Source organism: Vitis vinifera, chromosome 18 (genome assembly GCF_030704535.1).
Source record: "Vitis vinifera cultivar Pinot Noir 40024 chromosome 18, ASM3070453v1".
NCBI classification, from domain to species: Eukaryota; Viridiplantae; Streptophyta; class Magnoliopsida; order Vitales; family Vitaceae; genus Vitis; species Vitis vinifera.
Window position 1 is genome coordinate 32,249,276 of NC_081822.1, and position 72,089 is coordinate 32,321,364.

The 72,089-nt window shown below is 34.6% G+C and overlaps 3 protein-coding genes and 2 long non-coding RNA genes across 11 annotated transcripts; 1 reads left to right on the forward strand and 4 right to left on the reverse strand.

Annotated features, from left to right (window-relative positions):
• Positions 1–5,684: 5,684 nt before the first annotated feature.
• MADS5 (MADS-box protein 5) lies at positions 5,685–13,754 on the reverse strand. 7 transcript variants are annotated; one of them, XM_010666994.3, is made up of 10 exons: positions 12,782–13,754; positions 12,360–12,428; positions 12,053–12,244; positions 7,845–7,926; positions 7,517–7,578; positions 7,211–7,310; positions 6,862–6,903; positions 6,726–6,767; positions 6,365–6,522; positions 5,685–5,885 (listed from the first exon to the last, which is right to left on the reverse strand). In XM_010666994.3, exons 2-10 carry the CDS (start codon positions 12,365–12,367, stop codon positions 5,882–5,884), a joined length of 690 nt encoding a protein of 229 aa, XP_010665296.1. In that variant the 5' UTR covers positions 12,368–12,428; positions 12,782–13,754; the 3' UTR covers positions 5,685–5,881.
• Positions 13,755–25,615: 11,861 nt separating this feature from the next.
• LOC109121677 (uncharacterized) lies at positions 25,616–30,859 on the reverse strand. Its single transcript, XR_002028905.2, has 2 exons — positions 30,756–30,859; positions 25,616–26,002 (listed from the first exon to the last, which is right to left on the reverse strand). It is a non-coding gene; the product is annotated as an uncharacterized LOC109121677 (long non-coding RNA).
• A 221-nt stretch (positions 30,860–31,080) lies between these two features.
• Positions 31,081–33,832, reverse strand: LOC100854818 (uncharacterized). Its single transcript, XM_003634559.3, has 2 exons — positions 33,394–33,832; positions 31,081–31,575 (listed from the first exon to the last, which is right to left on the reverse strand). The coding sequence occupies exons 1-2, from the start codon at positions 33,485–33,487 to the stop codon at positions 31,334–31,336; spliced, it is 336 nt and encodes a 111-aa protein (XP_003634607.1). The 5' UTR covers positions 33,488–33,832; the 3' UTR covers positions 31,081–31,333.
• A 767-nt stretch (positions 33,833–34,599) lies between these two features.
• LOC100246571 (elongation factor 1-gamma) lies at positions 34,600–45,792 on the reverse strand. The gene is made up of 8 exons (XM_002278720.5): positions 45,646–45,792; positions 45,506–45,563; positions 44,403–44,552; positions 44,248–44,308; positions 44,115–44,167; positions 43,535–43,636; positions 42,887–43,406; positions 34,600–35,267 (listed from the first exon to the last, which is right to left on the reverse strand). The coding sequence occupies exons 2-8, from the start codon at positions 45,512–45,514 to the stop codon at positions 34,888–34,890; spliced, it is 1,275 nt and encodes a 424-aa protein (XP_002278756.2). The 5' UTR covers positions 45,515–45,563; positions 45,646–45,792; the 3' UTR covers positions 34,600–34,887.
• A 9,381-nt stretch (positions 45,793–55,173) lies between these two features.
• Positions 55,174–56,616, forward strand: LOC109121678 (uncharacterized). Its single transcript, XR_002028907.2, has 2 exons — positions 55,174–55,937; positions 56,337–56,616. It is a non-coding gene; the product is annotated as an uncharacterized LOC109121678 (long non-coding RNA).
• Positions 56,617–72,089: the final 15,473 nt, after the last annotated feature.

Genomic DNA, 72,089 nt, shown 5'->3' on the forward strand with positions numbered 1-72,089 from the left:
TTATACGGACTTAAGCAGTCGCCTAGAGCTTGGTTTGAGCACTTTGGCAAAGTAATAAAGCATTATGGATATACTCAAAGTCAAGCTGATCACACGATGTTCTACAAACATTCAAATGAAGGTAAAGTAGCCATCTTAATTGTGTATGTTGACGATATTGTGTTAACTGGGGATGATTACAATGAACTAGAAAAGCTGAAGAAGAAACTTGCTGAGGAATTTGAGATTAAGGACCTGGGGGTATTAAAATACTTTCTTGGGATGGGGTTTGCTAGGTCTAAAGAAGGTATCTTTGTAAATCAACGGAAGTATGTTCTTGATCTTCTTGATGAGACAGGTATGTTAGGATGTAAGCCTGTTGAAACACCTATAGAGCTTAATGTAAAACTACAACCTACAAAAGCCAAGAATGTGAAGGACCAGGATTGTTATTAGAGACTTGTTGGGAGATTGATTTACCTATCCCATACATGCCTTGACATAGCATTCTCAGTGAGTATGGTTAGTCAGTTGATGCATGCGCCTAGACCAGAGCATTTTGAAGCTGTTTACAGGATTCCAAGGTATCTAAAGGGGACACCAGGTAGAGGTCTTCTGTTCAAGTCACGAGGACACCTACAAATTGAAACCTACACCGATGCAGACTGGGCTGGAAGCATAGTGGATCGAAGGTCCACATCTGGGTACAGTTCATTTGTAGGTGGCAACTTGATTACGTGGCGAAGTAAAAAACACAATGTGGTTGCTAGAAGTAGTGCTGAGGCTGAGTTTAGAGCTGTAGCTCATGATATTTGTGATATTATGTGGATAAGAAGATTACTGGAAGAGTTAAAGATGACAGGTTCATCTCCTATGAAGTTGTATTGTGACAACAAGGCAACAATTTCAGTAGCTCACAATCCGGTTCTCCATGACCGCATCAAACATGTGGAAGTGGACAAGCATTCATTAAAGAGAAGATAGACAACGGATTGGTTTGTATGACCTTTATCCCTACTGAGGAACAAGTGGCTGATGTCTTTACCAAAGGACTACACAAGAGGCAATTCGATTTTCTAGTTGGCAAGCTGGCTATGGAAGATATCTTTAAGCCAGCTTGAGGGGGAGTGTTGGAAAACCGAAACTGATATGGAAAGAAATAACTTTGTAAAACTGTAAATTATTTATTAGTTGTCAATCTTTGTATTTTTAGGAAAGTAATTGTTAGAAGTCATTCTTTCCTTTTAATCAGTGATTTAGTTTCCTAATTTGAAGGATTTGTATATGCTGTAAACTCTATAAAAGAATAATGTCAATGAAAGAAAATTATTCCCGTGAAACCCTATTCTTCAACTCTTTTAGATTGTCTTATCTTTTTCTTTTTGGGTTTGCTTGGAATGTTACAGGTAATTCAGCCAGAGAAGTGTTGAAACATGCTTGCTAGGATTTGATGTTGATGAGCCAGCATTCTAGGAGCACCTTTGACAAGGCTGTTGTTGGTTACAAAATGAGCAGCCTGTCAAGGACATGAGGATAAAATATAGAGAAAATTTTGAAGTGTATTTTTCTTCTTGTTATAAACACAGCCTAAGATGAACATACAGAAAGCCCGTCAGTGCTTCTTTTGTCTTATTTATGGTGATGAAGTTGGCTGAACTGCTTCTGTTGATTTTGTCATGGAAAGGTTGATTTTGAAGCTCACTAGCATTCAAGCAAATATGTTAATTGATGGTGATGAAGTGTAGAACCTTCACTGTCCTTTTTCTTTTATTGGGCATGCATGGTGGAAATTGAGCTTTAGGATTAGGTCAATAAGCAAAGCTGGTTACCAAAATGAAAGAGCCCTATGAGATTAGATTCTTCATTCTGTACAGATACCAAGGGAGAGCACCTGCAGAAAACTTTTAGTTGCAAGCAAAGCTGGAACTCCAATGGTGAAGATATGCTTTGGTCATGGCAAGCATGTCTTCTAATCACCTGCAAAAACCTTTTAGAGTTTTGAATAAAAAAACTTCCTTTTTTTTTTTTAATAAAAGAAATGGTAACATATATTATCTATGGAAATAATTACAAAAATAATCTTTGAGCCTCCACATCATGCTCTAATTTTTATGGCATCGTCTTGGAATGTTGTAGATCATATTATAAATTTGATTTGAATTTTTATGTTTGGACCATAATATAGCTTCTCGTTGTAATTGATTTAGAGTTTGTGTGGTAACGATTTTAGGAAACGCTTTTAACTTTTTTAATACTTGAAATTTTTTATCTTTTAAGTATTAAAAAGACTAAAAACGTTTTCAAAAATTATTCTCAAACACACTTTTACTCTTTTGGTTATATAGTGATATTTTGTTCATTGGACCTCAAAAAATAAATAATTCATATGTTCCCAAATAAATAAATATTTTTTTATATTATTAATGGTAATAACTTAAACAAAGAAACACAAAAAATTCTGATTAATTATGCTAGTTGTAATAAAACTAATAATTACTCTGCATTAAATTACAATATTAATTCCATCCATATAAATATCAAAAAAATTATTGGAATTTATTGGTTGAACTAAGAATAGTCTAAGATACAAATGTAATATTATTTAGGGTCTATGGCACCCAAAAACAACTTGCCATAGAGTATATTGAGTTTCCAATCAAAGTAACATGTTCTTTTTTTTTTTTTTTTTTTTTTTTTTTTTTTTTTTTTTTTAGAAAAAAATCTCAACTAAACTTGTATTAAAAATATTTGTCAAAATAGTGAATCTCAAGCTACACTTTATTATTATTATTATTTTAATTTTTTTTGTTTTAAAACCATAATTGTTGATGATGGTTTTAGCTTTTAATTTAAAACAACAGTCATCAATTGTGAATTTTTACAAAAATAAAAAAACCACGGTTATTAAAATTAGATTAGTAAATATTTTGGGAGGAGTTGTATTTTCATTATTTTGTTCTTGAACACTTCTCACCGTATTTTTCATTTTACTTTTTGGCTACTTCATGTCTATTAAAGGCAACTTGCTGCAAGATCAAGGAACTTTCCCCTTCCCTGATTTCTCTTCTTAATTTCACTTCTTTCTTCTTCTTCTTCTTACTTTCTTTTATAATTTTCTTTTCATCTTAACACACTGAGACCACGTGTAGTTGTTGTCAGAGAACCCAAAGTTGACAAGAATTAATCCAAGAAATCATTTGTTTTTCTTTCTTCCCAAACAGTTTAAATCGAAGCCACAGGAGTTTGTGTATTCTTTATTGAATAAAACAAGAAGATCAAAACCAATGCAACAAATGCGTAAATTTGTTTGCATAAAGGCAAAATGAAGTGGGATTTTTTTCAAGAACCCAACAACCAAGAACAAGAAACTGAAATCTCAATTTCTTTTCGTTTTCCTTCCCCTTTTCTCTGTGTTTTTCAGGTGAGTATACCCAAGAAAGAAAGGAAAAAAAAAAGAGGTCGACCTCTAGAGAGAAGAAAATAAATCTTTGCTTTTACTGGGAGATCTTCTCTTTCTCCTCTTACAATGCCTGCTCTTTATCCCCATAGCAAACGAAAATTTCTAATTTTCAATCACTAACTAGAGAGTGCAAACAAAGAAGAAGGATGAGAATAACTATGTTTTTCAATTAATGTTGCAAGGTCTTAGTTTTAATACCATGTGATCTTCATAATATTCCATCCTTTGGGTATACCTTCCGGTCAAAAAATAACACATGCTACGTAGTGATTCATAGACCTTAATTTCAGCTTGGGCGTAAATTAAATTCATTAGAACCCGAAAAACAATGATGTTCTGGAGCATTTTTGTATTGATTCAATGGGTTCAACAAGTTTGTGATAGAGAAGAGCACATGTTAGTGATTAGATAAGCTTTCTGTTTAAGCACATATCTTACAACAGTGATTAAAAAGGCGGGTGCATTGTGGTGACTGGTAACTTTATTCCATTGTGATTGTGTGGCAGCAATTCCTCTGAATATTCCCAAGGGGGAAATCCTCTATATCTCTATATCACTGTCTGAATGTGAATTTCATCTGGGAATTTAAGATAATGCAGATCTTATCATTAGCTCAGTCCAGATAGAGAAAAAGACTGTTACTTCAGATTCAGGATAGGGAGGTCTGAACTCAGTTGAAGGAATAGTAAAAGAAGACAAAGCAACTATTAGAGCTTAAGAAGAGTCCCATTTTAGTATTAGTGACTTCATACTACAAAGAAAACTTAGGGAAAAAAAAAACTCAATTAGAAAAAAGTCTTTTTGACAAGATTAGGATTACTGATATGGGTCTTAGCATGTAAGCAATCATGTTCATGCATTCCAATTCTTTCTATTCTTGTTTTCCTTTTTTCCTTTTTTTCACCTAATATTTGTTGAGATGAAAAGTGGCTTAATACGAGATTAGACTTTTTTATTTTATTTTAAATATTTTACTTTCATTTTCACCTAATTTTTATTTATGGTTCCACCAATTTAATGTTCGAAACTAGTAATGATCTTAATAAATACTAATTTCTTAGTAAATATCTTAACATCCTATCCATACTTCTTTAATTAGTAAAATTGAAGAAATTAATACTCGGGCTAGAAAAAAATTCTACAATAAGCTCAGTAATAATCCATGTCTTAATCAAATAGTGCTATTTTTATACACCAGTGGAACTCAATTCTACAATAAGCTGGAAAGTACTTCATGTGTTGATTACATAGCCCATATTTTTGTATACCATTGGAACTCTTTGGAATCCTTGATGGTTCCATAAAATTCTAAAATGTTCTATGCACAGGTTATATACAAGTTACTTACAACAGTTATGAATTCTTTACAATAGTCTACACAACTCCAAGGTATTCAAGGACTCTGACCTGTAAATGTATATGGATCCTTTTGGGAGCTTTCTACCCCTATATAAACCCAAGTGAAGGGGACATTTAGAGTGAAGGGGTCATTTAGATACGGTATGAAACCATTTTAAGGATGATTGTATGGTCTTGCTCTTCTTCATCTTCTTCTTGAAATGAGGAGCTATTCTTTTTATTTTTATTCTGGTATTTTTTAGGTTCTTTAAGTTATGTGTTCTTATTGTTGTTATTTCTTTTCCACTCTTTGTGGTATTGATGCATGCCTCAGTATATATGAGAACAGCAATCGTAACATGTAATGGTTTAAATACATTATCAACAATTGCAAAGAATGCAACAAGAAAATCAATTGTGACTTTTCAATATAGGGAATCAAGCTGCAGATGCTAAATATCCAGCTTGGGACCAGTGTTTAAATAATTTTTCTTTAGATTTATAGTACTTCTGCAAAAGCTTGAACATCTGGGGTTTAAGATTGAAACAAGGTGGAAAAGATTTTGCTGGAAGAACTTGATGTGAAAATACCAATATTTGTGCCACCTAGTGATATATGGTGCTTCATTGCTACACCAGCTCTACTCTGATCCACCACTGGCAATGCTGGAAAGCTTGATCTTCGATAGTCTCGAGCCATCAGCAGCATGCTATTGCTTGCAGTCCATGCTGCAGCTCAATATGCATAATATTTAGTTTTGAATTTAATCTCTAGTGATTATCAACACCAAACATGGCAATCTTTTTGTATGGACAAATAGTTTTTAATGTTAGGCGATGAAATATACATGTGTATTGTTCTTCATTTCAAATTGCAAATTTCCGGTTTTAGATTAGGAATATTGTATATTTTAATAGGCTATATTATATATCATAATGTTATACAAAACAGTACTGGTTGCTAGCGGATAAATACCAAGTCATAGAAACCCCAAATACAACAATGACATTAATTCTCCGTTACATAACAGTTTGGATAGCATGGGAAAAGATTTATTTAAACATCATAAGGAGATGAAGTTGGCGGATATTTTCTCCCATCATTTACCTACATAAAACAAAAAGCAAAAAACCCCAGGAATTAGGTCGAACTTGAATCTTATTGTAAGCCAAAAGAAAACATGGAAATCTACTTACTTTGGAGAAGTACTGATTATTAAGGATGAGCAAAAATCGAAATGCCCAGATGAACAATCATCTTTAGGCCCTCATACACATCACAGGAACTTGAGGAGGATTTGGAGAACAAATTTTTGTTTTGCCCATCATAATTAGTATATAATTCACAGCAAGATTATATAGGGTAGTCAATGACTATGCAGTATTTTAAAAGACGAAGAAATCTCACAACTTTTTTCTACCCAATGCATGGCTTGAAATGTCTCATTAAGCTGTTCATGCATATACCATTTGTAGTGATGAATTTAGCAGACCTAAGGCTACTTGGTGATTTATGTGCTCTTTTAATCTTCAATATTAGACCGAGAAAGAATGCAAATGAATAAACATGGCGAAAGATGAGTGTACCCGAGATGGAGGACCTTCTTATCAGGAAGTGGGTAGCCTGTGGATCCACCCTCAATCATATTGGGCTGAAAGAAATTGCGAGAAACTAATGCCTGGATGGCATTGAACTCATGTGTTGATACCATGTTTGCTTGCTGAAGCCTCTCCACTTCTGCAATCTGAAAGTTTAGTGCAGCAGAGCTCAATGAAGAGTAGTAGTATGGATATGGATAGTTTTCATACATCAAAATAATTAAGTAATGATAGCTCAATCAATTGTTAAATATATACACTAACAAGTTCAACTGAACTGCTAGATCGGTATCAACTGTTGTGCCTTCAATTTTATCACATTCAATTCCTATACTAATTTAATTCATACCTTGGTTCGGAGATATACGCTTTCATTTTCCAGCTCAATTTCCTAAGAAAATTAAAAGGTGCTCGATAAAGAATTCTGGAAAAATCATAAAAGAAGGGAACCCACATGGAAATTGATGTTTAGAACAAGAGATTACCCTTTTCTGCAAGTACTCAATCTCAGCCAACAGCAACTCATGCTATTGCATAAGAACAAGCACGACATTAGAACAAAGGAAAAAAGATAGGCTTTGCTGATCTAGTGATCACTTGTCTATTTTTCACAAAGTTTCCAAGACAAAATTCAGCTCAATCACCAACTAAGCTAGATGGGTGGAAGTTCCTACCATCAGGCTTTAGTTATCAAGTGAAAGCGGTATCTTAAATTAATTCAACCTTCAAGTATTATTATTTAATCAGTGAATGATACCATTTTTTTTTCCATTTCATTTAAGTCTCAAAATCAAATGCTCAGCCAGATTAGATTTAGTGTCTAGGTGTCGTTACCTTCTTCGACCTGATTCTTGTGATGCCTCGTTCAAGCCTGTTCTCGAGCTGCTTTAGCTCCTTCACAGTCAAGGAAGCCAAGGAATCACCCATTAAGTGCCTATAAACACAGACAAAATGTCTTAGTACAACCTGATCTTAAGTCTTAACATATCTAATTAAGATCGTTAAGTAATATTTGAAATTTTTGCATGGGAACTGATGTCAAAAACCTAGTTAAAGACACAAGCAGAAGGAAAATGCAAATTGACATATATATATACACTCAACTGCATGTGAGAAAAATGAAATATGAATCAAGGGTACCTGTTAGAATTCTGCAGCATCTGTATTTGCTGGCGCAGCTTTGCTGATTCTTGCTGGTAGTACTATGTTCAACAACAGAATTCGAGAAAGTTCAATGGGATAATCCAAAAAGAAAAAAGAAAGTAGGATAATGATTTTAACATATTTGTTTATGGCTAAGCATGATGAGGGTTTTAATTTGTGGCCAGCCTAATGAAAAATGTGCACTTTTCAATCCACAGAATGGATTGAGATGTTCTAACAGCCATGGTGGATAAGACATCTGATCAGTAAACCATATAGGATTTGGATTGATTCATTAACTATCATAAAATGGAAGTTTTCTTACTTGGGCATTGATCTCCATGGTAGAGCCTCCATTTGTACTATCTGAGCTGGCCTTCTTGTACCTATCTATGGTTGATTTTATGCTGTTTTCCAATATATAAAAATAGAATGAATTAAAAAAATTGTTGCAAAATGGATTGAAATATTACATACCATAGAATTCAAGAGAGAAAATTGCTCCAAAAGTAGTCAAAAGTGAAGGCGGAAAGCAAAACCCTAAAGGAGGAAACCATATATGATGGGAGATGACAGCACAAGTTTGTGAAAGGACTATGACTTGATATGAGAAAGATGAAGTAACAGTACAAACACCCACAAGTTATGAGACATAAAAATGATTAAAATCACTATACAGTATACACAGTGACCCTACTGCTCAATTGTTCATCAGTTTCATGAGTTTGTATGGAGAATAGCAGTTGAAAAGTCTTGTCCTGGTTTCTCCTCTCCAGCACTAAAAAAGAGCAGTGATTGCAGCTTTGAGAGGCAAAGAGAAAAGACCCAAGACTCCATTCAAAGTTTGCGGAAAGCCAAAAGTGGAAAGAAACAACCAGAAAAACTGAGATTTTGCAAACAAGGGAAGATACAAGGAAAGATGAAAAATGAGTGGTTGGTTGTACTGCTATGACCTCCCTTTTTCAGACACTGCCAGATGGTTCAGATTCTCATGGATTACACCACTGAAAAGCAAGAGAAAGAACAATGAAGAGCACTGCCACTCTGCAACTGTATGCAGTATAGGTCTTATTGGTGCAACTTTACCATGAGGATTTTATTCTCTGATTTTTTTATTTTTTTATTTGAGTTTCTTTGTGTGGACTTTGTATGAAATATGTATTGGCTTTCAATAACTGCTTTGCATGTATGAGATGCACCAAAACTCACATAAGATAAGTTATTTGTAATGTTTTAAAGATCGGACCGAATTGATCAATCAATCGAACTGTTGACCAGATCCTAGTCCAATCCGATTGACCTTTTGAGCTTGAAGGGGGTTCGAACCAGTACTAAACTGGATGATTTGTACAAATTTTATTTTTTTTCTTTTCATTCATTATTAATCTAGCTTAATTTCTATTATTTAAATAAGTGATTTTAAGGGCATTTAGATAACACTTATAAATGATTTATCGACATTTTTGTTAGTAAAATTTTTTTGAAATATCATAGTCATCCTCACTATTTATTAAAGCATTTTTAAAATTTTGTTCATAAAATAGATTACATAATACAAATAATGTATGTTTCATCTCTAATTACTAGATGCAGGTGTTAAAAAGTTATCCCAAATAGGCTCTCATTTTTATATTGGGAACCAGTACTACAAGATCTTTAAGGTCAAACTAATTAACATGCATGCATATAAGTAAATGCTAATCTTGATCTATATTGCAACATTTGATTTGGGTTTCCATGGAATTTCTCATTGATTTTTATATTTATTATAATTGAATTAATAATTTTAATTATTGGGGAAAAAAATCCAAATCTATTATCACAAAACCCTAGAGTACCTATAGCTAGGAAAAAACATCTTCTCTACCTTATTCTCACTTTTTTCTACCTTCTATTATGAAAATTGTGTGTGTGTGTGTGTGTTTTTTATAAACCGGAAACCCCACTGTGATAGGGCCTTTCAAATCCACCCATGGCTTCGACACCTTAGGGATTCCAACGACACCCATTAGAATCAACTCCGAATAATCCAGGGATTCTTAATGATGGTAATTGAACCCAAGACTTTGCACCTCTATCACATATCCCACCATTTATTAATTTCAAAGGTTTTTATTGGAATTGAATTGGTTTTTTCTTTCTTCTTATAACTTATTTATTTATTTTATAATTTAACATGTTACATAAAAATATCATAAAAAACAATACAACAACCGACAAGTTCGGTTGAAAGGGATTATGATCATTTTATTGGTAATCTATTTGTAGTTAGAAAAATTAATGACAAATGCCTACTCAAATATTTTAAAAAAGAAATTCATCATTGGAGCATCGTCTTAGAGTTTATTTAAGTTTATTCTTACCTCCAAATTTGGACTCCTATCATTATGACACCATCCTCGAATCTATCTCAATTCATCCTTAGTTCCTTTAAACTTCCGTTATTATGAAGTCATTGTAGGTTTTGTTTCAGTTTATTAATTGATCTTGTTTGGATTATTATGGAAAGTATGAAAAATCAAATCTAATGAAAACTATATCAAAAATTTTACATTTTTGAAATTTTGTTTGGTTGTATATGAGAGAAAAGAATAAAAATAATTTTAGAAAAATAAGTAATAACAATTTATTGAATTTAAACATATTTCTTTATTTTTCTTTTTCTTTCTTTCATTTTTCTTCTTTGTTTTCTTTTTCTCCTACTTTTCCTCAAACTCTCTTAGGTGTAAAGTGTAGGGGTTGCATTTAAATCTTCGAAAATTTAAGAGAGAGAAAAAAAAGAAACAAAAAAAAATGATGAAAAGTAAAAAATAAATAAAAAAAGCTTGAACTTAATAATTTTTTCACATATTTTATCAAATTTATTTCTTCTATTTTTCTCTCATATATAAAGAATAAAGAATCTTAAAATAATTTTTATTCTATTTGAATAAGGAAAATAAGCAACAATACGATTTAATCCATATGATTTAAAGATGATCAAAGATGATGTTAATTAATTTTATGCAATATAATTGGATTTGACTAAAAATAATGCATTAAAATTAATAAATAATAAGGAAGACTTCTCCCCTCCACCCCCACCCCCACCCCCATGCACCCTCAACATTAAAAAAAAAATTCAAATTGGTCTTTTTTTCATTTTTCATTTTTTTTGTTAATTGATTAAGGGTAAAAACAAGTATTTTTAAAAAGTATAAAAAATAATTTAAAATTTTGAAAAAAAAAAGGTAAAATCTCATGTAAGATCGATGTCCTATTTTAAATACTATCTCAACTATGAGAAGATTTTCAATTTTCCTTGAACAAGGGAGAAATCAAGGAGGAAAATGAGACATGAAGTGAAGAAAAAAAATCTTGGATGGCATTGAGCAAACATGAAATGATTGATATGAAATATTTATTCAAACCCACACAAAGATGTAATGGGTGCTGATGTACACCGTCCCATTTCTGAGATTTGATATCCACAAATTGCCCACACCAAGTGAAAAAAACAAAGAGCAGTGAAAGCTGATCACTTTACTGCACTTTAAATGAGAATGGGAAAGAGAAGAGAGGACCAAAAGACTCCATTGAAAGGTTCACAGCTTTTAGGCTGAAGAAACCCAAAACAAAAAGATGGAGAAAAACAAGGGAAGGATTTATGATACATGGGCTCCAAGCCTCCCAAAGCTGGAAATGGAAAGAGAAGAGCAGAGAAACTGAGACTTGAACAAAGAGTGGAAGAGGAAAAGGGCCATAACCCTTTTCTTAAATACTGTACTGTGGACAGTGGAATACAGATTCTCACAGATTACAATGTTAAATATTATTGGAAAGGAACAGTAAGGAGAGATGGGAAGAACTAGCTAGGACAAGAAACCCTAACTGGTTGTTGCCTAGATTGTCTTCCCTTGCATGCATATCAGCACTACCAGTGTAACTGATAGTTGGATTTCAACTTTTTCGATTTTTTTTCCTATTTTATTTTTATTTTTTCATTATAATTTTTATTTTTTTTAATGCACTAAACATACAATAAAAAGAACCCTCTGATAGTTAATCTTTGAAGAAGTTTCTAACTATAGGTATAGTGTTCTTTCTGATATTTTCCTTATATCAGTCAAAGATGTAATTAGTGAAAAATCATGAAGAAGAAATTGTTTTCTCAGATTCATCAGCAGATGCCAGATGAAATGTCAGAATATTATCTGCATTTTCCTTCATTTAAATTTTGATAAAAGAAAATTATCATAAATATCAAAGCAGGTACCCATGTAATCCCTTCCTAAATAAAGCAAAAGGAATCTGACTCCCCTCATAAAAAATCATAATCTGCAGTGAGTTAGATTTTCAAATTTATTGCATCTCCTCCTTCCACTGTTCTTTTTTTTTTTCTTTGCTTTAATAACATTAGGGTTCTGCAACTTCTGATGATATTAATCTCATCAATATAAAACCATTAATTGCCCGTATGATGCACCAAAATGGAGAAAGATGAACATAGAAAATTCAGCAGATGGTTGAAGAAATGGTGGAGAAAATTATTACTTGTTGTTTGAGTACTCATAGACTCGACCGCGGCTGGAGAAGACGATGAGGGCAACTTCTGCATCACATAGCACTGATAATTCATAAGCCTTCTTCAAAAGCCCATTCCTTCGCTTGCAGAATGTGACCTGACGGTTGGTCGTGTTTTCGATCCTCTTGATCTCGATCTTTCCTCTCCCCATGTTCACTACACTGTTAGGTTTATTGCACCAAAAGAAAAAATGGCTTAGGTATATAAGAACAAAATTTTTGTAGTACTATACATTGTTATATTATATCACCAACTGAAAATATTAGAAAAATTTACCAAAGCATCTCTTTATGAAACTGCTAAAGATTACAAAATACTAGAGAAAGAGTTGGAGATCTGTTCAAGCTTTAAAAAAAAAAAAAAAATTGAAGTATGAGTGACATATGAAGGGTAATAATGCATGTAATTTGTGAGAGAAGATCTACCGAAAAAATGTGTGTTTTTGGTAGAGGGTGAAGAGGAGAGAGGAGAGAGGAGAGATCTGAATGATGATAGACTGAGAAATGAGAAAGTTAGATGTTGTTCGAAAAATAGGGTGAGGCTTGTGTATATAATAAAATAATGATGATAATGTAGGAAAATAAGGAGATCTTGGAAAAGAGATGGAAACCAAAAGATTGGGAGACAGAAAATCTGTAAGCCACTGAGGAAAAAAGAACATGAAGAGATGAGAACAAAGAGAAGAGAACATGATCTACCATTTGAAAAATCAACCCAGGATCTATCTCCACTACTAATACTACTACAAGTGGGTGCATGTCTACACATCTCTCTCTCTCTCTCTCCACATTTCTCAAAAACCCCATAACCCTTAACACATTTCCCATAAACCCAGGATATGGATGAGAAGCTTAAGACCAGAACGCAGGAAAAAAAATTCTGGCTTTTTCCCCTCAAGAGGTTTTTGAAACAGAAATTTATGGAAAAAATAAACTGAAAACTACCAAAACAAATACTGTTTTAACATGAAAAAAAGGAAAAATAATCAAACTGCATTCTGAAAATAACGAAAAAAGGGAAAAGAAAGTTTAGAATAAGAAAATGACTAATTAAAGAATGGAAACAAATGCATGAAGAAGGCAAAAGAGAATCAAGAACTGAAGAGTAAAGTGTTGCAGGAAGAAGAGAGTAAATCAAGCCAAGAAATCTAAAAAGAATGGTAAGAAAATGTAAGAGGTGGAAGTAAATTTGGAGAGATGGGCACTGACAAAAGAAAGAGGAAGAAATGGAAAGCAGATGTTCATATGTAGGCAAAAGTAGATTCTGTGGTGTGGAGGGGAGCAGATCTAAGATTACCCAGTTATGCACGAAACGTTTTCACAGAGAGAGAATGGTTGATTGTGGAAATTTTGGTGGTGAAACGTTTCTGTTAAAAGATCACCTACACACCTTGTTTCCAAAATCCGGCGACTTCAGCTTTCGGAAAATTTCGGGCTGTGCAAAAACGCGTATCCCAATGAAGCCAAAGTGCCTTAAGACTTGTGTTTAGTCCTTATATATATATACCACAATGGAGAGATGTGAGACGGATATGAGAGAGAGAGAGAGAGAGAGTGGGTGGTGCAGATGTAGAAAGTGACTTTGAGAGAGAGAGAGAGAGAGGGAGGGAGAGGGAGAGGGAAAGGGAGAGAGAGAGCAATAAAGAGAGATAGAGAGAGAAGAGAGATAGTACAATAGAGAGAGAGAGAGAGAGAGAGAGAGAGAAGAGGAGAAAGATGACAATAGCGAGAGAGAATGGGCGGTGCAGATGAAGAAAATGACTTCTTCAAAGAGAGAGAGAGAGAGAGAGGGGTTGAGGAAGAAAAAGACTTCCGAATGGCTTATTACCCAAAGTCGGATACAAGACATAGTAGTTTTATAATGTAAACAGCTTTGCAGTTCCAAATTCCCACCACAAACTGCAAACTTTCTTCTCTTCTTTATTTTCTTCAAGGCCACAACCCAATGTTGTATCCAACACGTAAAAGAAACACAATATCTTCCCAAATTACAGTTTAACAGGTTAGGATTTTTGTGCTTTCCACGTATATCTGCACTCGCAACATACATATATGGTATCTCCAATTATTAAAAACAACATGCCTCTAGGGTTTTAGCCAACTTTACAGTCTCATCTCCAAAACCCTAGTAATGTTGCTAATATCTTCAGTAATCAACTTCGTTCATGCCTTCACAAAGTTACCAACAGAAAAGGGTCTTCAATTAAAAAGGCAAATCAATCCATATCAGTGGAATAAATCAAAGTTCTTGTGTTGGGTAGTTTTGTGTTTAGCCTATAGAGGTTTGGTTCAACATAGGAATTAATTAGTTCCTACAGGAGTTCAATCTGAAGAAGTAGTGACCATGTTGCCAAGTCTATGGAAAAATGTTTTTCTTTCTTCCATTGTTGTTGCAGCGCCTGCATGCACCAAATGTATGCTGGCTCCAAATCAAGTCGCCTAAAAGATGTAGGGTGTAATTGAAATTGGAAACAACTTATTCATCATCACAACTCCAATATCTTGTTACCCTTAATATAGGATCCAAACACCCCACATGATGGTTGCAGTCTTAGTGCGATGTTGCCGTACAAAAGGGGAGATTAATGGGATGGTTTTGGATGGTTTCAATTAATTTGTTCATTTCCTAGGATTTAGAAACAAAATTCATCAGCTATACCCAAAAAGGGTGTATGCACTGTGAGGCTTGTTGATTAGAAAGTTGAGAAAGAAATGAAGTTTGTTGGATTTCCGATGTGGGAATAAGTTTGTTAAAGCTAAACATGCAAACCAATATTTCAAATAGGGTGGTAAAATTTAATATGACTTGAATTTGATATATTTTTTGTGGGTTCTGGTCAAGTATAATCATGTTTATGAAACCTGTATTGGTGTACATAACCCATTTAATATATAAATATGTCATTTTTTGGTCGATCTACGTAACAAATTTTTTATCCCAATTCACTTATTTAATAAGTATATTGATTAACTTAATTATAAGTTATATTTGATTCATAAAAGATTTGATTTAAAATAAATAAGTCAATTGAATCATAAACACGTAGATGATTAATTATATTAACTCAAATAAGATAGAATTCAATTTGATTATTAAATTCGCGTGTCATCTATTCAATAATTAATTAGATTATACTATTTGAATTTATATTTTTAACTTGATTATAATTTATATCATGTTTGAATTAGAGTTATTAATTGACCTTTGCCAAAAGACAAATATTCAAAAGGAATCAATGTGACTCCATTTAGAAAATATAGTAAAGAAAAAGTGAAAAATCCAAAACTAAGTAGAGAAATTGATACATATTTAATTATAAATTATTTTCAAATCCATGTATTATCTTTTAACAACTTTAAGAGAATATAGAATAATCATGTAAATAGGATAAAAGTAATATACATTTCATATCCTATATCAAAAAGAAAGTTATTGGGGCTATATATATATGAGCTTATTTTTAATTTTGTAAACAAGTTTTAAAATCGTAAAGGTCCATTTGGACACAACATCTATATGATTAGATATGAATTGTTATAAAATGATACCGGAATCGATTCATAACCTTAATATGGTGGTTATGTATAAATTTTTATTTTTATTTTGTAGACATGTTTTAAAATCGTAAGGATCCATTTGGACACAATATCTATATGATTGGATATAAATTGTGATAAAATAATATCAAAATCAATTCGTAACCTTGATATGATAGTTTATTTCTTAGAGCTCATTTGGATTAAGAGCGAGTAATTATATTGTATATATATATATATACACACGGAACATACCATTAGTTGAAGAGAATTAATACTTTGTTAGCGATGGATTTTTCCACAATCATTATCTCCACTCCAAAAAGAAATCTCCATTCAACGTGGGAAAATCACCCTTTTGGATTTGAGACTTCAGGGTGACGTAGCTGTTAAGTTGTTGGGTCACGAAAAGCTTCTATAGATATTGTTTGGGATTGGCACGTGCTAGCTTCTTGTTGTATATGCGGGTGTGCGATAGTCTAATACATTAACAGTTCTACTGTGCTTTTATTTGTAACGTTCTCATTAGAAGGTCTTTTATGGAAATATTAAATATATATATTAATAATATTTTTTTATTAACATGATATTTAATAAAATTTTGTAAATATTTCTCCTTCCATTTTTCCTTTCCTCTGTGTTTGTGTTGAACCCACAAATTCTAGGATAAAAGAAAAAAGAAAAAAATGGTCAAAATCAGCCATTATTGATGGTTGAGAAAGTGGTGGAGGTCTCTCCCATCACTCAATTCGCCTCATTCACCAACCATGTAACATCAATTTCCCAAAATCACACCTCCACTTTCATGTTTCACAAACTCAGTCTAGGACACTTTTGGATGTGATCTCTTTTTGAAGATATATCCGGTTCATTTTTTTTTCAAAATTAATTTTAATAAAAAAAAAAAAGGAATTGGGGAAATTAACACACAGTAGTGACGTTCCAACTAAATGGGGTTAATTAAATAACTAATTTTCTTAAAAAAAATAAACTTTTAAAATTAATTCATAATATATATCATACTCTCCAATAATTGCTTCTTATAGAAACTCTACTTTGATTTATGAAAGTTCTTTCATATTTGATAAATTTTTACAAGGTCAATATTATCTTTCAAAATTTTTTATTTTAGCTTCACCTTCAATTTCTACTTAAAGTTTTAAAAATAAATAAATAAAAACAAAAGGCATTAAGTTATCTCAAACGAGACTTTTTACAAATTGAGAAAAAACCTTTATATAATTTTTGTGTTTTCACGTTATATAGTTGTTGTGACTTCATGGTATTAGAGCACTTATTCATCTAATGACTTTTTCATCCTTTGTTTGTTTGTTCCTTTCGATTTCTTGGAATCTCTCATCAATTAACCAAAGGACGGATGAATTTACTTCTAAAATCTGTTCAAGCCAACTTATCATCACAACTAGAAATCCTAAATCCTTCTCAAACCAATACCTTGGTGTTGATTAATGCAACCACACTAGTATCATTGAAACTCACCTCAAGCAACTTCCCATCATGGAGGGCTCAATTCTACGACTATGGCATATTGATGAGTCATATAAGGCCATGCCAAATATAGAATATAAGCAATGGAAAGGGAAAGACAACTTACTACAGGTCATGCTTGCTTTTGTTTTAGAGCTTATATATCGTTCCCTTTATCCCATATGCTATCAAGACTATGGGGGAATGGTCTTGTTTCAATAGATTTTATGCCAATAACTCGAGGTCATGCATGCTAAGCTTAGGATGGGCTATCCAAAACCACCAAAGAATTGAAAGTTGTTGGTCAATACATGCAAATCTTAAAAATTGTGGCTATTGAACTTGCTATTATCGGCTCATCCTTGCACAATGATGATCTGATGATTCACATTCTAAATGGCTTAGGTTCAAAATACGGAGAGGTCATTGCTAACATGAGATATTGTGATACACCTATTCCATTTAAAGAATTACATGATAAACTAGGAGATTATGAGACATTTAAAAAGAGATGACGAGAAGAAAGAGACTATCATCGCAACGGCTCAATACAATCAACAATCATCAAATGATAAATTCGAGAGTGCTTTCTTGAACAACAAGAAAGGTTGGGATAAGATCAAGGAAACAACTTTCAATTTCAATTAAAACAACAATTATTAGAATTAGGCAACCAAAATCATAACAATCAACAACTTGGATATACTCCAAGTAAAACCAACAACGAGTGGTTTGTCAATTATATTATAAGATTGGTCATAGTGCCAAATATTATTGCACATCTTACCCCTTCCATACTTTAACGCTTTAAGTTAATTGTATGACTAGTAGTAACTCTAATAATAATCACTAAGATGATGCTTTTTTTTTACTTAAATCTAAATATAACTTAATTTAATTTAACTTTAAATATAACTTAATAGTATTAAGTATTTAGTTGTTTTTTTTTTATTAAGTATTTAGTATTAATAGGGTGAAGCTTATATTGAGATTATGTTTTGGTTGTTTCAAAAAATTATTTTTAGAATTTAATAAAAAGTCAAATATTTTGTTTTTTTTTTTAATTCAATAAAAAAATTATAAAATAAATAATAAATTGAAAATTAAAAAATTAAAAATAAACAATTTAATATGTGAAAGCAAATTAAAAAAACAAATACCACACTAAACTTTGATGCCTCCCATGTTATCACATCATTATACTTAAAAAACCTATCAATTCATTCTAAGTATAGCGGCAATAAGGACATCAAAATAGATGAAGGTATAGGTGTTCCAATCACTCATACAGTTGTCACACCCACTGTTATATTTACACTCAGCAATATCTTGTCCACACCATCTAGTCATCAAAACCTACTTTCAATTTCTCAATTTTGTAAACAAAATAATGCCTCTATTACATTCTTTCGTGCTTCTTTTATTGCGAAGGATTTGAGCACTAAGGCATCTCTCATCTAAAGTTAGAATAAGGGAGACTTTTACGAGGGGTCATCCACCCACCCATCATCATTAACATCTTGTCAAGTCCTAGTCTCCTCTAGAATTCCTATGCACCATTGGCATTGTTAACCGAGTCGTCCATCATTTAGGATATTAAGTCTAATGACTAACCAACTTCTATAGTTTCAAATTCCTCATCCAAAAATAATTGTAATTCTTGTTTGAAAGTCAACATTTACCTTTTGGAGTTTCATTTGATAATTATGACTACTATGTCATCTTTGTAATCATTACCCCAAAATACATTTAGGTCAATCCTCCTAAGTTTAAATATGATGTTATTCCAATTTTGAAAAATTCAAGAAAATTTATTTTTAGCCATCCATTGTCATAATATACTTATATAATAGAGGTGATTATCAAGGTAATTCATCATGTTGTTCAAAAATTTTGGTATCCAACACTTACCTTTCTCTCCCCCATAAATCTCAACTTGTGGGTACAAATGAATGTCAACATTGTCATATTGTTGAAACAACTAACACTCCACCATGCATCTCTTCCTCTCTCGTTCTAGTCAATTGCCTTCCAAACTACTTTATACCTAACTAATTTTCTTTCTACACCCATCCTTAACTATCAATCTTCATTTGAGATATTGTTCATCAAGGATGCCTCATTCAATATTAGATCAAACTTTGAGTCTTTGGATGTCTATGGTATCCTAGCTTCACCTTTACAGTACTCACAAGTTTAAGTCATGGTCCCAACCTTGCATATTCTTAGGCTACTCCACAACATATACCATTGTCTTGATTTGACCACCAACAAAATTTTCACACATGGACATGTTGAACTTGTGGAATCCAAATTTTCATTTCAAAATATTCAATCTCATCTTCCATGAGTCATAAATGTATAACATATTTTTCTCTTGGGCATCTTTTGGTCAACTCATATGTTATCACATTATTATATCCAATGCCATTTCAATTCCCATCAATCACTCAACTAACTACCCTATAGCTACAATTGTCATGTTGCCTTATCTTAGGTCACATCTTAGTGTTATATCATTCACATGACCTTATAGCACCTTTAAAAGGTGATTTCTCTAACAACTTGATTCCTTGAGTAAGCTCTTGCAATCTATGCCTTCACCTCCATCTCTACCAACCTTCCCACTATTTAGTCACACCCATCATTTTATCACAACATCACAAGATAATATGTCTAAGCCAAAACAAATAAACCTCACATACCTTACCAAATTCTATCGAGCCTATTATGCCTAAACCCTTAACATGTGTGAAGAGTTTGATGCTTTCATATGAAATTCTACCTAGGAATTAGTTCTTTTCAACCCAATGATTGATATTGTTGTGTGTAAATGGATTTTTAGGGTTAAGAGACATTTTAGATGGCATAGTTTTCCATTACAAGTTAGTTGCCAAAGGGTTTGATCAATGACCTAGCAATGACTTTCACACCATGTTAAGCTTAGTTGTAAAACCCAATACTAACCACATGGTATTCACATTAGCATTGACTTATGGTTGGCCTCTTAATCAACAAGACATTAATATTGCCTTTCTTCAAGGCACATATTAAGATGATGCTTATATGAATCAACTACCCGGGTTTGTGGACTCTTAACATCCTACACATGTCTATAAGTCGAAGAAAGCCATTTGCAATCTTTGTCAAGCTCCTTAAGCATGGTATACTGAGTTAGAAGGTTTCTTATTTTCCTACAGTTTCATAAACTCAAAATTCAACAGTTTTCTATTCATATATTATTAAAGGAATCTCACATTACTTCTATTAGTTTATGTAGATGACTTCATCATCATATAGGAAATTATTTTTAGTTTATGTAGCAATTTATTAATTTTCTTGTAAGCATATTCTCAAAACTTAGACGATTGAGTTACTTCTTAGGAGCGGAAGAATTTTTCAAAAAAAAAAAATTATCACCCTTTCAACAAAAATGTACTTGTGATCCCTTAAAGAAAAAAATATGTATAGAGAAAAAGAAGTAATTACTCTTCTATTTCTGTCCAAATCACTTTATCTTGACAATAGAGTTTATCAACCAATGCCACCTTGTTTCATCAAACAATAGGAGCCATGTAATATTTGGCTTTAAAGCGACTTGACATCTTTTTTTTGTGAACAAGTTATAATAGTTTGTGCATTGTTTCTCAATTACTTGTTAGACAACTACTAAGAGAGTTTTATGCTACCTTAGAAGTATTTGTCATCATGGTGTATTTCTAATTGAACATTATCTCTCAAACTTTATGCATTTTTTATATATTGGCTAGGAACATAGATGACCAATCTCAACAATGACACATCACATATGTCATCTTTACTTAGCACTATTCTGATCTAATAGAGATCCAAAATGTAAAAGATAGTTGCTTAATCATCAATATTGGAAGTTGAATACTGAGTTGTAGCTTTCACAATAAGTAAAATCAGTTAGCTTCCAAACTCACTATAGAAGCTCCATATCCGCCTTTGCTCCACATTTACAATATATTGTGATAATATTAGGGCCACTTATCTCTACATTAATATGATGTTCAATTGAGAATGAAACATATAGCCATTGACATCCATTTTGTTCATAACCAAGTGAATAAATAATCACTTTGCACGTCATGTTCATATCGCTAATCAACTAGTTGATTCACTTACCAAACCAAAGTATGACCAAAGCTAAAAATTCAAAGATCCAAGATTGGAGTTCTTGATGGAACTCTAATTTTTTTGGGACATGCAAGGAATATGCACTTAGCGCCAACTTATAAAAGGCAGCAATCAAGGGTCAGTACCCCAAATCATCAACCCAATTCTCCTTCACAATCATAACACATGATATTTGATTCTCAAATCAATGTATATTTAGATCCACTTTTTATAAAATGTATTTTGGTTTATATTATTTAGTATGTATATATATACATATATATATATATATATATATAGTTTCTAAAAATTTATTTAGTGGTTTTTTTTTTTTTTTTTTTTGCCTTGCATGAAATTTTATTTTTATAAGTAATGCTGAAGCATATGGCTATAGATGATGCCAACTAATTTGCTAATCTTTATAGAACATTAAATCCCTTATATATATCCATTAGAAATGTAAAATTTTATAAAGGCAAGGAGGGCAAGGGGACTACCCATCTTGCACATGCAATCCATCAAATAAAATAAAACTTATTGTAACTTGAACTTTCAGTTCTTTTTTCTTTCAATTTTTCCTTAGATGAAGTAGCTTTTACTTCCACTATTTTGATAGTTAAATAACTAGCAAAGACATAATGACTACTATTGTGTCATTTATATGCTTCTCCCATGATGTTAGAAGAAAAATACCAATCTTCCTAATTTTCCACAATTGTAAACATCCTTGAAAGTTTTATTAATTAACTAATTTTTTCCTTTTAATAGTTAAAAAAGCACTTCCAAAATAAGACTTTTATAAGACATTATAGGGTGATTTTATTATAAATTAAATACATAAATGAAATACATTTGTATTTAATAGAGTTTAAAAAGTTCAAAATTACTACTTTAAAAAAAACACATCTACACATCATCTCTTGTGGCATAAGCTAACTTGAAGGAGTTTGAGAATTTTAACATTGCTTATTTTTTCAATAATCTCTTCACATGTTGACCTCTTTCCTTATCAATCATATTCATTTTGTTTGTTGCCAACCAATTTGTAATTGACAGAGCTTTCTTAGGGTTTGTATCTTAGTGAAGAAGTACGTTATCTTCACTGAATCTTATTTAGTTTGTAGTGTTTGGAGCTTTGCTAGAGATGTGTAATCCTTGCTTAGCAATATAGTGTTTTTAATATGGAATCTTTTTCTATAAATGAAAGCCCCTTGTGGTCCAATTCAAATGCCTTGTCATAAATGGAGTTGCTCCTTCTCTTTTCTTGATAATATTTTATTTTGCAGCTCTCTTACTATTTTGATCAATGTATGAAACTAGCTACATTGATTAGGAAGTTTTTTTGTGTATTTATAAACTCTCCAACCTCGATTAAGGCAAAACTCGTTTTCAACTTCGTTTTGTGGATTAATTAGGTTGTAATTAAACGTAACATGTATATAGTTTTTTTTTTTATAAGTTACTATATTTGGTATTTGAAAGATATTAAGAAAAAAATATTAAGAAAAATTATTTTTTTATATAATAGAAAAAAAAATACAAGAAATATTAAAAAAAAAAAATTACAGAGGAGTGTTAAAATCACCCTTGAACAATTTTTGGATAAAAAGTTTTAAGATAAAAATTTCAAAACAAAATCATGCTATCAGTTCATTGAAGTTATTTTTACAAATATGGTTATCATCGCATCCTTTTAATCAAATATTTGTTTAATTTATATAAAACTTTTTTAAGTGACCCACAAATAATCAAGGCATATTCATAACAATTCTTCTTTTTTTTTTTTTTTTTTTTTTGAGTGAAGCCATAAATGATCAAGGTATATTCATAATAAATATAATCTTATATCACACTACCATAAGTAGGGCATGGCTCATCTTCTATTAATAGATGGATAGCTATTTATGTATGATTTTCACATGTGAATATAATTACCATGGTATGATTAAGTCATACCAAATTTATTGGTAAGCAATTTGCCATATATGTCTAAGTCATAATTCAATGAGGTAGCATTAGTTGTCTAACAATAAGCTTATAAAGAATATGGATGCTATCTTTCTTATTAGCTTTTTCATAATTGATTAACTATATGGTATTTATGGGTGTTACCCATCCATCCATAAAGAGGAAGATATCCTCATTCAAGTAAATATTGATAGGGGATAGATTCCTTCCAATTTTGTTCTTCTTGTAAACCACGAAAAATACTAGAACAAGGAAAAAATAATAATGAGAAATTTAAATTTTCTTGTTTAATTTACCATGAATAATTTAAAAAAATAAAATTATAATATAAATTACTTCAAATTTTTAAAATTTCCAAATTTTTTCATTTACATATTTTCAAATTGTTGATTCTAGGTATAAAGAAACAAAAATAGGAATATTTTGTTTTTCCATTAGATTTTGATAAAATATATATATATAATATTTTATGCTAATTTTAGACATGATGAAGAAATAATGACTTCCAATAACCAACATAAAAATGTAAAAGAATTAAGGAAACTATAATATTTTTTTATTAAAAAAAAAATTAAATGAAATGAAGATGCCAACTGCAGTGGTGGGTGATGATGGACCACTTCAATGAACCATTTGACTCAACATTATTGTAAAGTAAATAAAGTTTGCTTAGTCTATTAGGGAAGTCAATGTGGTCCATTCTCAAGAGGTTGGTGAAGATTTTTCTTTCTTTTTTTTTTCTCCATAAAATTAATAAATATTCAATATTATCATAAACTGTATTCATGTATATATGAATTTTTTTTCATATATTCCTTCAATAAGAGAAATTAATTAATATACAAATTTATGACTTTAAAATAGATAATATCTATATAAATAAAGCCTCGATTGAGTGAAAAATATGTGAAATTTAAATGTCATAAATTCTACTCGTCATGATTTTATAGACCCTAAGAAGTAAATGGAAAACAATTAAGAAGACGTCCCAAAATTGTTCAAAAATAATAATAATACTATGATTGCAAATATAAAAATAACTATAGCAGTGCTTGATTTTTTATTAAATAGAAAAAATTAAAATATTTTACTTTTTCTATTCAGTTATAAATAACCTATTGATGTCAATCTACATAGTTAAAGTCAATTTGTTATCAATAGATTCAATTTAGTTATATTGATTGATATCAATAAGCTACTTTTAACTTAATGGAATGATTAAATATTTCGACTTTTTCTATTCAATTAAAAAATAAACACTATCTATATAAGTATATTTTATGTTAAAAATTTAGAAACAATTAACAAGCAAATTCCTTATGATTATCAATTCCAATTTTTAAAACATGGGCACTTTTTATAATGAAAAGTATCATTTTAATTTTTTTTTTTAAATGATTTTTTTTAGAAACAAAATGATGAGTTTCCAAAATATTTTATCACACATGATTCCTATAAAAACAAACCTCACTTTGAGCTTCCTTGTAGCCATGCATTATAACAAAAGATGCTTTATAGGTTCCCCCTTTTCTATACCATATATGCCCAATGGACAGTGGACTTGACTAAATTTGTTTTTCTGTAACAAGCTCTGAAAATTCATTGTCCCACACCTATGAAAATGCTTCTGTTATAAACCCTCTAGACTTTGGACCACTTCTCTTGACATTGGAGCTGACTATGACATGTATTTTTTTACCTTTTTTAAAAAAAAATTCGTAAGTGAAGCTGAATTTTAAGTAATTTGATTCAAGTTCCTCCCATTGAAGTAGGTTTGAAGCTCATTTTGACCCCACATTTTCATTCCCCCACCCTAACATTTTCATTCCCATTTAAGTAATTTACCCTAACTTTTTTTTTTTTTTCTTGGCTTGAAAAACACCTTTCTGCTTTTAATAAGACTAGTCCTAACTCCAAAGTGGTTCACTCCTCAAAGGGCTGGTTCCCTATGAAATAACATGGAAGATTCAAATACCCAGCAGCAAAAAACAGTAGCCCACATATTTTCTCATTCAAGAATGTGTACTGAAGGGACTTCTTTCTTCTTTCTTCCTGTGCCCTAACGCATAGAACTAGACCACTTGCAGAATATCAATGGCAGATTTATTTATCATGACAATAGAGCTTCATTCTGTCTTTAACCATATAGTTAAGTTCTTTTCCCTTTACATAATTCTCCATCTATTACTCACTCTCAAATGACCCCCACCCCATCTCCCCTCACATTCATATAAACCTCCCTAAAGGCCTCAATCTATTTCAGTATAGCATTCCATCTATAAGACATATAGCCTCCCTCCCAATCAGACATTCATGGTAAGGGATTTCAAAATAAAGAACCCAACCCCCTCTATACAGGCATCATTCCTCCCCACTATCAGAAGAAGTACAAATATGCTCTCTCATCCAAATTGGCTAGAACCCATTTGATAACAATTCACATGGACAATATATACCTTCACAAAGGTTACGAATATACGAGAACCACATGAAGATAAAGTGCTACATTGACCCCAAAAATCAGTATCAATTGTACAAATGAAGCATCATTTTTTTTCAGACCAGGAGGATAGGTAGAGTTCTACATTGAGGTTCAGCAAGTTTACCCACCTCACACTCAAAAATTGGAATTGCTCAACTTAGAAACTATATATGGAGACAACTTCTTAATAGAGTTGTCCCAATCTGCAGTGCTGATGAAGCAACCGAGCAACTGACAACAATTCTAACGGCTAGATTTGTTTGCTTGATTGCTTGAGAGAATTGATCCCTGCCATTCTCAGCCATCTGCTTGGTGAATAGATAAAGTGTTAACACGACAATTTTAAGGCCTCCACAATATTACTTAGAGAAAGGACATTAGTAAAGAAATTTCAAACATGCAAAACAAAGTTAGTTGACAATTATTAAGTGATTAAAACAGCACTGGTGTTAGTTTTAAGAATGTTGACATCAATTCTCATAAATGGAAAAAGGCTTGGCTGCAAGCTCCTAATCTCTAATCAAGGATTCTTGCTTTTGTACCAAGTAGGGTTTGTGAGTTTCTAGGACTTTTTGTAGAAGAGAGAAAGATAAAAGATGATACAACTCTTTAAAATGTCAAAAATCCAGAGGCACGAAAAAGGTCGCAGAAAAGTTGATCATATAAACTAATCATAACTCGCATGACATATGCATTCAGTTCAATTCATTACAAGACAAACGACATATTGTAGACTTTATATGCTGATGGTCTAACTTTGGCAGTCTAGGTAATGCCATGTTTGCCGATTGGGGATCTGCACCAGGGAGGAATCAAGGATTAGTGCAACAAAATATAGGGAATTCAGGTTGGGAAAAGAGAGGAGATAAGCTTTTTAATTCCTAGTAGTGGGTTTCTTCTCCCATTCCCCCCTCCGTCTTTAGTTGAACATTAACTTCAAAAACAGTGATTGTGCCATGGTTGCCTAGTTTTGGAGTCATTTTTATCCTTTGATCCAAAGAAATTCCAGAAAGCATAGGCATGAACTTTTCTAGAGAACACCAAACAGCATGATGCTTTATCTTTGGCAAGATGACAAAAAGGTTTCACAGCACATTTTTAAGGGGGGAAGAGAAAGAAAAAAAAAGAAAAAAAGTGAGGATGCCAATCAACAGCCAACCATATTTCTCTACAATGTGTATTTGTGCATCATTTGAGGTTGTTGGTCTTCTCTCTCTGGATTCATCCTCAATTCACTAAAGACTCTTTGTTCTGTTGGCATGGTAGTTCTATTGATATGGGAAGGAGGCTGTGGAGGTTGGCTCCTCTATATCTGCTTGAATGCATATGGAAGGAGTGTGGCATATTAGGATTTTTGCAGGTTTGGAGCATTCCACATTGGAGTTGAAGGATATTAATCTTAAAGCTTCATTTGTTTAGTCAACAAATTCTTGGGGTTGAGAATTCAACTTCTCTTAATTTTTTCAATAGTAAGGGGAGGGGTTAACACTTGGTTTCTGCCTCCTATATTCTGGTTTTCAGTTTTTGTATTGTTGGCTTCCTTAAATACTTTCTATGTATTGGGTCATGTCTCCCTGTTTGTTAAGACTCTCAATCAATATCAATTAAGGAAATAGAAATTAAACTGAAAAAGAGAATAATTTTGATCTCCTAATGCACTGGGGAGATAGTTATCCAGTCAAAATGCATAGCATAGTTGCCAAAGAGGGTAAGAATTCTGCTACATGATAAGGACACAATGAATACAATAAATACTTTATTCACAACAATGCATAAGACCATCATACAATTGTAAAAAATTTCAAACAACAATGGATATCCACCTAATATGTGTGTATATATTGCAAACTTTTTTCAATTTTTGTTTGGTCAAATTAAAGAAAAGTTGACCAAGACCAAAGAACCTCTTCAATAGGCAGTCATACAATTGAACCAAAAGCCTTAACCCCTGACCTGGAGAGATGTCAACAGAGTAAAGTATCCCTCAAAATAAACATTCTATCCAAAAAAGGAAAACCTGTTTGAATAAAAAAACTTTTAATAAGATAAACCCAGAAGAGATTACTATATTTGGAAAAGCATGATTTTCATCTAGTGCCTGTTGAAATTGTTGTTCCCAGACCAAAAATAATCATATTCACCATTTTGATGCTAGTCTTGCTTCTCTAAAATTACTTTTAGTGAGAGATTGAGAAAGAAGAGAAACAAAATCTACAAGGACAGAGAACAGTGAAGGAGAAGCTATGCTGACGTTCCCCAAGAGAGGCATTAGGTGAAGATTTCAGCAATATGAGACAGGATTTCATCCATGGAGAGTGAATTTGAGGCAACCATTGAGATCTTGGGAGTCAAGATGACATCAGAACCATGACTAGGTGGTGATGATGAAAGGTTTGCTCACCAGTGGTAATGGAATTGATGCTTTTGGTGGATGATATTGGCATGAAGGTTGTTGAATTTTGACTTAGTATTTGCTGGAATTTGAATTTTGAATATTGCAGCTGGAGTCTTGCACAAAATCTGCAACATCTAGATATTTTCTTCTTTTTATTTGGTCAAGATTTGGTTTCTATTTTATAGGAAGTAGTTGTTCATCATCTAGTAGCTTGATTTTCTGCTATTCTAATGTCATTTAAGTTACAAGTTCATGTATAAATTCAGCATTCTTCATCAATAAAATTAGAGCTCCGGCAGACCAAAAATATATATTCGGTATAAGTATTTAATCTTATACCAACAAAGTGGTATCAGAGCCATAGTTATCTTGAGGGGCCAGTGAGGTGAGTGAACCCAAACACCTTCTAAAATCATTTAGCAATGGAAGAGTCAAGTCTCACAGTTGCACCATCAATTCTTGATGGAGACAATTATGAAACTTGGGCTGTTAGAATGACAGTTCATCTACAAGCACTTGATGTTTGGGAAGCAGTGGAAGAAAATTATGAAGTTCCTCCCCTAGGAGCCAATCCAACTGTGGCTCAAATGAAGTTGCATAAAGAAAGAAGGACAAGAAAGGCTAAAGCGAAAGCTTGCTTGTTTGCTGCAGTTTCACCATCAATTTTCATCAAAATCATGAAAATTGATTCAGCTGCAGAAATTTGGGAGTATCTCAAGGAGGAATACAAAGGAGATGAAAGAATCAAGAACATGCAGGTGATGAACTTGATTCGAGAATTTGAAATGAAGAAAATGAGGGAGTCTGATGCTGTTAAAGACTATGCTGCACAACTTCTTTCAATAGCAGACAAAGTTAGGCTGCTTGGAAAAGAATTTTCCAATGAGAAGATTGTTCAAAAGATATTGGTTACACTTCCTGAGAAATATGAAGCTACAATTTCCTCTTTGGAGAATTCAAAAGATCTGTCAACTATTAGCTTGACAGAATTATTACATTCCTTGGAGGCTGTGGAACAAAGAAGACTCATGAGACAAGGAGATACTGCAGAAGGAGCATTTCAAGCAAGAATGCAGAAAAATGCAGGCCATAAAAATGGAAAGGTGAACAACAACAAGTCGTGTGGCAACAACCAGAAAAATGGAGTTTTTCCACCTTGTCCTCATTGCAAGAAGACAAATCATTCTCCACAAAAATGTTGGTGGAGACCAGATGTGAAATGCAACAAGTGTGGTAAACAAGGACATGTGGAGAGGATTTGCAAAAATCAACAGCAGGAAGAAACTAATGCAGTAGTTGACTATTGTCAGGAGGAGCAATTGTTTGCAGCAACGTGTTTTGCTAATAAAAGCACCTCTAAAAGCTGGCTTGTGGATAGTGGTTGTACAAACCACATGACAAATAATCAAGATCTCTTTAGAGAACTTGATAGAACAATTATTTCCAAAGTCAGAATTGGAAATGGTGAGTATATTCCAGTGAAGGGCAAAGGAACGGTTGCTATCGAAAGCCAAACAGGTTTGAAACTCATTTATGATGTTTTGTTTGTGCCTGACATTGACCAAAACTTACTCAGTGTTGGACAGCTCGTTGAGAAAGAATTTAAAGTTTATTTTGAAGATAGGAATTGCATTATCAAGGATGCTGAAGGCAAAGAGGTGTTCAACATAAAAATGAAGGGCAAGAGTTTTGCCTTGAATTTACTGGAAGATGAGCATACTGCTATTTTACAACAAGATAGCACAACAATGTTTTGGGACAGAAAGGTCGAGCACTTTCATCATGATGATGTGCTCTACATGAAGAAAAATCAAATAGCTGAAGGACTTCCTGACTTAGAAAAAGATCTTCCTATATGTGCTACTTGTCAATATGGGAAGCAAACTAAACTTCCCTTTCCAAAGAAAATATCCTGGAGAGCAACCCAAAAACTGCAACTGGTGCATACTGATGTTGGTGGATCTCAAAAAATGCCATCCTTGAAATGGAATGCAAACAATGTTTGGTGGATCTCAAAAAATGTCATCCTTGAAATGGAATGCAAACAATTTTGGGCTAAAACTGCAAGTAGAGCAGTATATTTTCTGAACATATTGCCAACAAAAGTGTTAAAGAAGCAGACCCCTTTCGAAGTTTGGTTTGAGTGTCTACGTGCAAGACTTGGAGTTTGCATCTACGAAGTCAAGGAGGAGTGTTGAATTTTGACTTAGTATTTGCTGGAATTTGAATTTTGAATATTGCAGCTGGAGTCTTGCGCAAAATCTGCAACATCTAGATATTTTCTTCTTTTTATTTGGTCAAGATTTGGTTTCTATTTTATAGGAAGTAGTTGTTCATCATCTAGTAGCTTGATTTTCTGCTATTCTAATGTCATTTAAGTTACAAGTTCATGTATAAATTCAGCATTCTTCATCAATAAAATTAGAGCTCCGGCAGACCAAAAATATATATTCGGTATAAGTATTTAATCTTATACCAACAAAGGTGATCAATTACAGAGGTGATAATGGATTGTGGCAATAACTGTGATGATAGAAAAATGGCAGTGGCACAGGTGACAGTGCACAGGATTGACATCAATGTGACTCTTTGATAGTTATAATGATAACAAAGACAACCACAATGATAAAGGAATGGTAAGTGGTAGGTGATTAGTAATTTACTAGTGGAAGTGATGAAATTAGTTGCTTCCAGCAATCATAGTGCCTTGTTCTCCTTCCCTTCTCATTCTTCCACCTGGCCTCTTCACCCTTGCTTCAAGTTTGGCCTATTTTAATCCAGCACAGAGACATCTAATCTATTAATATTGTTATCATGTAATAGAACAACTAAATTCTCTGGCTTTGGAACATCACAGAAAATGCACTATTTTGTTAGGTGAAAGGAGGAGTTCATTGATATCTCATAACAAGGTAAACCTAGGAACCGAGACAAATTAAGAAAAAAAAATATACACCCTCATATCTTTAGGAAAGGTAGAGAAAGGAGGAAGAAAAAGAACACTATAATTCAAGCATTAGGAATATAAACGTCAGAAAACAAACTCATTTTCAAGGTATAAAAAACCATCATGAATTGTGATGAATTGTGATTCACATAATAGTATAGAAGGGTAATAATTAACTACTATTTCAAGACAATGTAAAAGGAGGTCCCATGGATAGAAAGAGCTAATTTTATGCAGGACTGAAGACACTCGCATCAACTAAATTACAGCCCCTATATGAACAAAGGAAGAACCTCAATCTCGAATGCCAAGTTCGACTTCAAGCTCATCATCATCTTCAAAAAGCTTTAGAAGACGGGCATGCTGCTCTTCTCTCTTTTTCTTTTGCCATATCTTGAACAGGAAAACAGAAAATGCAGCACCTGCCACCAGGCCAAGGCATATAATGACTATCCTAATCCCGATCATGTTACCATGGGTATCATGTCTCTCAGCTTTCTTCACATCTTTGGAATTTGATGGGTCATCCGCCAAGCCTTCAAAGACACAGAAATTGTTAGATAGTTTGTTAGAGAAGAAATTACCCTCTGTTTCATTGTGGGGGAAACTAAGGAAAATAAAAGAAACTGAAATTATGTTTGCTTGTGGGGAAAACTAAGGAAAAGAAAAGAAATTAAAATCCTAATCACATGCTTTACATTGTTCTGGTTTCTAAAATGTGAAACTCACCTCATCACACTGCACAGAGTGGAGGTTTTTGTTTTCTCAGGGAGGCCTAAATAGTGAAAAATCCAAAGATTCAAAATCATTTTATCAGCAACCAAACAAATATTGAAGGAGGGGAAAAAACTAAAAACAACACTAGATTTTGTGCATTGAGCACAAAAAGAATGAATCAAATGTAAGTGAGACCCATAATTAAATTTGCCTCTATCCAGTGGGTTTTAGGAAGTAATCATGTTTAGGCGAGACCTCCACTGCTACCAAAAAAGCCAGTTTTAGAATCATTACAATGAAAGAAGAGATTCAAAGGATTTCCTACATGGGAAGATAAACTTAAGAAATGAGTCATTCAAGACAGCAGTGACAAGGAAATGTGGGGAAGTTGTTACACATGACTTGGCAATACGCAACAAATACCCATAACTGCAACAATAAAGCGTGTGTGATTCAATTGAAAGCAGTCAAAACAGATGCGTTAGAAGCGCTAAAACATATAGTCACTGATAGTCCAATGATATAACATGCCCTAAGTAGTTGTGTTTAAGGCTTTGGAGAGTCAAGTACACGTCTAATAAGTAACAAAAATGTGTCCCTGCATGTTAGAAGAGCTTCATGTTTTATAATGGCAATGCTTCTCTTTACGAGTGTCAATGCTACAGAGCTTACTGATTAATCTAGAAGGGAAAAAAAAAACCAAATCTTTCACATATGTAATTATTCATCCAAAGTTATGAAAAATAATAATAAAGGGTGCCCTTTTTACACATTTTCTTGGCATCCAACCAGACAAGATTTGAGAAGAAATCACTCTTTCTTGACATTAATGAATGATAGGCATTCAGAAAGTTACAAATTTAAAAATGAAAATCTATTTCCATGATTATTATGCAAAAACCGAAACATATGTTAAAATTAAATTCCAAACATGGAGGGTTTGATGTGAAATCATGAACTAGCCAAAAAGAAAAGAATACAACATCATAGGATCATAAGCCCAATAATGAACCCTAATCTCTATTTTCGTAATTATTTCATGACAAATTTAAAAAATATAAATAAATAAATAAGTGGCGAGCGGCGGCGTTTTCCTTTTTCTGGGCATCCAAACAGCCAGGGTTTAATGGGAAGTCAAGGAAATGACCAAAGAGATAATAATAAAACATCGTAGTATCATTAAATCGGCAATGAAGGGGAAACAAACAAAGAAAACAAAAAAACAAAAACAAATAAAAAATTTTAATCTTGCAAATTTGCAATAAGGTAGGGTTTTCCCACGCTCTCTAAGTATCCAAACAAGGTGGGTTTAAGGGGAAATCAAGGAATTGACCAAAGAGAAAATAGTACAGCACCATGTATCGTTAGATCAATGAGGAAGTAAAACAAATAAAACAAACAAACAAACAATTTTAACCATTGAAAACAGGAATACAGTCTCAGTGGATGGGGTTTTTTCCAACTTTCTAGGCGTCCAAACAAGGTGGGTTTAATGAGAAATCAAGATTTAATGAAAAATAAGACAACAACATATTACATTAGATCAGCCATGAAACAAAATTTTTAAAAAAATAAAAATAAATAATAATAATAAATAAATAAAGCAAAAATAGTTGAAGATAGAGAAGGAGAAAGACCTGAAATGAGTAGCAGAGAAATGGTGGGGAAGATGATATGAAAAAAGTGCAGACATCTCCATCTTGAACCTGAACCTGAAGCCCCTCTCATCATTTTCTCTCTTCCTAGAAAATTTTGAAACAAAAATAAAAAATAAAAATGAAAAATGAAAAATAAAATTTGAAAATTTTGCAGTTAGATTTGTGGTGGGGTGTTTCAAGATTGGCAGCTGCCTCTGGTCCACAGCTGCCATTACTCCACCCTATTGCCATTAAAAACTTAATTAATAAATAAATATACAAATATTAAAAAAAAAGTCAAACATGGAAAGGTCATACAGACAAAAAAAAAACCTTGATATCTTCAAATTTTGATTTATAATTATTTTTAATTCAATAATAAATTTTGATTTATTTTCATCTTTATCTCCTGGGAGAACAGCAGAGGTATCAATGGAAATGGAAGTAAGAATAGAAAATGAAAGCAAATGGCAGTTTTCAAAAAAGGTCAATTATAATTAAAATTTATTTATTATTATTTTATATTTCCTTTTTTTATTTAAAATAGTAACAAACCGAGAGAAAAAATAGTGGCACACACTTTCTAGAATTTTTTTTTTTAATATCTATATTTTTTAAAAATTATTATTTTTCAATATAAGCCTTATTTGAATATATTTTCTATTTTTTTATTTTTAAAATAAAAAAAAATTATAAAAGAAAAACATCTTTTTCAAAAAAATATAAATTTAATTAATACCCCTAAAAATCATTTTAAGAATTTTCAAATTTTGAATCAAAAAAAAAATTCTTGATATTTTGAATCAAAATTTTTTTTTTGATATCTCAATTTTTTAAGCGTTTTACGGGATCCAAACCCCCCTGCAACAATCAACTTCGAGTAAATTAAAAATTTTTAAAAACCCTCTTATGAATGAATTTCTTTAATCAAACTTTTACAATACCAAAATTATTCCTCTAAAAAATTACTACTTTGTCTTCGTTTTAAAGCTGAAGCAACCTAGAAGGGGCTTAAACAACTTCCCACTATGAGATAAAAGGGTAGTAGCCCAACAAAAAGGCTCAAAGACCACACCAAGTGAAGAAACAGACAAAAGCTCTTCCCATTTCAGATTATCCTGTGGAGCCACTGCCTCACCCCATCTCAAGATCATCACCGAGTCCCTTCAACATTTTCTCGAGAATCTTAGGGTTAGTTAGATCCACTAGAGTCAATATTTCAATATCATTGAAGCTATGAATACTCGCAAGCAAAAGTCCAGTGAGGAAAATTTTAAATTAAAAGCTTGAACACATACATTTTTCTCATGACTCTCGAGACCAAAAAAGCATAACATCATACCAAGCTATGGAAGTAAACTAAGACTAGTAGTAATGAAACAAAAAGACAGATCAATCGGTTTTGAAACACAAAACTAGGAATAGAGAGGAAGAGAAAAAATTGATGATCCTTTTTTAACCAGATCGCTTTAGTTGGGATGGTGTATTATCTCATCACTTGAAGCACTTGGCATCCAGTAGTGCCTCTCCCTCAAATGGCTCCTGGTCTTCAATCATCTGGTTGACACGCTCCTTCTGAGCTTCATCACTGAGGTCAACCTTCTTCCACTCGTATAGCTCCATGTCATAGCATTCATCAATTACAAATTGAGGAATTTCTTGCCCCCTGAAGAGCCACAGCCCCTTCACCTTGAATGGTGCCTCAGATCCCACTATCAGCATCTTCCCAAATGCATATTTACGAGCCAAATCCATACGTTGTAGGAAACCAGTCACCTTGTTCAAAGTCACAAATGAGACAGTATTCTCATCATTGTACTTGTAATCGCAGAACCAGAGAGAGTAGCCCTCAGGATCATACATGTCCCAAAATCCTGCCATAAAAAGAGAACGAGGATGAAGAAAACAGCATATGGAACATGCAAAACTGAATACCCTACATCAAAACATTCAAATTGTGAATGAACTTCAGGCTAGTACAATTGGATGACTGCATCCAGAATATGAGAGCTTCTTATGCCACAATGAAAGATGATCAAAACCAGAATGGTATAATTCAGTTGATGATAAAAGAAATACATATGTTTGTATTACATGACTGCACCCAGATGGGTACATTATGTGGACTCTTAAGTCTTGATGTTTCTGTGAGTACTAGTATGATATTATTTTTCTATGAAAATGAAGTGCAATCACTACATCAAAACAAAAACAGCAACTGGCATGTGGTTATGACACTTTTAGTTGATAGCAGGGATCCTTATATGAGTAACAAATACAGGATTCAACTAATATTAATATCCTCACTAGTGGATTCTTGTTTGTGTTTTACCAATTTACAACTTAAAATTCATTAAGATCAAAGCCCCACAACACTAAATCCCAGAAAACCAACTGCTAGATATCTTAATATTTTATATTTTTTAAATTCTTAAAAAATAGTTGAATTTAAATATATTGTGTTAGCTTCCTTCCTCTTATGTATCTGTGTGAATTGATTTTCAAGGATCTTTCCTATATAAAGAAAACCGAGAATGAGCACATGATATCACTCCCTCAGGTTCTGCATTGCTAGAATTTGAGATATTTCTCAATCAGTTTCTTTGTTACATGGGCATTTAAAATGAGTTACATTCCCATACAGCATTGGCTGTCATCTATAGAGACTTCATTTCAATTTAGGGTAAAGAAGGACCAGCCCATGTCCTGAGAGATGGAGGTCAGACATTAAACTCCAAGACACATCCTCTCATAGACACAAATCCATCTAGCACACATCACACCCCCATCAAAGAAGTCATTCGAAATTATTCTTATAAAAGACTAATTTATCCGAAAGCAAAGAGGATAACAAAAGCCAAGAAAAAAATAGCACCAGGAGGGGTATTCCATGCTAACATGGAAAGAAAAAGAAATAAAAAGAACACACACCTAAATGTTAATTAAGCTCCCTTAAATATGAAGTAAATGTTGTGAGTTTTTTTTTTGATTGGCAAACACACAAAGAAGCATAAATTAGCAAGGAGCCCCAAAAACAGGCCCAAAAGCATACAGGGAGTATACAAGAGGCGCCCGAGGGCACAAAAAGAAGCAGAAATACAATACCAGCCCTCACCTAGCACCTAGCCAATCAAAAAAACCGAGTAAAGAGAGAGAACCTTCATTTACAACTGGTTTAGACCACACCCAAAGATTACAAACAAAAGTATTTTTCAACCTATTCAACGATAGCTCCTCATTGTCAAAGGCAATCCTATTTCTTTCCTTCCACACCGCCCAAAAGATACACGAAGGGGCAGCCTTCCACACCTTTATGCGCTTCTTGCCCATATTAAATCCACTCCACCCACTAAGGGTATCTCTAACCGAATAAGGCAGGACCCAAGAAACACCAAAAAGAGTAAATAATAATTCCCATAACACTCTAGCCTTGGAGCACTGAATAAGAATATGATCAATAGATTCTTCTTCCTCACAGCAAAGAAAGCATCTGTTGGCTAAACACCGACCCCTCTTTTTGAATTGATCCAAAGTTAACACCTTACCCCAAAAAGCTTCCCAAGCAAAGAAACCCACCTTAGTAGGCACACAAGGATTCCATATAATATTGATAGGGAATTGAACACCTCTTCTTGAATCTAAAATGCTATAAAGAGATTTAACTGAGAAAATCCCATCCTTTGTCTCTTTCCACAACCAACAATCTTCCGCAAGAGGATTAAGCCTCCTCCCCCGAATTATCACAAGTAATCTCTCCACCTCCTCCACCTCCCAATCATTAAAGGGCCTAGAGAATCTTGGACTCCAAACCCCTTCACCTCCAGAATGGTCCCACATCTCCTCTATCCAAGCCTCTTTATAAGATGCAAAGGCATACAAAGAAGGGAATGAATTACAGAGAGTGGAGTTCCCACACCAATTATCTTTCCAAAATTTCACCCTTCTACCATTCCCCACAGAGAAACCCACCCTGTTTTGCAAAAGAGCACCTTCCTTCCTTATATCCTTCCAAAAACCAACTCCAAAGCCCTCCCTGACCTCTTTAGAGTACCACCCCCCATCTTCCTCCCCGAACTTCCTACTAATGACACGCCTCCATAGATTATCCCTTTCATTCGCAAAGCGCCAATTCCATTTACAAAGAAGGGCCCTATTGAGAATAGACAAACGTCTAACTCCCAAACCACCCTTACTCTTATCCAAACACACTGTATCCCATTTTACTAGATGAGGCTTATTCTTCAAAGCTCCTCCTCCCCATAAAAAATCCCTTTGAATTCTTTCCAATCTTAAACTAACCGCTCTAGGAATTCGAAGTAACGACATCAAATATATAGGCATACTTGACAAGGTACTTCGGATAAGGGTCATTCTCCCGCCTTTAGAGATAAATTGCCTTTTCCACACGGCAAGCCTTTTCCGGAACCTTTCTTCCACTCCATCCCAAACGGCCACGGACTTATGATTCGCCCCCAAAGGGATCCCCAAGTAAGAAGTTGGCAGCCTACCCACTTTACAACCAACCTCAAGAGCCAACAACTCCAGATTCTCCACTCTCCCAACCGGCAAGATTTCGCTCTTATCCAAATTGATTCTCAATCCTGATAAGGCTTCAAACCACATCAACAGCCAGCTCAAATAAGCCATCTCATCTTGGGATGAATCACAAAAAACTAGAGTATCGTCGGCGAACAGCAAATGAGAAACCAACGCCCCATCGCCTCTTCTTCCTTTTATCCTGCATCCTGAAAGGAAACCCCCTCTCACAGCCCTATGAATAAGCCTACTAAAAGCCTCCATCCCAATCACAAAAAGATAAGGAGAAAGAGGATCTCCCTGACGCAAACCCCTTGAACTATTGAAGAAACCCTCTGGGGTACCATTGATTAACACCGAAAAAGTTGCTGTGGAAATACACCAAGATATCCAACCAGTCCACCTCTCCCCAAATCCCATTCTTTGCAAAACCGACAACAAGAAATTCCAGTTTAGATGGTCGTAAGCCTTTTCTATATCCAACTTACACAACACCCCGCTCTCCTTATTTTTCAGCATTGAGTCAATTGCCTCATTGGCAATTAGGGCTGCATCAAGAATTTGTCTACCTTCAACGAATGCATTTTGAGTTGAAGACACCACCTTTCCCATGACCTTTTTGAGTCTGTTAGCTAACACTTTCGCCAACAGTTTATACAACCCCCCTACCAAACTTATTGGTCTAAAATCCCTTAGATCCTCCGCACCCGCCTTTTTAGGGATAAGGACCAGAAAAGTTGAATTAAGGCTCCTTACGAATCTGCCACGCTCATGGAATTCCTTAAAGAAGCCCATAACCTCTACTTTCACAAACTCCCAACTAAATTGCCAAAAGCTGAGAGAGAAGCCGTCTGGGTCAGGAGCCTTGTCTCCATTCATATCTGATAAAGCAGAAAAGACCTCGTCCTCTGTAAACACCTCCTCCAACCTGGCTGCCTCCTCACCATCAATCCTATTAAAAGCCAAACCATCCATAGATGGGTGCCATTCACCAGGATCAGTCAAAAGATTCTTAAATGCTCCAACCACCCCTCCCTTAATTTCCTGCTCCTCTGTTAACCAAGTTCCATTCACCTTAATCTTAGACAAGCAATTTTTCCTTCTATGAGAATTGGCCATCTTATGAAAAAAACCAGTATTTTTGTCTCCCTCCTTCAACCACACCTCTCTTGATTTTTGCCTCCAAGAAATTTCCTCCAAGAGAACCCATTTTTCAAAGTTCTCTTTTGCCTCCTTTCTAGCCTCCAGCTCCTCCATGGATAAAACACGGCCCTTCTCCTGAATATCCCAGAAATCCACTTTATCCAAAGCCAACTTCTTATTCACTCCCACCTTTCCAAAAACCTCTTTGTTCCAAGATTTTAGGATGACTTTCAGTGCCTTCAATTTCTCAGCAAGGATGAAACTGAAGGAACCACTGAATCTTAAACCTTGCCACCACCCGCCAAGCAAATCCTTAAATCCCTCCTCCTGAAGCCACATATTTTCAAACCTAAAGGGGACAGGCCCCCTCCTCACCCCTCCCCCGTCCAAGAGGATGGGAAAATGATCCGACACTGGCCTGGACAGTGTACTCTGCACCACCCCGTTAAAGTAGCTCTCCCAGTCCTCTGTCACCAGAAAGCGATCAATTCTTGACATAGTTTGGCTGTTCAAACCTCCACTCCATGTAAACGGCCCCCCCTGAAGGGGGAGGTCCCTCAACTCCAGCTCATCAATCACCTCCGAGAATCTTCTCATTGAAGAAGACACTCTGCCTCCTCTTCTTCTCTCATTCGGAAACCTGATCATATTAAAGTCACCTCCAATACACCATGGGTCATTCCATAGCCCACGGATGGCCCCTAATTCTTCCCAAAATTCTTCTCTGTATCTTTTCAGCGTAGGGCCATACACACCTGAGAAAGTCCATCTGAAACCATCTTCCACATTCTTAAAACGACAGGAAATGGAAAAGAGTCCCACTTCCAGTCCCATTAGCTCTAGCACCCTGTTATCCCAGAATACTACCACCCCTCCAGCTGCTCCCCTAGCATCCAAAGCTCCCCACTCCAGAAATCTCCCCACCCCTAGGCTCCGAACCACCCCTAATGACATCTCAGTCATTTTAGTCTCCTGAAGGCAGACTAAATCCACATTTTGGGATCTAATTAAGGCTTTAATTAGTTTCCTCTTATTTCTGTCATTCACCCCACGAACATTCCATGATAGAATTTTTAATTTCATTTAATACACAAAGCTCTGTCCCCTCCTCTTCTGACCGACCCTTTCTTTCTGCTCTCACCATCATAATTAATTGAACATTCTAGCTTTTTTACCTCCCGATCAAACCTAGTCAATCCTAGAGTTCCCTTTTTCTTGCCTTGGTCTCTTCTGGATTTCAGTTTTAGCAGTAACTGTAGGATTTCCCCCTCAACTCCTTCAGTCGAGAACCCCAATGCCTTACTGAATTTCACCAAACTACATTCATCCCACTTATTCCCGAGATCCATTCTTTCTTGCATCACCTCAACAACATCTGACATATTAATGCCCTTAGACTTTTCTTTCCCCGGGTCCATCATCCACGGGCTGCCATCTTTCATCACTGCACACAACGGAGTTTGATACCCAACACCACCAACAACATTCTCGTCTAATCCCGAAGTGCCCCTCACCACCAAAGCCCTCTCGCACCCAGAAGAAGAAGAAGAAGAAATGAAATCCCGAACCCCCCCAACCTCCTCAATATTTGACTCATACCTGGATGCCTCGGCTGCTAAAGCGTCGTCGGTTAACCGTGCCCTCGACACCATTGAAGAATCCTCAGAAGCCCTCTGATCCCCTCCGTGACAACAGGCGACCCCCTCGTCGTCTCTAACACCAGCCCGCGAATCCTCCTCTGTAGCCCTAGCTCCCATTTCCACTTCGTCAGTGAGAGAGAAAGCCCTAATACCTTTTAACCCCTCTTTCGCGGGCCCACAGCCCATCTCAGCCAAACTTGCCCAGCCCACTAAGGAACCCTTGATATAAAAAGGCTTCTCCTCACAGCCCATCTGCCATCCTTTTAATATAATGGGCTTTGCTTCCTCCGGCCCAAACAACTGGGCTTCCTCACGTTCTGGACTGCACTTCATTACCCCATGCCAGCTTCTAAACTGGGCCTCCCCATTATCAGGCCCAACCTTAATGGCGGCAGGCCCCAACCCAACACCACCCCTTATGACCCCTTTACCTGCTCCCTGACCCCTATTCACTAGCCTATCCTCTCCATACGTCTCCTCCACACCAGGCCCCCTTGCAGCTGGCTCCATAGAGAAGACTGTAGCTCCTTTCGAGGAGCTTCCACAGGGCGGCTCACTCTGAATTCCCATCTGCTCCACCAGCTGCGCCTCCTTCTCCAACACGTTTCCTCTGCATACGTCACCTAACCCACTCCCTTCCTCATCTTCAGTCTCTGTATCACCTTTCCGGCACCCGCTTCCCGCCGGCATCACCTGAGAATACCAGGGCTGGACTTCCCACCACAGCTGGATTGAATAACATCCTGATCCCTCCACCAGCTGAACTGAGGAAGGGAAATCCCTTCCTTTCACCCTCACCAACAATCTAGCCCATTGAAGATTAGCCATAGAAAACGTTTCTTCATCCACATTAATCAGACCACCACAGCCATCCCCAATCAATTTAAATACCTCTCAACTCCATAGATGAAGGGGAAGGCCCACCACTCTCACCCAAGCCTCTTTAACCATGACTTTATTACCCAAGCAACCCACCTCCGGATGCCATTTTTCCAGAATTAATTCATTGTCTTTCACCCTTCTCTTCCCTCTCGACAAGACACGCTCAGCCTCACTTGAACATTCAAACACAAAGAGCAAACACCCTCCTCCCAAAACATCTATGTTCAAATTACCTTTTAGGAGCCAAGCTTGACCCGCCCAATGCTTCAGAAAATCCAGCTCTAGTGATAGATTCACACCATTTTCCCACCTGCCCACTAAACATCGATCCAATAGCTCAACTCTTTCTGGCTTCACCCTCCTTCCCACCTCCAACCAAACCTTATCTCCTATTTTACCCACTCTTGATTTTGTTACATCCGCATAGGTCCTTGTTTCTAGTTCCAATTCCTTCTTCTGCACCTCTCTAAACAGTGGAATCTTTAAGCTTCCAATGGGAACTACTCCCACCTCTCTCAGCTTCTCTGCCAAAATATTCCACCCGTCTGACAGCCCCTTCCCTTCTGGGAAGATTAAGCAAAAGCGTTTTGCCTCTACATCACGGACCGAGCAAAAGATAAATCTTCCCGCCTCATTTAACCGTTTCTCCAGCCTGTAACTCCTACCCTCCTCCTCCCAAGCATGGGCCCAGCCTTTATCCTCTCCGCCTCTGCAACAAAACTCAACTCCGGCCAGCAACCTACCTAGACTAACGTCCCCAAATCTGATCCAAGATGTTATACCTTTGCTTCTCTCCCAAATGCACCCTCTCAGTTTATCACCTGACTCATTAATCAAAATCTCAAAGGATTTTGACTCCACAACAAACCGAACTCTTCCACCCCTAGGAACTGCCTTCATGGTCTAAGCCGGATTTTGACTCATTAATCAGTTGTGAGTTTAGTCCCCAACTTAAGGATAACCCAAACTTTCAACAAAGTGGATTAAATGCATCTGTGTTGCATTCAATGCATGCCCATGAGCACACAAGTATTATGCAGTAGGGTTATTGATACTGGGCATTATATAGATGCCATATTCAAACTACAGAAATCCAATGTATCAGCATCTTCAGTGGAACATTCTTGAAGGGAAAGTCAAATGCTGGATAATCATACCGGTATTGGCCAAAAAGACACTTCAACCACAACCTAAACAAAAACTAACAAGACATCCATATGTAGAAAGCAAAAAGGGATATGCGCAGATTTTTGTGTGTGCAGCATAAATAAAACAAAGAAAAAAGGAAATACCTTTGATAGCAACCTCACGGAAGTTGGTCTTGGTGTTTGAATAAAGCCTCTTCCAGTCATCCAATACCATCTTACTTGGAGGCAACAGATCAAGAGGGTTCTTTGGCTTTGGCTTGGGTGCCTCTTCCTCCTCAGCAGCCTCTGCCACTTTAGGCTTTACTGGTTCTTTTTTGGCCTCCTTTTTGGCCTCTTTTTTTGGCTCATCCTTGTGCTTAGGTTCTTTTGGTTGTGAAGGCTTCTTTGCTGACTGAACAGGTGGAACAGATTCTGCCTGTTTCACCTCACCCAATATCTTGCGGAAATTTGGCTGATTAACCATGGTCCAGAAATATCTCTCAACATGTGGGAACTCCGAGGTAAAGCTCTTTGTCATGACCCGGCTAAATCCCATAACCAAGTTGCATGTCATAATAATATCAGCCAATGTCACAGAGTGTCCCACCAGGTAAGTGTTTGAAGCAAGATGAGTGTTCAAGGCACCTAACGCTCTCTTCAATGCAGAAATTGCAGCTTCCTCAGCCTTTGTTCAAAATACGAGAACATAAAGGAAACACAAGTGAGTTATTGCCAATCATTAGAACAAAAGAGAAAAGAAAAAAAAGAAATAAGTACAAATAAATAAATGAACAAAGTGGCAGTTTGACCAACCGGAGGAAGGTATACAGCAAAACCAATTCTTGGGATGAACCAACGCAAAATATTGGCGTCAATCTCCAATGATCCAAAATCAATCCATTGCTCAATATGAGCCTGCCAAAACCAATTATACAAGGTAGCATCATAAGAAACTCTATTTTGGTGGAAAACATATCAAAATTTTTCTTGAGGATACTAGCATTATAAATTGAAACAACAAACCAGTATAATAGACAAACATTTTTGCCCTATTTGATCCATGAGAAAATGCAGAGGACAAGGGAAACGAAAATTTTTAATCTTCAATTTTTCATTATTGAGGATATAGGAAAAACAAAAACAGAAACAAAAAAAAAAAAAAAAAAAACCAAAAACAAAAAAAAACAAAAATAAAAAATAAAAGGCAAAAATCCCAACTCAACTGAAGCTTATAGAGCTATAGACCATGGTATAGGCACAACTTCTATATTTTTAGAAAAACAGGATAACATGAAATATAAAATTCAAAAGCTATCTCCTTTCTTTTCCTCAGTTTCTTGGCAATTAAACAAAGTGTAAACCACATATATAAGTTAAATCCCAGATGCCTTACATATTCAATCAAGGTGGAGCCATAAAGAGGATTGTCAGCCTTCAATCGAGTAACTGCACCAAGAAATAAAAGACTAAGCTATGAGCTTTCATCACAAGCTAGAGAAGATCAGAAGCAGAATGCAAAATCTCACCATAGCGCGCAATGGCATTGCTCTCAAATACAGGTCCATCAGGTGTTTCCAAGACAGGAACCTGCATAACAATAGGCTTGTTCCAGTTATCCAGACCTTCTCCACTTCATAACTTGAAGGCAAAAAAAATACATCTTTTTGCATATGATACATACCTTTCCAATAGGGTTCATCTTGAGAAATTCAGGACTTTTATTTGATACACCCATCTCAAAATTCTTGACAAGCTCAACTTTGACACCGCTGTACTCAGCAGCAATGAGTGCCTTGAAGGCATTTTTATTCGTGTTCCCAGCATGCAAAACCTACAAGCAGATTAAATCATCATGTTACTAAAGGAAAATCGCCTCATCTTCGAGAATCACCACCTCAATTTCATGATTAATACTGACATTAGTAATAATAACATTATTCCTAGACATTGAATCATTTAGGAAGAACATCCCTATAAATTATATTAATAATAAAATTATATTTAAGCAAGAATAAATTGAAGGATATGACTGAATTATTACCCAATTTAGTAGATAAACCATACAAACAATTTGCCTAATCATATAGCTCTTGAATCCTTTGATTTTGCATACCACATATGAAGTTTATTAAAAAATAACCCCCTACCACCCAATGACTTAGATCGAAATTGAAAACCCTCAGACCAGGTAATGCAAGAAACTCTATGAAGTACATGAAAGAGAGATGTTATGATAATACCAACTGCTATTAGCTAGTTTATGCAACTTCAAATCAAATGAAGGTGCAGCGTAAAATAATGCTACTGTGTCGCATCCAACTTGTCAGGATTGAAGCTATAATAACATGGACTCCCGTAGAAGTTTTGGGTGCTAATGCGTGTCATTTAGACGCCAGATTATATGACAAATCCCAGCCAAATAATCTAATTTCCCTTTCCTCGCCGTGATCCCTTATGCCAAATTGACAATATGTCCAACCTGAGCTTAATTTCAAGTAGACTCAGATTAATTTTCCAAACATGAAAAAAGAGTTCAGATTGATTGCGGGAAAATCAAGAAAAACAAACCATACCAAAGTTTTGAATTTCATAATTTCCATGAAATAAGTTCGCTAAATTGTGCCCAATACAACTACATCCAGGTCAAATCTTTTATCTTTACAAATTTTCAGTAATTGGGTGCATCCCATTTTTCCCGATCAAACTATTTCACCATGCCTCCCTCACAATTTTCACAGGAACCAAACAGAAACTAGATAAAACCAAGATCTGAAAACAACTCACCAGAGCCATTGCTGATCAAAGAAGCACTTCACTTCACCTTACTTCAGTTTTCCAAGATCTGATCATATGAAGCAACAATATTGAGGTTAAAATGCGCCAAAAACCCTAGCCAATCGGAGACGAGAGAAGAGTAGACTTACCAGCAGCGGCCAGAGCAAGAGAGAGAAGGAAGACTGAAGTGTTTGCTACTTAGAGGTTTAGGGTTTGTAGGGTGACGATTTTAGGGTTTCCAAAACCTGGTGTCAATTGACGGTTCTACCCTCAACTTGTCCCCTATGTCACATTATTCTTTTATAATTTTTCTTATTTTGAGTTTTTTAATATTAATATTAAAAATGGAATATTGGGTCAAATTCTTTTTATGTGCCAAATAAAAAAAACAAATATTTTGGACGAAACCTCAAATTAAATTTAAGCAAAGGGAAATTATTAACACATCTTCCTAAACTTTCTCTATCGGATAAGTGGATGGTCAATTTTTGAAAATTTAAATATTGAGAAGGCGAAAAATGGTATTATGCAATTATATAGCAAATATAGTAGAAGAACAATTTGTATATAAAATAAAGAGAGTATGGAAGAGAAATTATAAATATTAATTTTGATAGTGGTTTGGTGCAACCCGATTTATATCCACTCTCCTCAAATTCTTAATTGAGTGAGGGTTTCACTAGCAAAACTTACAACCCAAACCTTCAAACTCTATCATTGAATTATGGTTTCAATCAATCATCTTAAACTTATGACTTTAAGCACCCTCCTCGATTATGACTCCAAAGACCTTTTATAATAAGACTTTTCAAAACAAAGTATCTAAACTATTCCCTTTAAACTATGGTTCCAAAGCATCCTCACAAGACATAAAAATGAAGAAAGGATTCTTGACTTACAATATTTCTTCAAATGGAATACAAAAAAACTAGGGTTGAATAGTGCATTAAAAAGGTATGCAAGTTTGAAAGTAAGTGTCACTCCCTCAAAGCTCAAATAATATGAAAAAATGATTTAAATCTTTTTCCTTGCGAGTACAAAATGTTTGAAACATTTAAATAAGAGCTAAAAATGCAAACTAGCCATTAGACATAGTTTGAGATTATCTAATCGATTAACCAATCAAACCAAGTACTAGCCATTGGGTGGTAATATGTGCAAAAAGTGACCTTTAGGTAAAAGAAGCTCAAGTAGTCGAACAACCAACTCAATCGATTGAGACAAGTTTCTACTAGTTAATTTTTTTTTTTGAACCGATCAACTGCTTAATTTAATCGATCGACCTATTAGTTCAACGGATGAACTTATTGGTTTAACTAGTCGACTAATTAGTTAGCCATAAAAAAAATAGAAAAAGTGAGAAAGTGATGCACAAATTGTTGGGATTAAGTTCTAAAAAGCATAACATGATGTAACAGATTGAAATTTATTTATAAAATTATTTATCTAAATTTCTTGGTTTCCCTTTTATTACCCCATATGGATTAATTGGTTACATGAGCATACACACTCACATCATTTTCATTATGCATGACTTGGGTGCATTAGGAGTTGTATAGACCATCCAATAAAGTAATGAACAGTCCACAGTCAATTCATGGATTTGGGCAATCCATCTAAAACTATAATGCATTACATCATAATTGGAGGGATAATTTGTCGTAATCATCAAAATGGTTTTCTCATTGTGAGTGCACTAGTGTATATGATGCACACTAAACAAAACATACGGTAAATTATGATGTAAGGTTGTCAATTGTCATGATTCACCAATCTACAATACCACATGGACTTTCAACCTTTAGAAGGTATTGAGTTTGTACCAAAATCAATAAAAGACTTTGACTTATAAGTGAAACCCTAAAGTGGTCATATATTGAATTAAGTCATTATTGATAAAAGTTGGTGATAACAGATATTCTCAATAGAGACACTATGATTTTTATTTCATGACATTGAGATAATGTGTCTCGTTAGGTGATCCAAAGAATATATGAATTAGAAAACTATGGTCATAGTAATTCCTTTAGTGAAATTTTGACATATGTTCCTCAGGTATAAAGTATGTCAATTAATCACATAATAAGGAGGATATATAACTCAAAGATTGAAAAGGTAATCTTGATAGTTAATAACACTACCTTATTATATTACGAACACTAATTCGTAAGGAGTGTGTATGCAGTAGATAGTAGAGCACGATATGAGTTATACTTGTTGTAGTTTCATAAGATATTAGAATATATTTAATTCTTTTTAGTGAAGTGTTGAATCAACTTTTGAATTAGATTCTAAGGGAGCAAGTATTTTCCTATGGGTCCAAATGATCCCTACTCGAGCTCCTATTTTACGCAAACACATTTATTTTGAGGGATTTGAGTTTCTGGTTCATAAGTGTGCATAAGGGCATTTTGGTAAAAATGTAAGGTTGCATTAGATCTTATCAATTGCTTTTCTAGTATAAATTAATTAATTGATTGGAACCCATAAGGACTACTTAATTAATTAGAACCCAATTGGGTTAGATTAGGTGACCCAAACCTAATTTGGGATAAGTCACTTAAGCCCATAGAAAGCCTTATATAACAGGGTTAGGGTTTCAGATTTGTCTGTAATCTTCTAAAAAAAAGCCTTTAGAGAGAAAAGTTCACATTTTTCTTGTGCCTAGCTACGTATGAGGAGAGATTAGTTGGAAGACTAGTAGATAGACAAGATCTACAACATCTTCTACGGATTTAGATTCTTCTTCAACAATTTCTATGGACTGCAATTGATTTGAAAACATCCAAATCTAAATATGAGTTGCTTATTCTCTAATTTTGTTAATCTAAATGGTTTTTGAAGTCATGTTTCCACTTAAATTGCTTTCTAGAGAAGCCTAGGGTAGATTGCATGCTCCTTATACAATCCAAGGATAGGAAACAAAGTAATTCGAAGTTCCCATCACAAATGACATTTAAGGCTTAAATTGTTTTAGTATGAAACTTATGATTAACAAACCTTTTTTAATGAAATCGCATGTCAACACATGAGGTTTTATAATTGAAACAATCAATATAAATTTTTATAAAAATTATTCAAAGATGCATAAATGAACTCTATAATTTTTGCAACTTTTACATCTTTAATAAGAAATCTTTAGAGAAACCCAACTAGATAACTCTTTGTTATTTTGAAAACTTGTTTAACTATGAATAATATTAAAAAGGTGATTTTCATTTAGAATTTTTTTTATCCAATTTATAAAAGAATAAAACTGATTTAGGCTTTAGGTGCTTAAAAAAAATGTAATGCAACGTGAACCTGGTGCACCAACAACCTTATAAAAAGATCCTATCGAAAGGTCTTGATTGGTCCCATAATTTTTAAAAGCTCAAGACGCAAAGTGCTCTTGGAGCCTAAGGAGCAAGGCGCACCTAAGGCGTGAGCTTTAGTAAAGTGAGACACACCTTATTTTACATATATAATTTTCTATTTTTCCTTTCTTCTTCTTCTTCTTCTTCTTCTTCTTCTTCTTCTTCTTCTTCTTCTTCTTCTTCTTCTTCTTCTTCTTCTTCTTCTTCAGTTTAGGCTTTCTTCTTCTTCGGTTTAGGCTCACACGTGAATGAGAGAGAAAGAGAGATTGAGTAGATAGGTTTTTTTTTTTTTTTGGTTTTGTTACCTTCAAAATGCAGCATTTTGGCTTCGATTCTTTTTTTAAAAAAGCAACCCAAAACGCTGCATTTTGAAGGCAACAAAACCAAAAAAAAACCCTAATCCTGCCTCTGTAACTCACTTGCAGTGGAGAAGGAGAGAGAAGAAGAATAAAAAGAAGAAAATGCACCTTTGAGGGCTTCATGTTTGGTTGAAAGTGAGCGCATTGTGCACCTAATCAACACTTCCTTCTATGGGCAACGCCTTGGGTCAAGCAAGGCATCACAGCATGGTGTCATGACGCCTTGAGCCTAGGTGCGCTTTAGGTGTGCCTTTCACAACTATGATTGATCTTCTATTTGAAATCCACTTCTTTTTAATTATTCTTTGACTTGATTTGTGCTTGTGACTATTACTTTAAAATCATATTGCCTAAATACACTTAGAATAAGTTATTAGTTCCAAATTTTATTTTGTTATCATCAAAACCAAAATATACCAAACTTTCATTTCACATGGTTGAAGAAAATCTTCATATTATGGAGGAACCTAATCTTAGGTTAAAGTACTAGGAAGTGGACATAAGCAATTATCGAATCACTATAAATGCATCGTTTGCATCTCTCAATCCTTATTTATTTATTTATTTTTACTTCAATACTTGTCATTTGTCTCATAAATTGCTAAATTTTGTGGAAAAAAAAAGGAAGAACTCCTAATGCATTTCATTTTGGATGTAAACCATAGGATTGCTTAGTTTGTCTTCATAACATTTTGTTTCTATTTTTTATATTATAAAAATCGAGATGATTTTGTTGTAACTTTTCATATGTTTTTATCCTTATTTTTTTTTAACATTTACCAAATTGTCATTCCTTTTCTATGATGCATGGCAAGGCGAATTCTTACGGTTATTCTTCTCTTTTCTTGGTTTTTTTTTTTTTACATTTTTCTCATTTTGTTGATGCACGATAAATGTTAAAGACATTATATACGATATAATAAAAGTTTTTTTTTAAAAAATATAACCATTATCAGTGGAAGGGATGGTAGATAACCCATATTTTTTACATCATTTATGAAGAAATTAAAGTCTATTTTCCTTGGCCAATCCCAATCAATCTAACAAACAATAAAAAAAGAAAGAAAAAAAAAACTTAGTTCAATCAATCATAATTATAGAAGAATAGAGAGGAAACTACAAAAACTCACTCAAAATTAAAGATGGAAAAAATCAAGGATCTCCCATATGAAAACCATGATTAGAGATTTGGTTTAGGGTTTCAAATTTCAATAACTTTTTTCCTTGCATTTTATAAGGAACCAAACAGGAAAAAAAAAATGTCGAAAATGAAAAGCCAAAAAAATAAGGGGTTTTCCATATGAAAAACATGATTAGGGATTAGTTTTGAGGTTGAAAATTTCAACAACTTTTCTCCCCACATTTTTTAGGGAACCAAATAGAAAAAACAGAAGTGGAAATATTCCCACTTAATGGAAAATTACCTAATAACAATAGGGTTTGGGAAGATAAGGGCATGACCCATGTGGGTCATCAACGAGTTTTGGAGGATAAGGATGTTAGTTGTTGGCTATCAACGTTGGAAACTCTGACAAGTGAAGAGGAGGATAAGCTTGTCTATCAAGGTTGGAAATGTCTGCAAGTGAAAGAGAGAGAATGTGTCTTACAAGAGGAATGCCCAACAAATCTTGTATTTTTTTTTTAAAAAAAATCAATAGTAACTAATATAATCATACCTAACAATTTTTTTATTATTTAATAAATAAGTACACATAATTTCTCCTAAAATTTCAAAGAAAAAAAAAAGAAAGAAACTATTAATTAAATAGAATTCGTTATTTAACATAATAATCTTATTCATATGAGATTTCTACTTCATATCAAATTAAAATAAAAGAAAAAAATTATATTTGAATTAATCAAAATAAATAACAAAGTTATTTAATTATTATAAGACTTTATTTCAATTCTAAGCAAAGTTAAATATTAATAAGAATAAAGGTAGAAAATGAATAAATAAATTAGTAATTTATTGTAAGAATTAATTTTCATTTAGATATAGATAATATATCATTAAATTATGATATTAAATATTGCTTCCCTTAAAAAAGATGAATAAAATTGAGATCCATCTAATATTTGATATATTCTTTTTAAACAACCAATTAATGTAATTTACATGATACCTTATCTTCTCTCTAACAAAATAAATATGATTTTAACTAAAATATATTCAAACACAATTATAAAATAGACGAAATATTTTTTTTTATAATTTTTATCAAATAATTAAAATCAAATTTCGATATAGAAAAAATACACTATTACCCACCAATTCACATGAGTTGCATGTACATCAAGCCTACTTGTGTTATAATGAGGTTATAATAAGTGATCGAACCATTTAATTTTGTGAAGAAAATGATGAAGGTGGAGGGTTGGAATACTTCTAGGAACTAGGAAGTATCATCCACCCCTTTGAGGTGGAAAAGCTTTTTGAATTCCCTTTTATTTTGTTAATTATACTATCACATCAAATTAAAAATAATAATAATAATTTTGGATGTTTAATAATAGCTTAACATTCACTCCCCTACCAATAAAATGTCTTTAATTAATCTATCTACTACTTGGTCATTTTATCTCATAGCATTAATATTTGTTGAAAACTTTGTTAGTTATTATTAGCTAAAAAAAAATTAAATTAGAAAATTGAAAACAAGTAAAAACTTTCTAAAGTTGCTTTTTCCTTATTTATAACCTTTCTTCTCCTTCCTAAATTCCTTCTTTCAATTTTGGATTTTATAATTTCTAAATAAATATTTTTTTGTAATTTTATTTATTTTGGTATTCATATTTTCCTAATAAATATTTTCAAGTTAGCCTTAAGTATATATATATAAAATGAGCGATTTTCAAATGAGGTAGGTTTGAATATATTTAGAACATACACTTTTGTAAAAGTCAACAATTATATTAGGAATTTTTGAAGTCAACAACCATACTAAGGATTCTAAGGGTCTGTTTGGAAGTAATTTTAAGAAAATAAAAAAGATTTCTTAATATTTAAATGATTAGTAGTATTCAAATGATGTAGGTTTGAATATTTTTAGGACATACACTTTTGTAAATATCATTGACTATATTAGGACTTTTAAAAACCCATTTGGAAGTGATTTTTAAAGAGTTAGAAGATTTTTCTAATGTTTAAAAGTAATTTCTTATAAAAATTAGGTGTTTGATAAAGTTTTAAAAATCTAAAAAATCACTTTAAGTATAAGAATGGTAGGTTTTAGTGAGATAGAAGATGAGACAAGGGTAAGTGAGTGGATTGAGTTTAGAGTAGGGAGAGCAAGTAGCAATGATGCAATGATCCCTTATCGGGGATGGAGCACCAAAGAGCACTTGAAAGAGACCTTGGAGATGTGCTTAGGAATCCTAGATAAAGAGCCATCTTAATCATCCTTTTTTTCTTCTTTTACAAATGAACCTTTGGTCTTTTTTATATAAAGGCCTAGGATGAATCTTGTACTCTTATCAACCAATTTTTACACCAATATCATTATGTTTGCAGTGCAACATGACATTAGATGGTCATGGTCTTGTAGTGGCATTATGTCCCCCTCCTCCCAAATCAATTGAAATATGTTTGGTATAGGCATGATTGTATCCCAGTTCAACAAACCTCCAATTTCAACCATCAAACCAAAATCCTAAATGGTGGGAAGGTCAACTCACCATTAAGATGCACCAAGTCCATATAGGACTTCCCAAGCCCTACTCCTGACTCGAGTAGGTGCAATAGATTAGGGTACCATGCTCTAAATGGGACATCCACGTGAGAGTGTGGAGACTAATAGTAGAAGTCATGAGTTGATATAAACTTGGACAAGACATCTCTCACCTTTTATGGAATGAGAGGGTGTATGTCAACACCACCCATATGAACGGTAAGGTAGATACCATCTTTTGAGTAAGACAAAATCAACTTTGCATGAGATATCTAGTTGATATTACTTCGTAGAGCTTTAGGTTAACAATCTCGTTAAACCATCTCTATGAACTTAAAAGGGGGTAAATCCTCTACTCTCAATTCTCACTTAAAAAGTACCTTCACAAGTTGAAGGTGATTGTGCACTCCTAACTCCCACAACATCCGTCAAAGGCAAACATCCACTAAAATAAGAGTTGTCACTTGTGTTAAATGTGTCTTCCAACCTAACACAAGGCATGTCAGTATGCACATGCAATGACATGACACTTGTAAACATGTGAATGGAGAGTCATTTGATACATGACACATTATCGGTGATCTAACATGTGATGAGAACATATAGGTCCACATGGAGTGTGTGCATTAGAACATCAACAAAGTGGTTTCTAAATAATCACTTAGTAGGTGACCGATAAAAAAAATATATATATATATATTATATAATATACTACCAAAAATACTATTAAAGCACCTTTATTTTTTATATTTAAATATCATATAAGAAGACATTTCTAATGAAAATACTACTAATAAAAGCATTATAGAATAAAATTGCTTTAACTAGTATTACTTTGAAATGGGATCTAGGAGATGGTAAATTTTATGAGAAACCTCACCTCATATCATAAGAATTTCCCTTCTATAAATTTTTCAGATTGGTAGGTGACCTGACAGCAGCATTGCTATCATGTACAGAGATTATACAAACCATTATTTAAGAACTGTAGACAAGCTTAAGGCACACACCAAGTTGGGGCTTCATCAACAGCAAAATTTGGCACACAAGACACAAAAATTTAAATTTAATTTATTCTTTATTTTTTATTTTTTTAAAAAGACATTCAAACATTGACTGCATATCATTTTATAATGTCATCATACTGTTTCTTGAATGTTGTTAGTTTTATAAGCTTTGTTTTTGTGGATTAGATAAAATATATTTAAATATTTATTATATTGTAAATTTTCAAACAATAGGACAATTATTTTGAAGGAGTTAAAGATCCTATGGAAAACTATTTTTTGTTAAGATATTTTCAGAAAACATGTTTCCGTTGTTTTTAATTGTTTTTTAAAAGTTATTTTAATAAATAATTATACAGATATGATTAAAAATAAAATATTATATATAAAAATTATTTTTTAAATATATTTAAAAATATTAAAAATAGATTAAAACCATTTTAAGTTCTTTAAAAGGCTTTTATTTTATGAAACATTTTATAACAATTCTCAAAATCTGTTTTTAGTTACTCAATAAGGCTAAATCTCTAGGAGAATTAATGGTACACATTGATTTTCAAATTTCCAGGTGTAATTTTTTAATCTTGCTTTAAAAAAAAAAATTCTTTTCACATGATCCAAAAATACTACTTCTTTTTTTTTTTTACAATTATTTTGAACATCACTCTATTCCTACCACACATATAAAAGATTTACTTTTTCCAAAAACTCAACAAAAAAATGCATGGCCTGGGAAAGGTCAAGAATTAATAAAAAAAATGGGACCTATTCTAGACGTAGGACTGTACTTGAATGGCTTTCTGCTTATGCCTATTTCAGAAGGAGTAGTGGGCTATAGAGGATTCCCCACCAGTTTCAGCCTCTTAGTCCTTGTAGGTAGGTAGACATCCTTGGCGATTAGCTAAGTACACTTGAACAAAAACATCATGTGATTCTCTCTTTCTCATGCACCACTGCTGACTCTGTCTGCCATTCTCACTGCTAGCAACTTAAACCTTTCCACCTCTTCTGCTCATCTACAGCCAGTCAAAATTATTCACCAGGGTGAAATGAATATCAAATTGACACAACTTTCTTGGGTGAGTTTTCACTTTTCTACAAGAAGACACTGTATCAAGAGGGTACAGCTCTAAAAGACAACAACAAAAATCCCAGATAGGATACAGTCTGCAAAATCTTTTGGCTCTGATTTTGATCATCTACATTGTCCCTTAAAAATCCCTAGGAGTTTTCTCTACCACTAACTTTGGGAGGAAAGGAATGGTTACCAGTAAGCTTGTGGTGTTATCCTAACACTAGGTAAAAAAATTCCTCCACTCCTCAATCACAAGTGTGATGAAGTACAATTTCTAAAATCCATCCCCAAATTTACATCTGCTTCCCAACATAATAATTCATTATGCATGATGAAATCTAGAAAGCCACTTTGCAAGCTATGGGAATAGATCTAGGAGAAGAAAAGAAGAAAATACAGCGTGCAGCAACTACAAATTGAGTGAGAGAATGAGCCAAAGGGTGTGACAAGAGAACAACAAGGATGGCATAATAACGTCCAGGTCCTTATTGAAGATGACAAGACATGGATTATTGCATGAACCATGAGCGGTTTTGTTTGGCATGGAACACACATGTGAACCCGTTTGTTCTGTTTTACTTGCCCCCAAACAGAAGCCAAAGGAGAGATAGAAGGGTGTAGGGACAGAATCTTCCTGGGTCTCTCTCATTTTATATTGACATCAGAATCATAGGCACGGGCTGAGACATGTTTTCCCAACTCGTCGATCAATAATTCACTCTCCCTCTTCCATTCTCATCCATTTATTAGCCCTTCACCCTCCTTTTCTTTCCCCACAACATATTGCTTTCATTTTATCTATATGATAATGAAATTTTCACATATTCTTTTGTTCTGTGTCCTTGCAACTGCTTCCTATGTCTTCTACCAACATTTTTCTATTGCTTCTTTGAATTTTCTTCCAGGAAGGAGACACGTGAGAGAATTGAGCATGTCATTCTCCAACCCAAAGCATGAATACCAGAAGATCCAGGTAGCTCATTCTCTAACCCTCCCCACATCCCAATTATCACTTCTTCAAATCACTACCCTCTAGGCCTTTTTTGGCCATTTTTTTTACTTACAAACCATTGTTTGCAAAGAAAAGCGGGGGGGAAAGGAAAGACAAAAGCTTTTGAATCTCACATTTTATGTTGTTTCAGTTTCCTCCCAAAAGGAAGAATGAGAAAACCTAACTCAACCCAGTGATATAACTGTATGAGCCTCTACTCTAAAGGTTTTTTTTGCCTGAGATGTAAAAAGTGAGAGGTTTAAGATTCAAAGTTTCAAGTGCTTCTCTTTTCCTACCTTTCCTCAGCAACAGACCTGAGCTTGACCTGTTATTGAACTCATAATTTGAGAACTCCTGAGTCTTGTTGTCTGATAAATGCAGGATGTTGATGAAGAAATGAAGAGATCTACAATGCAAGAAGATTCCATTGCTGTACAACACAGAAGCAGCAGTGAGAATTCAGAAGAGAATGTTTACCACATCGATTATCATGGAGTCAAGACTCATCCAACTCCAACTCCCAAACACCCCCAACCTTAGAACCTCACAAGCTTTCCCTATGGAAGCATTTATTCATGCATGTCCTGTATTCCTAATCAATAGATACAACAATGTACTAGCATATATAATAATATTTCGGATGGAAATATTTTGCTTCAAATTGTTCTGCATATGCGTTTGATATCTTTTTTATTGGTTTCATGAGACATATGGTCTCACATAATGGTGTGGATGAAGAGAAACCTACAAATGAAGCTTTAAAAACATTTAGGTCCCCACTTTTATTTGAGGGAAGGGAATACCTTAGAGAACTGAACCTTTGCTTCAGCACTTGCTGCCCTTTCGGAGTTGCAGCCTTGGGTGACTCATGGCAGGTCTCATCACGCTGAATACAACCGGTTGTATCCTGCCCACAAAGACTGCCTACCTGAAAAGACAGAAAAATGAAGAATGATATAAAATAAAGAGGTAATCCAAGACAACGATCTTCACATCTATTGTCCTTTACAGTGCTGTGAAAGCATCCCATTCATATATTGCTTTCTGGTCTTCTTGTACTTCTCAAGCACCATCCCATAGCTGTCTATTACATGCTCAAATACCACCTCACAACAGAATTTTGACTTAATGTGCATGAAAGCAACTTTTGCCTTGTCTTTGTGTTGATTAAATATAGAGCACGAATTTTCAAATCCTACTGAAGGAATGTCCCCACATTGTTCTTCAATCATTTCTCCCTCCCAATTGAGAAGCTGGAGCCATCTCATCAGTTGAAAGGGCTTTTTCTGAATGACAGCTTTTACCAACCTGAGAGCTTCCAAGAACCCTGAATCACAATAAATCTTATCAATTAAATTGCTAAAAATGGTTTTCTGGTTCAAATCAAGCCAGCATTTGGAATCTGATGGGGAGGTAATTGCGGCCTTGCAGCAACCAAGCCAGACATAACACTCAGAATTTCAGACAAAGGATCAACATAAGAGTAAAGGATCAACATAAGAGTAGGGGATTGGTGTCAAGTTCTGGTTCCAACAATGGAGTGAAACATGAGCAAATCCCTCCCACCCATGTTTCAAAATATAACATTCCTATATGAGAAATTAAGAACGCTAAAATGGTAAAGGTTTTCAAATTCATCAGTGTTTTAAATTTCAACAAACAGAGAAGTCTAGACATTTCATTTGATTTCAGATTTCAACTGACTTCTTTCACTTACACTCTGGTATTTCACTAAAATTGCAATATACTGTCAGATTATAAAGCCTGAATTAGCTTTATTGTGTTTCCGCTCAGGATGCCGGGGGTTGAGCTTAAAGGGGGCAATACCCCTGGGGAATTTTTTTTTTTTTATGTAATGAATGACGAGTTTTCCCATATTATCTATTTAACTCTTTTATGTTTTAGTGCTTTGTTTTTCAGAGAGAGTGGCCGCAATTGAGAGGTGGTTTTTTTATTTTTTAGAGCTTCACCATTATAACACTTCTTGTTCTTTTGATGAGTGAATTCTTGAGCGTTCATTCCGTGGACGTTGTGCATATGTGTGTGCACGGTTTGGTTAACAAATACTGCAATATCATGTTCTAAACTCGACCAGGCTTGAAATTGACACCAAAATCAGAATGTATGGCCCTCTTTTTAAACATAAATGCATCTACTATTAGGATATTAACAAACTTTATCATTACTCATAAATAACTTCACCTTTATATCCAAATATAGTATCCCACAATTTATGTAGTTTCGACCAATCTACCTATCATGAACCTTTATGTGCTCACATTTTTTGTATAATGATTAAAATGTGTGTTGTTATTTGTATGAAAGATTTGGTGACATGTCCAGAACTCATCCTTTTTCCAGAGACATTGGGTCCAGAACCTTGTGGCCATGTTTGACAGAGACACCAGAACATATCATATAATTTACAAATGAACATGGGTCAGGTTCACATGCATTGTTCACTTTTAGTACAAAATTACTCTAATCAACTTAGAAAATTCTGCAAGCTATATGGCAAGTTCATTTGAATAATTCAAGAAAGAACCTCAAAAATGAAAGTCACACACATCCAAACAAACACAGATTTATGATCCTAATGGCAAATTGTCAGAGGTTGAAAAATATGACAAGCTATATGGCAAGTTCATTTGAATAATTCAAGAAAAAACCTCAAAAATGAAAGTCACACACATCCAAACAAACATAGATTTATGATCCTAATGGCAAATTGTCAGAGGTTGAAAAATATGACATCTTCTTCAAGGATACCAAATATAACAAATTTTCACAGCCATAATTTTGACCATAGCATACAATATCTGACATATACACATGATGTACTTTTATCCCAACACTAACACTAGAATAGGGGTAGGGAGAGACTGTTTAGGTAATATAAAGGTTTAGCATTATAACATGTCAAGACATCTTGATGGTATAGGTGGCTTATATGGTTATGCATTTATGTTGCAATTTATGGGCCCCTCTCACATGTTACAAAGATACATATCCCATAGACTGAATTATCTTTCATATATATTTGATAGGTGAAATAAAAGAGTATATATAAAAAGGAAGCGTCAAAATAACATCCAAAGTTTATAGGAAGCATACATTAGTCGCCCAAAAAAGCACAACTAAAAAAAAAGGACTACAAAAAACAATACTCATCCTCATTTAGAGCCCAACCAATTAATAGAATCGATTCAAGACAAAAGATCCTCATCTATAAATACTCTTAGTCCATGACCACAATTTTCAAACAAAAGAGTGTTTCAGCCTTTGGTTCAAAAGCATCTCATTATAAAAAACAATTCTATTCTTTTCCTTTCAAACCATCTAAAAAATACATAAGGGGGTAGCTTCCAAGTCCTTTTGTGTTTTTTGCCTAGGAAAGAACCATGCCAACTAAGAAGAGTTTAACCGAAGAGGAAAGAACCCAAAACACACCAAAGAGAGTAAAAGCAATTCTTATAGAAACCTTATCTTAACACAGTGAACAAGGATGTAGTCAATGGATTTTTCTTTGTTTTGGCAAAAGAAATATATGTTTGCTAAAGGCTACCCTCTCCTTTAAACCTAATCTAAAGTTAAGGTTTTTCCCCTCATCGCCTCCCAAGCAAAGACTCTCAGCTTAGGTGGCACAAAGGAACTCCAAATGAAGCTCATCGGAAAAAGGACTAAATCACTCGACTCTAAATCATAGTGCAAGATTTTTAACAAAAAACCTTCCACTCTTTGACTTTATTCAAAGCACCATTTCTTCCAAATCCCTATGTACCCTCTTCTCTTAAAGTCTCAAAAGTAGCCACCCCCACACGTTCGACCTCCCAATAATTAAAAGCCTTAGAGAAGTAAGGAGCCAACCATCCTCTTAAATTGATGAATTTCAAATATCTATCACCCACATCTCCTTTGAAACGGTTTGGACAAATAAAGAATGGAAGATAACATACAACAAATCACCCCTCCACCACTTGTCCTTTCCATTGTCTTTCTTTAAAAACATAGAAATTAATGTGTTTTTTAAGAATATATTTTAATTATTTTTTATTATTTTTTTTAGAGTTACTTTTAAAAATAACAGAGAAATAATACAAATAATTGAAAATAGAATATTACATATAAATTTTTATTTTTTTAAAATATAAAAAATAAATTAAAAATATTCAAGTTGCCAGATTTAAAAACATATTTTTAAAAATTGTTAACCAAATCTTTTATTTTCTTTAAGCTTCGCGAGAGATACTAAAGAAAAAGATAAGTCCTTCTTATCAAAGTCAGAATTTCCACCACTAGGATCCAAAAGGTTCTTTAGTGAAATCTCCTATAATCCTGGTGACCCCGAATTCGACTAAAATTTGAATCTCAAATTCAAGAGAAAATTTTTCAAAAACTTTCTAGCATAGCTTGCAAAAGGATAAAAAACTGGAACTTTATCTTGGCGGTGTTGCAGAAAATAGGTTTTGGGTGGAAGTGGGTCTGCATTTCAATAACGAGGTTTTCAATCTTGGTTAATGAATCACCTTCTATTTCTTTCAAAGCTCAAGGAGATTAAGGCAAGGGAATCCTCTATCCCTTTATTTGTTTGTGTTAGTGATCAAGATCCTTAATATTCTTTTTAAAAAGGTAGGGACATTTCATTTCAGGCTTTAAGGTAAGAGGCAAAAAAAGAGAGGAAGTGAAGATTTCTCACCTCCTATCTACAGATGATACCCAGCTCTTTTGTAGGCCTTGCTCAAACCAATTGATTTACTTGAGTTAAGTTCTATTTTGGTTTGAAGCCTTTTCAAGGTTGAAAATTAATTTGGATAAAAGCGAAATGATTCTTGTAGGGGAGGTGCCAATGTTGAGGAGTTTGCCTCTTTGATGGGTTGCAAAGTAAGAAAGCTTCCAACTACTTATTTAGGCTTGCCTTTGGGTGCTCTATTCAAGTCACCATTTGTGTGGGATGTAATTGATGAGACGTTCGATAAAAGGTTTGCCCTTTGAAAAGGACAACATCTATCAAAGGATGGTAGACTCGCTTTATTTAAAAGTATTCTTTGTAGCTAGCCTATATATTTTGTAGTTTCTTGTCATTCCTAAAGTGGTGGCTTTAAGATTGGAAAAAAATTTAATAAGACTTCTCATAGGGGGAGGAACCCTTAAGAAAAGACCTCACCTAGTCAATTGGTGTTCCATTTACAAAAATAATAAATTGGGAGGGCTAGGTGGTATTAACATCTTGTCCTTTCTCAATAAAGCCTTCCTTGGAAAATGGCATTGAAGATTTGTTTTGGAGAGGGGGTTACTTTGGAAATTGGTTATAGTGGGAAAGTTTGGGGGAGAACCTAGAGGATGGTGCTCTTTTGCAGGAAGGGAGGGGCCTTGGTGTTGGCTTGTGGAAGGCGATAAGAGGAGGTTTGGAAGCCTTTAAGGCAAGAACAAGTTGTAGGCAATGGAAGAAAAATGAAATTTTTGTATGATGTTTGGTGTGGAGATGCTCCTTTAAAGGAGTCTTTTCTCTCCCTTTCCTCTTTTGCTTCTAATAAAGAGTTTTGGATGGTGAATGCTTGGGAGGTCGTCGGCAGGCAGGTTGTATGGAACCCAGGTTTCACAAGATAGTTTCAAGATGGGGAGCTACATGGCATTAAGGAGTAACTTAGGAGGCTTCAAGTCCTTAAAAAAAAATAGCCCCATCTCTCAACAAATATGAATGTTTTATCATCCATTACATTACATTTGTTAGAATTTAAGATTCCATTTGGGACTCTTTCTCTATTATTTTCATTCTTTATTAATTATCTTTCTCTCTGCTTATTCCTAAGCTCTAGTGTGGTTCATTAATTCTATCATGAATAATAAGTAGTAAAACATTGCTAAACTGAGCACTACTAAATGTATGAATGCATTTAGATAGCAAATGGTAGAACCCACACATTTAAACAATGTCAACTGTCATTTGATGGAATGTTGGTAAACTGCACCATCTCTTCTCAATTTTAATTGCCAATTCTCCCAACAAGTAGTCTTTAGAATTTCGATCTCCCCTCATTTCCAAATCATCAGAATAAATTCTAAAATGTAGGATTTAAGACAAACAGAGCCCATTATAGGAGGGAATAAAAATACCTGTCTTTGGATAGAACATCTGCTCCAAGTTTGATCAAGATATTTGCCACAAGGTGCAAACCTTCTGCTGCTGCAAAATGTAGAGGTGTTTGTAGGTCATAGTTCCTTGAGTTTGGGTTACCTCCATTCTCCAACAAACGCTTTAATAAATCAATGTTGCTATCCATTACAGCCTTACAAAGGTACCATCCAGCATCTTCCAAATTCAAGGTTGAGCCATGCTTGATGAGAAGCAAAGCAATGCTATCATGCCCAGCCTTGACAGCCTCAAAAAGAGGTGAATTTTCAAAAATTATCTGCAACACATGGGAACTGAACAAATGAGCAGCAAGCAACCAGAGCTTTCACTTTGAAGGGATTATCTAGTCGATCACCTATGCAGTTAGTGTTGGCTCCATGTTGAATGAGAAACCTCACAATTTCTTCATTACGTTTTGCTGCAGCCAAGTTATGTAAGAAACAATAAATTTGAGCAAAATATGCATTTTCTTGACAGTAGAAGAACCTAAAGGAGGTGCACAATATGTGTTGCTGCAGTTAAGCCTCTTGGACAGGAGAACACAAAGTGTCATGCCCAACAGAAATATTTAACCAAATTATGTCTGAATTTCTTCCATGATTATTCACTATCTTTTTTCTTTTTCTTCTCTCACAAAGAACCATCTCTAATTAAATAGTTAGTCCCTTGCTATGACAAGTGAACAAATTGGCAAACTTAAAGATCTTCAAGAATAAATAAGACACTATAAGTTAAGAGTCCAAGAATTAAGACATTACACCAACAGAGATGTAACAAACCTCCAAGATCTAATTAATAAGATCTTAAGTAATAAGAATCAAGATATTCCAGAATCCTCAAAGGTTAATGAAGAATTATAAGACTCATACATCAATGCTATAAACAGGGTCATATTTAAAAAATGGAATGTTTCTCTAACAATTGTGATTAACAATGAATTTATCATTAAAACTATTGCCTTCCTAGATTCAGGAGCAGCTTTTCATAATTACCCAAAATTGTGGCCAAGGTAAACCTGATTTCAATAATTTCTTATTGAGCCAAGCCACTCAGACATGAGAAGAACCCACATCAAAAGGCTAACACATGCATAAAAAGCTCAGTTCACTAAATTCTCCCCCTTTACAGTCACTCTCTCAACAAGATTATTTGATCATTACCACAATAAAAGGGATATTTTGGCCAACCTCTAATATTATCAAATATAGTTTTAACATACTGTGAACCACAAAACTAATGAACTGCCCTGATTTTGGTTATGCATGTTCATGGATGTATATAACACATTATCTAATTTGTTGACCAGAAGAAATCCATGGTTAGCTGACTCTATATAAATAAATTATTCAGAGGGCAGAAAATTACCAGTGAGAGCAGCTGATGAGCTCTTTAGCATTAGTGGATCCAACAGATCTAATTCAGCTGCCAGATTGAAGCAGTCCCCACACTTCATCTATGCCATAAACACGAGCTTAACCTAGTCCTGGGACTTCTTGGGTTCCCTCTGCTGCTTGTTTGACCTCCAACCTAGATCCACATAACACATTCTATTTAGATCTATTTTAAGATAACATTCAACAATGCATAATGGTTAGGACCAAATTTGACCTTAAAATTAATTCAAACACTGATTTTTGTTGTTTGTTACTGAAAAAAAACCACAAATAATTGAAACATTAGAACAAAACTCAATGAGCCAAGCCCTTGAGCAACAAGTTGTTTTAAATATGCTCTGTTTGTGTGCACACTAGGCCATCAATATGGGAGATTCAACTGAAGTTCAACTTTTCTAGGTTTTGAGTGAAGTAAGGATATGTACACATAGGCCAAATGCGATCCCGCATTTTCACATGCATTCCCACTCGATGTGTGAAAAAATCATTTTTTAAATAATGGAGTCGCCACTTATTTTTGTTTTATTTTTTAAAGGGTAAACAAAATAAGAAAGAAAAACCCTAAATATGACTCTTGAAAGAAAAGATAGGTCTATGAAAATCAAGTTGGGTCCAAGGGTCAGGTTACTTATTGGGAAGGTACAGCGAAGAACCATAGCACCCCTCTAAGCACTGAAAGCTAGGTCTCTACTAAGTAAGTTGACGCAATTATGGAAATTAATGGGTAAATCAGTGGATACCATGGATCAAAGTATATGTTAAAACATACACTCTCAATAAGAAATAATCATAGAAAGTGAAGAACATACCTTTATGGTTTGTTAAGCGCCTTCATAAAACAAGAAGATTACTTCACAAGCAACAATGTCACAACATATACAATTTGCTTTCTACTCAAGATCATTAAGCAAGGTCATCAACACAAAGATCAAACAGAGCGAAGCTAACCAATCATAGAAAATAAGCATAGATGTTAATGCACACAAAGAGGTAAAGGAAGGAAGCGTACCTTGATAGAATTTAAAAGCGTTTTCATAAAAATAAGGTTAATTCACAAATAATCATAATGAGTTTAAAGAGGAATAAAAAACTAAACCTATATTTATATACTTAGCACGTTTCAAATCAAAGAAGGTTCACAGGCATGTTCAAAAGTGACCAAATTATCAAAAGCATAACAAGGTAGAATATTGATTCACAAAATGAACTCCAAATAAATATCAAGAAGTGTTATCTCATCAAAATAAAAATTAGGTAACATCTTTAACATATCCAGATCACTGTCCAAAATGTCAAATTAATTAATTATATTCCAACTAATATCAAATTTATTCACAAGTGGGTTGTTCGACAGAAAAATCAACAAATGATCAGAATAGAGGACTCTACAACTAAAACAAACATCTAGAAGTCAAGTTTTATCATGAAAATTTCTAGAGAACATCTCCTATATGTCTAGTTTATCATTCAAGTGATCAAATTAATTAACTAGCTCTCATTTAGCACCAGATTTCATAATGATGATACTAGGTCCAAAACAAGGCATTTTCTTAAGGTATTCAACAATTGATTTTTTTTAATTAATTTAGAGATATCCTAAAATCATACAAAAATTCATAAAACTAGCTTGATATGTCTATTTAAAATGAAAAATAATCATAGGGCAATATCACATTTATAACATATTAAAAAAAAAAGTAAATATCTCACAGCTCCAGAAGAGCACTTGTGCAGTGGGTACAAGAAAAAAAATTATCTCTCATTTTAGAAATTGTTTCTTAATATTTTAGGCATCAAAAATTAAATTTGGGAAGTCTAGATTAAGGTAAAATTGCCTAAAGGAATTAAAGAGGATCATTTAGTAATTTAATTTTGCAAAACAAAAAGCTTAATGTCCTCCATGATGGGTCAGATCTCAAGATCACAATATGCAAGTGAAAAGATGGCTTAAGTCTAAAAGTCTAACACAACACATGATGTGTGATCCTATGATGATAATCAAAATCTAGATGTATGATAGAGACTCTAGTGCCATAAGGGTGTCTACTGTGAGATGGCTAAAAATGTGACTAAAGAATTTCTATCAATAATCTAAAAAATGAGTGAGGTGTGAAGAACAACACTATCATGGGACCAATACCCTATCTATAACAAGACATTTGATTCACTTTCAACCCAAGCTCCATAAAGAAAATGATAATGTGATCAAGGCGAAACCCTAAAAAAAGGTGTGAATGTGAAAACAAGGCTTTTACCTTTCTATAATGAAAATGATAAGCATCAGTTTAAAAATAGAATCAAGTGAATCAATCAAAGGATAAAGAATCAGGCCTATGATAGGTGTAGGATGTAAAAAGGTGATCATGATCAATGAGCATATCCTAAAGTATCAAGCAGAGTGAAAACAAACCGAAGAATGTTAACTCAAGAAGGAGAGAATTGAATAAGATACAACACAAGGGAAGCATAAAAAAAGTACTATGATCCAAACAAGAGGCAAAAAACCAATGTAGCACGACAAAGTGGTCCACTAAAACTCAAAAAACCACTAAACTCTAAACATTCTAGAAAGAAACCAAATGGAGGGAGTATTGGATCCTAATTATGATTAGAGTGACCTCTGAAGGCCCTCAGATGCACCCATGTGTAGGATAGAAAGTCCTAATAAAAGGATCTAAGCACAACCTATAAGGACAAGGTGGCTCTAAAAAATAAGTGGGTGGGTTAAAGGAATCCCTAGCAGAAGCGATCGAACCCTCTAGTGATACGCAACCCTCTACACGCCTCCGAGCTAATAGGGTGTGTACATTTTTCATGTACGTCCCCACTCGTCGATGAGACTCGCTTTCTAATGGTGAAAAAGTTAATTTTGGAAAATTCGAAGTGACCACTTATTTTATTTTATTTTAAAAAGGGGAAAATAAAACAAGAAAGAAAACCCTAGAAAAGTGACTCCATAGTTTTGGAAAAGCATGTCTTGAAAAACCTGAGTCTTGGTCTGGGGATCATGTTACCTATTGGGAAGGTACCTTTAGAGGTAGCACCCCTTTAAGCCCTAAAAAGGTCTCTACTAGCTAAGTCGAGGAAAATGTGGTAATTAATCAATTGATTATGGATACCTAGGTAGGCTAAGGTAATTTCAAAACTAGCATGTCAAATAAGAAATCAAATCACAATCATAAAGGAGGGTTAGGGTGTGTACTTGGACTGCTTCTCAAGCGCTATCATAAGACATCAAAGTTAGCTCAGGAATATGACACACAACATGCATTTCGTCAGAACAAATTAGACAAACATCTAGGCACTCAAGAATAAAATCTAACATAGATGTAGCTCATAATAACATGCATTCATAGAATTCTAGAAAGTAGGTGGTAGAGAGCGTACCTGGGTAGCCAGCTAAGCGCTTCAATGGGAAACAAGGTTAGCTCAACAATAGGTATAAACAATCTCATATATATCATAGAGAGGAATCAAAATCAATCAAATATCAAACAATCTCCTCATTTAAATCAATATCAAAGAAGATATCATGGATGTCGGGCTCTCACCATGGCCCAATTAATTTTGCATGAGTTGATTCTCTAAGTTCCATTATTTGGAACCATGGAATTTATTCATGCTTGTTGAAAATCGAGAAAATCAAGAAAATAGTTGAAAATTAAAGAAAATAGTGAAAATGCATGGCAGAAGGAAAATGACAGCAAATTTACTAAAATCTGGGTTTTATTATCTAGAAGGGATTTAAAGATGGATTTTTCAAAGCTGGAAATGTTTAGTTGAAAAAGGATTTGAAAATTCAATTTAAAACAATGAATTCCCAATCAAAGAAGCAAACAGAGGAGGAGGTGTGCACCGAGGTGACCACACGGAGAAGAGCCTGCGAGTGCACTTGAGACTGGAATTGCATTGCTGATGCTGGATCCTTAACTGCGCTTTGCTCTCTTTGGTGCCCAAATCAAAATTTCAAGTCTTTTTCCAAGCATTTTAGTCTGACAAGTTTTTCTGTGCATGAGGAAATTGTTGCTGCAATTGAAGTTGATGAAAGGCTGAGGAGACTGCCCAAAGACCTCTGCTACTGCAGAATCCTGGAGTTTGATAACCACTCTGCAATCTAGAGGTTCTATTTCATCTGTAGTTTTTCTATCTTCCTTGGATGTAACTCTTGCTCAAAAGAATAAATGACACATAGAAATCAAATTTTTTGTGCTTCATAGAACCATATCCTTCTCTCTTCAGGCGCATTGGAAATCCGAATTCTGGTTGTTAACACAGTACAATGATTGACCAAGGTGTACCATAGGCATGATATGCAAGATTCACAGGGGCGGCCTTATTGAGAGCTTTGGAATTTTTACAGTCTTTATATTTCAGCTTCAAAAAATTATCTATAACAGACAATGCTTCAATACACTGGAAAGAGTTCAAGACAGATCTGCATGTGCACCCCTGAGTGGCTCAAAGATGACCCCATCCACAACTCGAAGCCTGTAGAATTCTCCTGCAGCATCCTCTGCTTCTCAGCTGCAATGAGAGGAGATATTGTCCCGGACGGACACTTCCAGCCTCAGAACTGCAATTTCCTAGATCAGATTCTCAGCAGGCTCAGGCACTAATCTTGCATTTTTGGTATCATTTTCATAATTATGATCCATGAAAGACCTGACAGTATTCAGCTCATTCTCTGTAGCCTCAGTAGTCGACCCATCACCCTCACCACTGACAGTTATTGGAAGAGTTAGAAATTCAATGAGAGGAATGTTTTGAGACTGAGCTATTGGGAACAGTTTCATGAATTCCAGACTGTCCCTTATTGACTGTGACAGAATGAAATGCTGCAGAACTCGGTTTGGCAACTCCAAGGTAAACCTCATCAGGAGCATCCCACTTTCTGGTCCATTACTGATCTGGACTGCCTCTTTAGCCACCGTTTCTCTTTCACCTCTCTTCTTATCATTGAGTCAAGTCTATTTTTTGGTAATTCATGGGAAGTTCGTCTTCGTCAGGCCTTTTCAGATCTTTGCGCTGAACTATGAAGCATAAGTGAGAAATCCACCTCAATGTCCTTTTAATATGCAGATCTGGAATCACATGGAGGCCTAAGGTAGTGTCTAAAGCAAGTGCCGTAGGTGGGAAACAGCACAGTTTGCAAAGCTGGGTATTTTCTGTACTTCTAGCATTTTAAATCTGGAAGATCAGAATTCTTAATTCCACACCCAGCAGTTTTCCGAGATGAAGTAGCAGGCAAATGGCCTTACTGAAATGTGTGGAAGTGCTATTCCAGCAGTTGGTTTAGACTCTTCTGTGGTTTCTGGTATTTTAGAGGCCACTAAATTCTGTTCACACAAAAAAAAAATTAAAAAAAAATTCATCATTAGATGCGTCGATCAATCTTTCATCACAATTTGCCCCACTCAGAATCTAGGATTGAAGCATCTACTGGATTATTCTGACCTATGTCTTTGCTGGGGAATGAACAAGACTGATTCTTAATTTCACCTCAAATAACTAGAAATTCTGAACCTTTAAAATTTGGATGGCAAGTTGACTCTGAAGGGATCCAATTTTCTAACCAGATTGCAGAGTCTTCAAATTGTGGTTTTTGCTTTAAGAAGCAAGTGAAACGGATTCACCACAGGATGCAAGTCTTTGACCCAGCTTTAGTGCAGAATTACTGGAACCAGCCATTGTCGAACTTCAGAGAAACAAGCTCTGCTTTGAGTTGATTCGACTCCTTCTATTTCCCCATGTTCCAAAGCTTGCTGCCCATTAAGATTATCATCACCTGCATGATCTGGGGAACTACCACTAGTTTCAGCGAGATTGGTCTTAGTTCTTCCTTTAGAATAGCCATACAAGTTCATGATAACCTCCTGCCTGAGATGATCTTTCTGCAGTTTCACCTTAAGCTCCGACCCAGTATTTGATTCAATTTCTAAAGAAAAAGCAGAATAACTCATTCTTCTTTATTTGCACCTGGATTCTGACTGATTCTCTTAGAACACTTCTGAATTCATCTTACCAAATGAAGAATTTTGTAAAGATGTTGTAACAGGACCTCCAGAATTGATACCAGAGCTGTCGTTAATCCATAAACCCATCCATGGTTTTTGAGATGATCTCTTTTTTACGTACAAGGCTGTTAGTCTGATCCAGGTTTTTTACAAGTTGCATTGCCGAAGGTAGAGTTAAGAAAATCCCCAACTGTAGCATATGTATGGAATGCAAGCTGCTCAGTCAACACCCCCATGTACATCACTGCACCAAGTCTTAAAAGAGTTGAGGACCTCAGCAGTCCGGTCTACTAAATCATCAATAGGAAGTGCGGCCTCATAAAAGCTTCTATGGATTTCAGTGTCTGCTTTACTGCCCTTTCTGAAGTGGTTGTTTGAAGGTTCTTGAGATGGAGTTTCTAGTGCAATCCTGCCATTAGAAATCGCCTCTTTGAGTTTCAATTATTTGCATGGGGTTTTTGCCAGGTAAATTCAATGGTTTATCATAATCAATCATCTCTTTCAGTGTTGAACAGAATCAGATTGAAGGACAGATTCCATCTTGGCCTGGCAGGTGGCTCTTTGCTTGGTCTATTCTCTTGGCATTACCGTCTGCTGCTTCTGAACTTGACTTCTGAACCCACACTTATTTCTCATGAGTTTCTAGACACGCTGAATAATCTTCATAACCTCATCCCATCTGTCTACTTTGTTCAATAAAGTAATGGAGAAGCACCAAGGTGGTCATACATGTGAAGAAGAGAACCAACAGCAAGGTAATCTTGAATTTGACCAGAAGAGGGATAGCCATAGGGTTGTCCACATGAAGGTTCAGAAGGATGGCTAACTTGTGGAGGAATTGGCTGTTCTACATGTGGCATCTGCTGAGTGGGAGGTACTCTCATTGCTGGTTGAGCAAGGGTGCCCTTGGTCCAAAAGATTCAAGAGATACTGAAATAGGCTTTATATCATCATCATATGTAATTTTCCTATCAGATCAGCTTTCAAGGGAAACATAAGTATATCAGCTTTATCCTGTGAAGGCCTTAGCAACTGCATACAAAAAAAAGCACCAAATATTTCCCCTCTAAAACCATATGAGACTGAAGACTGCTCTCTATAATGGTGTCAATGCTGTGAAGACTGATCTCCCAGTTTCTATGGGGCTTCATTGCCATTAGCGGCATGCCAACCTGACCACTAGTCACTTCCAACCCATCCTCAACACTCAGAATGGTATGCTCTTCAGAACCATGTAAATTTTCTAAAGAACAAATTGCTTTTGTTGAATGGGAAGCATTGCCGTCTACTGGAAAACACATCCATTTCAATTAGGAGCCTTATTCCTGTATGGGGACTCCACAATAAAGCCTTTAGCCTGAACCGAGAAACTACCACAGCTTGTTTGCAGGATTAGGTGAACTAAAGACACATCCAGCAGAGATCCCCGTGCCAATGGAGATGATGTTTGTTATGATCTGAAGAATACTAATGGGAGGTTTATCTGAGCCATTTTGAACTTCATCAGACAACTATTTACTTTCTGATGGACTGTTTTCCAAAGATGAGGATGGAGAGCCAAAACCTCCGTATTCCTGAATATGCTGATAGTTGCTGTGATATAAAGGATGAATAACTTCCAGCAAAACTTGAACCATCTCTGCTCTTGCTAGATATGAAATCACTGTATTCCCTGCATTTTCTTTCCATCTCGTTCTTCCAAATTTTAATTCCATGCTCCTACAGTATTTGGAAGAATCCTCATAGATAAGTATCGGAAATGGGGAAAGGTATCCAAAAACAGAGCACAAAAAATAGAAACAGAATGAACCAAGAAAAGCCGCGTTTCATGTTTCGAATCAACGGGCAATGAACAGGTGAGACAGGCATGGAAGCAGATAAATGATCACCAAGTACCAGACTCAAGAATGAATCCGGCTGCTTACAGAGGGAAAAAGAAAAAATCCAAGAATAGGACTAAAACAGAGCAAGCTTACAAGCAATCAGATTCAGCAAACAAACAAGTGATCGTGATGTCCATACCAATACAAACAATGTCTAGGAATTAGCAAGAGAATAAAGAAGAACAGAATGTGAATGAGAGCATAGTAAATGACAAGAACCATACCTGGGAAAACTCTACTCAAACCTTGCTCACGCTTGGCTTCTAGTGGGATCCATCTTCTCCAAAAAATCCACAAGTCAGCACAGCCTCACCTCTTCTCTGCTCCTTCACAGTTCGGCTTACTCCCTCAAAAAAGTCCCTTATACTCCTCCCCCTCCTGGTTTTCTTTAGTTGTCTCTCCAACCTTGTGGAGGCTTTTTCCTCTCCCCCTCTTCTCTGTTTTTTGTCTCAAGCTTTTCTTCTCTCTGCCTCCCTGCGCCATGTGGCCTCCCGATTTCTTGGCAGCAGTTGTGTTAAATCATATGCATGATCCTTGTCAAAGAAATCCTTTTCTTCCCTTTTTGCTTCATGATCCGTGGTGGCCTCCTTCCTTATGAACGCATGGTGCAGACTTTCCTTACATGTACTATAAGAATCTCTTCCCAAATTGCAGCCGTGTGAGTTTTCATATATTGCTAAAATACCCTCTTCAAAGTCAATCTCAATCTG

Bases quoted from the DNA above. Each gene is read 5' to 3' on its own strand.
- MADS5 (XM_059734247.1), bottom strand. The intron at 7,927-12,052 runs GTAATAATTTTC...ATTGGAAAACAG, and splicing joins TATGAGTACTCAAACAACAA to CATAAAATCAACCATAGATA. The intron at 6,768-6,861 runs GTAATCTCTTGT...TAATTTTCTTAG, and splicing joins TTGAGTACTTGCAGAAAAGG to GAAATTGAGCTGGAAAATGA.
- LOC100854818 (XM_003634559.3), bottom strand. From the start codon at position 33,487: ATGATGAGAGGGGCTTCAGGTTCAGGTTCAAGATGGAGATGTCTGCAC. The intron at 31,576-33,393 runs GTCTTTCTCCTT...GTGTCTTTGAAG, and splicing joins TTCTCTGCTACTCATTTCAG to GCTTGGCGGATGACCCATCA.
- LOC100246571 (XM_002278720.5), bottom strand. The intron at 43,637-44,114 runs GTAAGGCATCTG...TGGTTTTGGCAG, and splicing joins GCTCCACCTTGATTGAATAT to GCTCATATTGAGCAATGGAT. The intron at 35,268-42,886 runs GTATTTCCTTTT...TTTTTATGGCAG, and splicing joins CCGTGAGGTTGCTATCAAAG to GATTTTGGGACATGTATGAT.